We start from the raw sequence: 72,089 nt of genomic DNA, 5'->3' as shown, positions 1-72,089 counted from the left end.
TCTCATGACTGACATGACTGACAAGCTGAACATGCATATCTGATGCATGTGTAACTGATTCATAAATGCATAACTGAGTGTTCTGAAGAACTATGTTTCTCATAATGAGAATGCATGTCTGATGCATAATTACATAACTTAACCGATACATGCATGCATGACTGAATATGTAATGGTACTTGATACCAAGTTTCGTATGGGAACATGAGCATGAAGCTGCATACCAAGTTTGTGATGAACACCGAACATGAAACCGAGTAAGCTTAAGGAGAACTGTTACCTTGAGCTTGATATGAGTTGGAGAAGAAAGGGTGAGGATACTTAGTACGCATGTCTGAATTGCCCAGGTGTAACGGCCAGGCTGACGGACCGTCGACCTAACAACTGACCGTCGCCTTGACTATCACAGCCAAGGCAGTGAGGCAACCTTCTGGATAAGGTACGACGGACAGGTTGACAGACCGTCGAACTTGCGACGGACCATCGAGCCAGCGACGAACCTTCGAACAAGCCATCGCACATCTCGTTTAGTTATTTTAAAGTCATTTTTAAAAGGGTATTTAGGTCTTTCTCCACCCTATTTAACCCCTAATTACACCTGACCATAGCTCATAAGTTCATTATTCTTCTACAATAATAAAATAGGGTTTCTATCAAGGATAAATACCCAAGAATAAGAAACCCTAGGTGCTTAATTCCAAGCAAAGAATTCAAGTTTTCCTCTACAGATCTTCAAGAAATCACTCACCCAGTATTCATAGTGTTCATTCATGGACTCCTTTCGCCCATGAAGCCCAAGAATCTCTTTTCAAAGTTCAAGTGTATGGATTTTTATGAATTTCATGTTGGGTTTGTTTTTGTTCATATTGATAATGACCAATTGAATTCTATTCCATGTTTAGTGATAAATCGTAAGTGGAATTGATTATTATAGGTGTAGTTTCATGTGAATCCATGATTAAACCCTTGAATGGTGAAATTAAAGTTGAATCATGATGTTTACTTGTTGTGTGATGTTGTCTACATATACCATGCTCACCATATGTTTGATTAAATGCCTATGTGAAGAAAAAGTGTCCTGCTAGTATGATAGTATGAAATTTCGATTTATGTACAAGTTTATGCATATCAATTGTTTGATGAAATGCCTTAATAAATGAATTAGGGATTGTGATGTTGGTCATGTATTCAAGAAAGTCATGCTTTGTCAGTTTCTTTCCATACAGTCCTGAGGGTACTTGTACCCGACAATTTAGCTGTATTCTTAGATCCTATGTTATGTTCTTAAGATACTCTCAGTCAAGCCATGTTCAGTAGAATTCATTCAGTCTCATAACTTAGGAAAACTCAGTAACTTTAGTAAATCTCAGTCAGTTATCAGACCTCAGAAATATTCCATCAGTCAATAGAACTCAGTTAACTCAGTCCAGTCAGTTCAGTTAATTATGTTCAGTGTCTATTTAGATGGGAGTAGAAATTAGCACCCAGTGAACCCAAGGATGGTAACTCACCCATTATATGAGGGTGTGATTCTTAGAAGAAATCTTTGCATTCCAGAACTATGTAGCCAGCATAGGTTGAGGCATCATAGCCTGCTATATAAGGGTAGATGAGGTGGCTTAACCTGTCATATGAGGGTCCCCACCATTCTCACTAGAGTTATCTGTTATATGAGGGTCACTCACAGATTGTCCTTACCAGTGGTGCGGTATTGACACCCTTCGAATCAGGACACAGATTGGACCCCAATTCAGCTATAATGCGTCATTTGGGGCATGTCGATTAGATAATTACTTCCCATAGTATCAGTATCAGTAAAAGAACTCAGATAGCTCTTCAGATTCAGGACTGTCAGATACAGTTAACTCAAAATAGTATGGAGCTCAGCTAGTTCCATCAGATTCAAGACTGTCAGATACAGTCACTCATGTTATCAGTTATATCAGTTACCAGAACTCAGTCATTAGTCATGTTATTTATCAGTAAATTCATGTTATCATGATCTCAGATATAGTTACTATGTATTTATGCATGTATTCTCACGTTCATATAGTCAGTTACCCAGTATTGTTCATGTATATGAACCCCATGCATTTAGCCTACCTCACATGCATACTAGTACATTCAAAGTACTGACACATTTGCGCTATGGTATTTTATACCATAGGTTCGAAAGCACGAGCTCCAGAGCATAAGTAGTATTCCAGTCTCAGTAGTCAGAGTAAGCAGTGCGTCCCCATCTTTCGAGGACATGATCATTCTTTTATTATCTCATTAATTAATTTATTAGTTGGAGTTAGTTGGGTACATGTCCCATCAACTCCTTATCCAGACAGTTCAGTTAGTTAGAGGCTTTTCAGACTACTATGTTCAGTTAGTTATTTCAGTTGTTTTGGGTATATTATACTCCATTCATATGTTATGATTTGTCAGATCTTATGTTACAGTTTTGAACCTTGTGGCATTTCAGTTCATGTTTCTGCATTATACAGTATATTATGTAGTATACAGGTACAGATATCAGTCATAGGTTAGTTTGTGATCCTTCAGGATCATGAGCACCATGTAGCATTCTGAGTACCAGATTCGGGGCATTACAAATATATTGTCGCTTGCATACGGGATTGTATATTCTGAGAATGATTCTTTGTGGACATGATTTTTCAGTAATTTAAGTGTGCTTATGGTGAGCACGATAATATATTTGTTGTCTTTGATAGACATAAAAGCATAATCAAGGCCATTAGTATAGTCCATCCATGTATACCCCATTTTGCATGTGTTTAGCATCTACGGAATAATGTTTGCACAAATTATAGATTTTGCCATGGCTAAAACATACAAGTTAGATGATTTTGATGACCTTATGTATAAAGTGGGAAAGATTGACAATAGAGTAAAGAAATATCTAGAAAATACAAGATACGAAAAGTGGTCATGAGTTCATGCTCTAATAAATAGGGGAAGGATGATGACTTTCAACATTGCAGAATGTATCAACTCTCGTCTTGTTGAGGCACGTGAACTACTAATTTTAGATTTTCTTAAAAAAGTTAGAATCTTATTTGGTGCTTGAAATCGCAAAAATACAGATAGGTTAATCTTTCTTGCTAAAGCTCATTGGGAGGTAAGTTTCAACAAATTCTTGAATTAAATGAGGCAAAGTCATCACGTATGATGGTAAGTTATTTACAAATCATGTAACTATTGCAAAGTTGTTTTGCAGAAATTTGGATCTCTACTGATACCAGATGTATCATTATGATACATCACTTTGAAAAATCATTCATTATACATATTTATTCTTTAATCTTTATCATTCATATTCTATGATGATTAATATAGATGTACATTAAAAAATATTTTTTAGGTTGGGAAATCAATGAACTACATCTACAGTGTGTATAAAGAAGGAAGAAAATACATATTTCAGTTGGATAATACGACATGCAACTGTGGTAGATTTAATCTTGACGAGATACCATGTGTGCATGCTATTGCTATTTTGAAAAGCAAACAAGTAAAGAAAATGAAGCCATACTATTCTGATTACTACAAAAAGGAGACACTAGTCAAGACGTATGAAATGCCACTTTGTCCAGTGCCCGATAAACGAGATTGGTATGTACCAACGGAGGTGTTAGAAGATGTGATTTTACCTCCAAAATTATAACGCCTGGAGAGTACACCCTGGGCGTCACATGGTGCTTACGACCCTGAAGGACCACAAGCTAACCCATGACTGGTACCTGTTGTGAATACTGAATAATAATCATAAAACATATGCAGAAATAAAGCTGAAAATACCATAAGGTCTATAATACTAAAAAAAATACTGAGTACATCTATGGAACAACTGTTAACTGAAAGTGTTTGAAAGTCTTTAAACATCTAAAATAAAAGAGTTGGTGGGACAAGCCCCAACTAACTCTAACTACTGTCTGAAAATAACAGAAATACTAAAATACTGTAAGTAATGCAATGACTAAATAAGTATCACGCACTCGATGGATAAGGACTCACTACTGTAGCTACGACTGATCGACTGATATGGATAAGTACAGTCAGTAACCTGAGCGTCCAAACGTATGATATGAGACATCATATCGCAAAGAGTGTACGCGTCAGTACTTTAAATGTACTGGTACGCTAGGTGAGGTTAGGTTAATATGCATGGGTTCATGTGTATGAGTAATGATAACTACATATCATGAAGTAACTGGATGAGAGTATATGCACGACCAGGACTACTAAAAGTACTGAACATACAATACCAAGCATATATCATCTGTCTGAATTATACTGAAACTAAAGTACTGAGTTTTTAAGAACTGAATAACTGATAACTGCAAGTCATGATTTTATAGAACTGAACTAAGTTATGTACTGAATACTGAAATTGAGAATTTAGGAGGTATCATCTAACCGACATACCCCGATTATAGACTAATTTGGGGTCCAACCTATAAACCTAGTTGGAAGGGTGTTAGCACCGTGCCACGGGGTACTAACACTGGCTGGGTCAACCCTATATGGCAGGAAGACTCGTGAGATATACATGGTTAAGTCAACCCTATTCTGGCAGGAAGACAATTTACCTTATGTTGGCTACGTAGTTTTGTACTCAGGGACTACTACTAAGGGCTAAACCCTATACTGGCAGGAATGTCCCCATCCATGGGTTCACTCGGTGATGAATCCTACTTCCAACTGAATTGACACTAGAACTGATCACTAGAATGTACTAGGATTGAATGAACTCACACTAATTTCATTAACTAATCAAATGCTACTGTTCGGGATACCATGAAATCACTCTATTTTGACTGGAGACTAGATAAACAGCTAATTTTGAGTATTTAATACCCCTCAAGACTCGATTTCATAGATAACGAGACCATATCTATAATACCTCGAGACTACACCCTGGGTGTCACAAGGTGCTTATAATCTCAAAGGACCATAAGCTAACCCATGATTGGTACCTGCTGTGAGCACTGAATAATAATCATAAAAATATGTGCAGAAGTAAAACTAAAAATTCCATAAGGTTCATAAAGACAAAATCAATACTAAATACATCTGTAGAATAACCATAAACTAATAGTATCTAAAAGCCTCTGATATTTGAAATAAACGAGTTGATGGGACAGACCCCAACTAACTCACAACTACTGTCTGAACGTAACTAAAAAGTTAAAATACTGTGAATAACAAAATAACTAAATAAGTGTCATGCCCTCAATGAATGAGGACTCACTACTGTAGTTGTAACTGATCAACTGAATCTGACTAATTACGGTCAGGAACCTGAGCGTCCGAACCTATGATAAGAGATATCATAGCGCAAAGAAAGAGTATGCATCAGTACTTTGAATGTACTGGTATGCTAAGTGAGGTTAGGATGATATGCATGGGCTCACATGCATGAAAATAACAACTAAATATCATGAAATAACTAGATGAGAGTATATGCAAGACTGATAATACTGTAAGTACTGAACATCCAATACCGAGCATATATCATATTTCTGAACTAGTCTGAAGCTAAAGTACTAAGTTTTTTGATAACTAAATAACTGATAACTATAAGTCATGATCTTGTAGAACTGAACTGAGTTTTGTACTAAATATTGAGTACTGGATACTGATTTCTGAATACTGAATACTAAAACTGTAACTATAGGAGTTATCATCTAACTGACATACCCCGATTATGGACTGATTTGGGGTCCAACCTGTAACCTTAGTTGGAATGGTGTTAGCACCATGCCAAGGAATACTAACAGAAGATGGGTCAACCCTAATCTGGCAAGAAGACTCATGAAATATATATATGGTTACGTCAACCCTAGGCTGGCAGGAAGATGATTTACCCTACGCTGGCTACGTAGTTCTGTAATAAAGGGACTGCTACTAAGGTTCAAACCCTCTACTGACAGGAATGCCTCTATCCCTGGGTTTTCTCGGTGTTGAATCCTACTCCAAACTGAATCGACATTAAACTGATCACTAGACTGCTCTAGGCTTGACTGAACTCATACCGATTCTATTGATTGATCGTATGCTACTGTTTGAGATACTACAAAATCCTTCTATTCATACTGGAGACTAGATAACAACTAAATTTCGGGTATTCAATACCCCCCGGACTCAATTGAATAGATAAAGAAATAATATCTCAACTCTAAAAGCATCACACATAGGTCATCGTGAATAATTCTTTCACATCAACATTTTGTCAAGCACCTAGGATACATAAATCTTCTACATGAGAATGAGCAATATATGAATATCATGACTACCACATTCAACACCAAAATCTAAAGATTAAACATGAGGGTTACATACATCAACATGCATTCTAGTTAATTCACATGAACCTTACATTAGTCTTGAGTTGAAATCCACACAACATCACATACATGAACATAGTTTCATTCAAGAATGTAAATCATAATCTAAGTATTTGAAAAGGGATTCTTGAACTCCAAGAATGGAAGAAACCCAAGGATGAACACCTAAACATACATTGATTGACAAATTCTTGGAAGTTATTAAGGGATTTCTTGTAAATTGAACTTGAATATTAAAGGAGCTAGGGTTTGTTCTTGAAGAGAATGCTTTTTGATTTTTGAGAGAATTGTGATAAATGAGGGAAAATGTTGTTTTGGGACCTAAATCCCATATAAAAGTGAGGGGAAAAGACTGAAATACCCCTATAGACTCAGGATTAAATGAGATGAAAAATATCCAGTGACGTGATAGGTCACGCGTCGCGTCGATGGTATTGATGCAATTACCAACATATTGCATCAATGGTGACGGCACAATAGCCAACGCGATACGTCCTGATCGCATTGGTTTGCTATTTTGGTCATCCAAATGTGACTCAAACGGTGTCCGAAAATTACAAACTCACCCGAGATGACCTATAGATAACCCTGATCATGAATCAAATTCAAAATCAACAATCTAAGGCTGGAAAGATCGTAAATGATACCATTAAAATATTGTGGCCAAAAATGAGACTAAGTGTCAACACTTAGCTAAAATTTTCTAAGTTTGGGACCTCTTTTGGCATTCTATAAAGGACTGAAATGGGCTAAGACTTTATGGTGCCTTACAATATCTTTCTCTTGGGAACATTCGTCCTTAAATGAGACTAATTAAGCTGAGAGGCACTGAGGTACTGCGACCGTACTGACGTGCATAGCTAAAACATGACTGAATCTTGAGACATGACTCATGAATAAACTGATTCATGAATACATGAATGATATGAGAATGATATAGAGCTGAAATTAAGAATGGAATAGAGTAAATATAAGGAAAACTGTTACCTTAAGATGAGAATATCGAAGAATCAGAGATCCTTTACTAAACATGCATGAATGACAACATGAGATCATAACTGAGTCTGAAGCATGATACATGAACTGAATATCATAAACTAAACAAATTTCTTGAACATATGTAGTGACATGAGAATGTCTATAAGGCTTAGAGAGGAATGAGACAGTCAACTTATGAGTAACCATTATCTCCGATTAGATCTGGTTTAATGAAGAAAAGATGAGAGATTTAGTACATTAAAAGCTCGGGGGAATTACACCTTCTCCTTGGGATAGTTCATCCTCCGAATGATACTGACTTGACTGAAATACTAGGAAAACTACGATGATGCACGCAACGCTTATGGACTGAATCATTACTGACTATCTGGGATCTAAAATATGATGCATGAACTAAACTGGATTCACAATTTACATGGATGTGAACAAACTATTTCTTGGAAAGGATATATTCATGAAACTTCAAATAGTAAGACTAGATCGAAAGACAAAAAAACCATAGAAACCTGTCCGTCTGACTACTAATCTGGATTACTGGCTATACAGACTAACTCATACTGAAAGCTTATACTTATCTGGAGTATTTCTTCGACACTCTTTCTAAGAAGTTCTAATAACTTTTAGGGAGTAAGGAATCTTGGGCATGGTTTGAATAAGACATTTGGATAAGAAATCACAACAAGGCTAAAATTTGATAATATGAAACACAGGCCTACGAAACATCACCTAGGATAGAGCTACTAGGCCTTATGCAGTACAACTACTATCTTTCAAACTTAGACATGCTCCTCGAATACTCTCTCAATTATACTCTCTACCTTAATACTGCACTTGACCTAAGACTACTAAAAATATTCACATGGGCACTGATAACTCTACCTACTAAAGTCTGAGCTGAACTGAATTCTCCCACTATGCACAAGCCTACTCAGATATACGAAATGCACACATAACACTGTAATACTAGTCTGAATCATGAATTCAACACACCCTGCATTTTCATAACCTCTTATCTCATGAAAAAAATTCTAATTTCCCATTCAACAACTAAATACAATCTCTTACTAGCCATTCACTAATGCGTAATGCATTTATCCACTTACACACCAACATGACGTTCAAGCCTATATTCATAACTACAGCCTTGAGTAAAACAACATGCAATAATATTTTCTTAACATGAAACATTACTCTCTCCCATCTAAGCAATTGCTTATAACTATATTATTTCATAAGAAGAGGTCACTTAAAGGCTAAAACATAAGGACCTGAAGTATGAATGAACACTAAACAAAACTTGACACTTAAAAGAGGCCTAGGGAATAGAATATCAACATCATGGGTTATCAAGAGACCTAAACTAAGGATATATATGACATAATCTAAATTTTGCTTATTATTTGGAGTGTTGCATGAATGCTGGAACTGAACATACTGTAGAGCATGAGCACATGAGTCATGAGCTGCATAAACTTAGTTTGGAATTTTTGAATTCATGGAACGTGATTCGTACTGCTGAGCAAACTGGAACTCCTCATACGAGGGACTAAAATCGTATATGATTCTATGAAAAGTCCATGAATATGAGCTATGAGCATAGAGCTGATATGTAAGGTATGAAAATATATCATAATAAATAGAGTACAAATACTGAAATAAGCATGGGTCAGGCATTCCCCTCCCTAGTGTTGTTCTATAACACACTGGCATCACTACTAGAATCTGAAAGCCTAACTTGGTCACTTGTTCTACTATCTCTCCCTTAGCTTAAAGACATCATTCTAAGTCTGTGAACCACTTCACTAATATCTACAAATTGTACTAAAACCATTTTACTCTAGAGTCCAAAATATAACAATACTCATAAACACTAAACTCACCCTGAAAGACTGCACCTGAAAGTATAAAACCCTACTGCTGATACTTCCTTCTGAGATAGAACTATTAGCTTTCTATAGCCTCAAATACATCATGTAACAACTTAAGAACTAAATAACTGAGAATTTTCAACTCCTCTTTCTATTAGCTCAACCTTCAAAGATTTAAACTTAGATCCTAGCACATAATATGGATATACCCAATTCTTTAATAACTATACTACTTTTATCATATCCTGCAAATATCATATCCACAACATATGTTTCAAATAGATAAACTTAAATTCTTGTATACACTACTTCAAACCTACTGACTCACCTTTTACATGACTAGTCCCATGAAATATATAATCTGCTCAACTTCAGATAACACCATCCCAACTCTACTACTGTTGCTAAATTCCTGGTTCCATGCTTCTAACTCTAGATCATATGTTGTCATAGGATTCTGAAGAAAGCTGAAATCACATCTGACTCCTAAGCACTAAGGTACTACCCCTTCTTTCACTGACTAGTTTATTGAGAAGCTGAAACTGAACTATTCTATTTCCAAAATCAACTAAAGTGATTTACTGGGATACTGTAACGGGAAATTTCTATATACCATCTAGTTAAGATAGATATACCCACTGGATTAGGCACTGAGAAGGGCTCTGCTAAGGTTTTGGGATTGACACTGAACTTGACAACTACATCAGGGTTACAAAACAAAGAGAAGCTCTAGGATCAAACAAGGAATAAACATGTAAATGAATGGCCGGTAACGTACCTGTAACCATATCAAGAGAACTTTCCTAATTCTATCGGGACTGAATTGCATCTAACCTGTTCTGACGCTGATCACTATTAGCACTGGAAGCGGCAGCACCCTGCTGAGTCAGGTGATCAGATGAAATTGAAGGACAGTTGGATCGACCCTGCTAACCACTCGTTAGGTAATCTCTGACTCAGTGGCCTTGTTTGTCATACCCAAAACACACATCACTGCCGACTCTACACACACCCTTATAATTCTTACCATATTTTTTGCAAAGCGAATTAGTACGAACACCCTTCCCACTACCTTGTGAATTAGAGCCTAGTGCTCTATCTCGACTATTATTCTTACACTTAGGCATTGGCGCATTGGTTGAAGATGGAGTTGTGGCTGAGAATTTATGATAGGATTGGGAGCGGTTACTACCCCTTGACCTAGGCTTAAAACTACTAGTTCTGGCCCTCTTATTCTTTTTCTCTTTCTTTCTACGCTTTCCCCTCTCACTCAGATGAGCATAAACCAAAAGCCTAGAAAGGACAACAGCCTGCAGATTATTTTGAGAAACTACTGAATAAGATCCGAAAGTGAAAACAGCTCTAAATTCGGCATGAAAGACATGCGCGATTAAGTAATCTTCCTATAGTGGTGGAGGTGCAGGTTGATTCTCATTTCATTTTCCATTAGTCTTTCCAGAAGGCATATTCTATAAACACAAGGAATATTAGAATTAGACAGAGATTTTAACTTGAGCACATGTTCACTCACATGATATGAACACTGAAAGAAAGGAACTTTTCATAAAAATGCCTCACAACCTCTTGTCTATAAGTGTGGCGCGCTACACACCCATGCACAAGACTCTACTTGACGTGGCTTTCAGACAACCTAGGACATTTTAGAACCTTAGGCTCTGATACCAAGTTTGTAACACCCCGAGACTACACCCTGGGCGTCACACGATGCGTATAATCCCAAAGGATCACAAGCTAACCCATGACTGGTACCTACTATGAGTACTGAATAATAATCATGAAAACATGTGCGGAAGAAAAACTAAAAGTGCCATAAGGTTCATAAAACTAAAATCAATACTGAATACATCTGTAGAATAACTACAAACTAATAGTGTCTGAAAGCCTCTAACATTTGAAATAAATGAGTTGATGGAATAGGCCCCAACTAACTCACAACTACTGTCTGAACATAACTGAAAAGCTAAAATACTGTGAATAACAAAATGACTAAATAAGTGTCATGCCCTGATGAATAAGGACTCACTACCGTAGCTGCAGCTGATTGACTGAATCTGACTAAGTAAGGTCAGGAACTCGAGCGTCTGAACCTATGATATGAGACATCATAGTGCAAAGAAAGAGTATGCATCAGTACTTTGAATGTACTCGTATGCTAGGTGATGTGAGGTTGATATGCATGGGTTCACGTACATGAGAATAATAACTAAATATCATGAAATAATTAGACGAGAGTATATACAAGATTGAGAATACTGTAAGTACTGAACATACAATACCAAGCATATAACGTCTTTCTGAATTATTCCGAAGTTGAAGTACTGAGTTTCCTGATAACTGAATAACTGATAACTGTAAGTCATGATCGTGTAGAACTGAACTGAGTTTTGTACTAAATATTGAGTATTGGATACTAATTTTTGAATACTAAATACTAAAACTGTAACTATGGGATTTATCATCTAACTGACATACCCTAATTATGGACTAATTTGGGGTCCAACCTGTAACCCTAGTTGAAAGGGTGTTAGCAGCGTGACAAGGGATACAAGAGCTGGGTCAACCCTAATCTGGAAAGAAGACCCATGAGATGCATATGGTTACATCAACCCTAGGCTGGCAGGAAGACGATTTACCCTATGCTGGATACGTAGTTCTATAACAAAGGGACTGCTACTAAGGGTCAAACCCTCTGCTAATAGGAAAGTCTCCATCCCTGGGTTCGCTCAGTGCTGAATTCTACTCCCAACTAAATCGACATTGAACTTATCACTAGACTGTACTAGGCTTGACTAAACTCACACTGATTCTGTTGACTGATCATATGCTACTGTTTGGGATACTATAGAATCCTTCTATTCCAATTGGAGACTAAACAATAGCTAAATTTTGGGTACTCCATACCCCCAGGACTCGATAACATAGATAATGAAATCATAATCAACTCTAAAAGCATCACACATAGGTCATCATGCATAATTCTTTCACATAGACATTTTGTCAAGCACCTAGGATAGATTCTTCTACATGAGAATGAGCAATATATGAATATCATGACTACCACATTCAACACCAAAATCCAAAGATTAAACATAGGGGTTACATACATCAACATGCATTCTAGTTAATTCACACGAAACTCACATTATTCTTGACTTGAAATCCACACAACATAACATATAAGAACATAGTTTCATTCAAGAATGTAAATCATAATCTAAGTGTTTGAAAAAATATTCTTGAACTCCAAGGGTGGAAGAAACCCAAGGATGAACACCTAAACATACCTTGATTGATGAATTCTTGGAAGTTATTGAGGAATTTCTTGTAAATTGAACTTGAATGTTAAAGGGGCTAGGGTTTGTTCTTGAAGGGAATGCTTTTTCATTTTTGAGAGAATTGTGATAAATACAAAAATGTTGTTTTGGGACCTAAATCCCATGTTAAAGTGAGGTGAAAAGACTGAAATATCCCTCTAGACTCAGAATTAAATGAGCTAAAAAATGCCCAGTGATGTGATAGGCAACGTGTTGCATCGATGGTATCAATGCGATTATCGATGCATCGTGTCGATGGTGATGTCAAGATAGCCAATGCGACGCATCCTGATCACATTGGTTTGCTATTTTAGTCATCCAAACATAACTCAACTGATGTCCAAAAATTCTGAAACTCACCCGAGATGAACTATAGATAACCTTGATCATGAATCAATTCAAAAATTAACAATCTAAGGACAAAAAGATCATAAATGATACCATTGAAATATCGAGGCCAAAAATGAGACTAAGTGTCAACAGTTAGCTAAAATTTTCTAAGTCTGGAGCCTCTTTTGGCATGCTATAAAGGACTGAAATAGGTTAGGACTTTATGGGGTCTTACAATATCTCAACTTTAAAAGTATCACACATAGGTTACCATAAACAATTCATTCACATATTTATTTTGTCAAACACCAAGGATGTATAATTCTTGTACATGAAAAGGAGCAATATATGAATGTCATGACTACCACATTCAATATCACAATTCAAAGATTTAACATGAGGGTTACATAAATCAACACACATTCTAGTTTATTTACATGAAACTCAAAAGCTTCTTGGCTTGACACCCACACAACAACACATACATGAACAGAATTCCATTCAAGGATGTAAATCATAATCTAAGTTTTGAAAAATGATTCTTGAACTCCAAGGGTGGAAGGAACACAAGGATGAACACCTAACATTCCTTAGTTTCTGAACTTGTGAGAATTGTTGATGAATTCTTGAGATTTAGACTTGAACTTTGATGAACCTAGGGTTTGCTCTTGAGAGAATTTTATGAAATAATGAGTGAATTTGCCTTTTGGGAGGCTTAATTTTCTATTATGGCTAAATAATGTAAGGTTTAAATAACTTAACTACCCCCACAAACCCATAATTTAACAAACAAAAATATGCCCAGTGACGCGACACGTGATGTGCCGCATCAATCAACCTGACATGATGACCGATGCACCGTGTCGATTAACCTGATATGATTATCGATGTATCATATCAATGGAAATGATGTAATAGCCAATGCAACGCATCCTAATTGCGTTGGCTCACAGTTTTGATCATTTAAGCGTGTCTCAAATGATGTCAGAAAATTTCAAAACTTACCCGAGATGACCTATAGATAACCCTAATCATGAATCAATTTAAAAATCGACAATCTAAGGCTAAGAAGATTAGAAATAAACCATAGAAATATCAAGATCAAAATGAGACTAAGTTTTAACACTTTGCTAAAAAAAATTTTTAAGTCTAGGACCTCTTTTGACATGCTATACAGGATTGAAGTGGAGTAGGACTTTACGGGGTCTTACAATAACTCCCCCTTGAGAATATTCATCCTCAAATGAGATAGATTAAGCTAAGAGAAACTGAGGTACTGCAACAATACTAGCGTGCATAGTTAAAATATGACTGAATCCTGAGATATGACACATGACTGAACTAATTCATGAATGCATGAATGATATGAGAATGATATGCAGCTGGAGCTAAGCATGGAACGGAGTAAATCAAAGAAAGATGGTTACCTTAGGTTGAGTCTGAGTTTGCAAAAAAGAGATGAGGGTACTTGGTTCGTATGTCTGATTCTACTTCCCAAGTGGCTTCATCAACGGACTGATTCTACCAAAGAACTTTGACCAAGGGAACTTCTTTGTTCCTTAGTCTGCGAGTCTGACGATTGAGATTTCGACTGGGAGTTCTTTGTAAGAGAGACTATTCTAAACATCTACGCTCTTTATGGGGACTACAGTTGTTGGGTCACCTATGTACTTCTTTAGCAAGAAGATATCAAACACTAGGTGCACTGATGGTAAGTCTGCAGGCAACTCAAGTTCATAGGCTACCTTTTGAAAATGACTCAGAATCCTACAAGGACCAACATATCGAGGACTAAGCTTCCCATTTTTACCAAACCTCTTCACTTCCTTCATGGGAGAGATTTTTCAAATACACAAAGTCGTCAATCTCAAATTCAAGATCTTTCCTTCTCACATCTCCATATGATTTTTATTAGCTCTGGGCTGTCTTAAGCCTCTCCCTAATCAATTGTACTTTCTCTAAAGCATCAAACACCAAGTCAGGCCCCACCATGGCCTCACCTACTTCAAACCAACCAATCAGAGATCTATATATCCTCCCATAAAGAGCCTCAAACAAAGCCATCTGAATACTGCAGTGATAGCTATTACTATACGCGAACTTAATCAAAGGTTAGTGGTCATCCCAATGGCCCTTCAAGTTAATGACACACGGTCTCAACATAAGTCTAAATGGTCCATCATACTTGACCATCTATCTGAGGGTGGAAGGTTGTATTGAGGTGGACTTGGGTACCAAGACCCTTTTGGAAGGCTTTCCAAAAATAAGAGGTAAACTGCGTACCTCTATCTAAAATAATGGACAATAGGACACCGTGCAATCTAACCAACCCTCTAATATAGAGCTTGGCATAGTCCTCTACTGAATAGAAAGTATGGACTGGCAAAAAATGGGCGAACTTGGTCATCCTATCTACAATGACCTAAATTAAATTATGTTGATGGTGAGAATGAGGTAAACCCATCATGAAGTCCATGTTCACTTCTTCCCACTTTTATATGGGAATACTAAACTCCTGCGTGGAACCACTAGGATTTTGGTGCTCAATCTTCATCTGCTAACAAGTAGAGCACTTAGCCACAAACTCTGCAATGTCCCTCTTTATCCCCCTCCACCAATAGACTTCCCACAAGTCGCGGTATATCTTACTGACCCATGGATAAATAGAGTAATACACACCATGCTCTTTAGAAATAATTTATTCACGTTATCTACACATGGCACACACAGCCTACCCAGGAAATGTAACACACTATCTCCTAAATGTAACACACTATCTCCTACTTGGGAGAAAATCTCTACTTTCTGGTCTCTAACTAACTCTTTCAGCTTAACTAAATTGGGAGCCCTGTCTTGATTTTCTTTCACCTCGAAAACTAAGGAAGATTTCAAACTATTCTGCACCCAAACACTAACTCAGTCGAATCAACCAAACGGACACCTAGTTTGGCAAGCTGATGAACTTTCTAAACTAACTTCATCTTACCATTCTCCATATGAGTAACACTACCCATGGACAACCTACTGAGGACTTCTACCACTACATTGGCCTTATCCAGATGATACAAAACACTCATGTTATAGTCTTTTAACAACTCTAACCACCTTCTCTGATGCAAGTTTAGATCTTTTTGCAAAAATACATATTATAGGCTTTTGTGGTCTGTGAATACATAAACATATACCTCATACAAATAGTGCCTCCAAATCTTTAAGGCAAACACAACCACTGCTAGTTCAAGATCATGAGGGGGATAATTTTTTTCATGGTGCTTAAGTTGTCTAGAGGTGTAGGGCTATGACCTTACCCTTATACATAAAAACATACCCCAATCTAACTCTAGAAGCATCACAGTATACAATAAATTTGTCTGAATAGTCGGGCAAAGTCAAAACTGGGGTTGTAGTGAGTCGACTCTTCAACTCCTGAAAACTCTTCTCATAAGAATCTGACCACTAGAACTTGAATTTCCTCTGAATCAATCTGGACATGGAGGATGCAATAGACAAACATCCTTCAACAAACTGTCAGTAACAGCCAGCCAAACCCAAGAAACTCCTGATATCTCACGGAGAGATGGGTCTGGGCCAGTTTCTCACTGCTTTAATCTTTTGAAGATCAACTCTAATGCCATCACCAAAAACTATGTAACCAAGGAAAGCTACTGACCTTATCCACAATTTTCATTTACTAAATTTGGCAAACAAATAATGGGCTCTGAGAGTCTGTAATACTATTCTGAGATGGCTTGCGTGATCATTTTTATTACGGAAGTAAAAAAAATGTCATCGATGAAGACTATGAAGAACATGTCCAAGTATTACTTGAACACGTGGTTCATCAAGTCCATGAAAGATGCTGGGACATTGGAAAGACCAAATGACATGACTAGAAATTTAAAGTGACCATACCGAGTTCTGAAAGCTATTTTTGAAATATCGTATTCCCTTACTCTGAGCTGATGATAGTCGGATCTAAGGTCAATCTTAGAAAAGTAACTGGCACCCTAAAGTTGATCAAATAAGTCATCGATTCTAGGAAGTAGGTATTTATTCTTGATGGTAACTTTGTTTAACTGACGGTAGTCTATACATAATCTAAGAGAACCGTCTTTTTTTCGCACAAATAGAATTGGTGCACCCCAAGAAGATACGTTGGGCCTGAAGAACCCTTTGTCTAATATGTCTTTCAACTGTATATTCAACTCTTTAAGTTTATTTGGATCCATTCTATATGGCGAAATAGAGATGGGATGAGTATTAGGAAGAAGGTTTATTCCGAAGTCAACTTCTCTTTCGAGAGAAACTCTGGGGAGATCTTCAAGAAGTATATATGGATATTCACTTGCGACTAGAACAGACTCAAGATTAGGAGTCTTAGAACTAGAGTCTTTGACCCACACTAGATGATAGACACACCCCTTGGATATCATTTTTCTCGCTATAAGGTATGAAATAAGTTGACCCTTAAGTGTTGTGGTACTACCCCTCCATTATAGGACAGGTTCATTCAAGAACTGAAAATAGACAATTCTTCTTCTATAATCAACTGAAGAAAAGTATAAATGGAGACAATCCATGCCAAGAGTAACGTCAAAATTTGTCATCTCTAGCTCTACAAGGTCTTCTGAAGTAACTTTTTATAACACCATAATCGGACAGTTCTTGTATACCCACCGGTTTATGATAGATTTACCTACTAGGATGGAGACTGAGAAAGGCTCTGTTAGGATTTTGTGACAGACTCTGAAGTTGACGGCTATGTAAGGAATTACAAAAGATAGAGAAGCTCCATGATCTAACAAATCATAAACATGTAAATGAAAGACTTATAATGTACCAGTGACCACATCAAAAGAACTCTCCTTATCCTATCAGGACTGAAGTGCATAGAGCCTATTTGGGCGCTGCCCACTGGTGGCACTGGAAGCGGCACCCTGCTTAGATGGACGACTGGATTGAATTGGGAGACGATTATGCTGAATCTGCAAACCCACCTGAGGATATTCTCTGATCCTATGTCCTAGCTTACCACACCCAAAACACACATCGTTGCCAGCCTTACAGATACCCTGATGATTTCTTAGATATTTCTGGCAAAAAGGATTTGTTCAAGCACTATTTACACTACCCTGAGATTTAGAGCCTGGAGCTCTATTATTATTATTATTCCTAAATTTGGGAATTAGTACACTAGCTGAAAACGGAGTTGGAACTAAAGATTTTAGGTGAAACTGAGGACGGTTTTCACCTTTTGACTTTGGGTCACTGAAAATGAAGCTACCTGTTCTAGCCCTCTTGCTCTCCCTTTTTTTCTCCTTAGTCTTTTGATCCTCAATCTGTTGAGCATGGACCATCAACTTAGACAAGTCCATCTAATTAATCAGCATTGAGGTCCTATACTCTTTGACCACACTGTCAGATACACCAAATACAAACTTACTTATCCTAGACCTTCTATCAGCTACCACATGAGGAGCATACCTAGCCAACTAAGTAAACTTGAGGAAATACTCTTTCACACTCATATTGCCCTACTTCGGGTTGATGAACTCTAACACCTTAACCTCTCTCAACTCCAACGGAGAAAACCTATCTAAGAAGGCAGTAGCAAACTTTTCGCATTCTATAGGCCCTGTATATGAGTCTTTATATACTTTCCACTTCTTAAACCATGTATGAGCTATATCTTATAGCTGATAGATAGCTAATTCAGCACTCTCACTAGCAGTAACCCCCATAATGTCCATTACTTTCTACACCATGTCAAGGAATTTCTATGGATCCTCTTTAGACTTAGACCCAGATAATGAATGAGGGTTCTATAACACCCAGTACTTTTCCTAGCTAAATTTATCTCCTAGAATGTTAAGGATTATCTTCAAAATAAATAACTATTAATACATGCAGAATTTTCAAGCTCTAGACCCACCAGTGTGTAGAGAATTGACTCAACTTTCCAACGATATCAATTTTTCCTTAATCTGATACTCGATTGAGAAGTTATGGTATTTTTAGTAAAACAGTGTGGCATTTCAAAATCCTAATTGTCAAATTCCAGTGGACCTCAGCGATTGGCCCGTGTTATGGTGAGGTCCTATTTCCCAGTTGTCAATTTCTAGTAGCTCACCGCGATAGTGGCGCATTGCGGTGATGGACTAAATGGAATTTAAGTGGCTTACCGTGATAGCTCTACATCATGTTGATTTTCCATTTCCCAGTTGTCAATTTCTAGTAAGCCACTGCGATTATGGCGTATCGCGGTGGGTGGAAAAATCAGGATTTTCAGTTTTTGAAATTTATTTTAAAAGGGTAGTTTGATCTTTTTCCAAGCCCCCAAATCGTGATTAACACAAGATTAAACCTATTATAAGCATTCTATGCTCACTTTTCATCAATTTACTTTCAAGAAAACCCTAGAACTCAAAACTTAATCTCCAAGAAATCCAATTTCCTCCATTATTCTTCCAAGATAGTTCAAAATTAAAGATTCCCAATCCAAGAACTTCAAGAGGTCCTCTTCAAAAGCACAATTAGGAATTCAATATCAAGCTTCTTATTTAATTTCATCAACTAAGGTATGTGAGATTTTGAACAAGGCTAAATTTTTCATCCTTGTGCCCAAAACTAGTTTTTAATTATAAATTTGCATGATTTTACATGGATTTCAATTTAGGGTTCATACCCATTTATTGTTAATTGAAGATGTTGATATTTCAAGTAAATTGGGTGTTGAATTACATGTCTATTTTCATAAATTCATGTGTATGACAGTATTTTCTAGATTTGAGTAGAATTATAAATATTTTCATTATCAAGCATGAACTTATGATGATTAAACATGAAATTGATGCATGGGTTATCAAGCCCTAGTTTAATGTTGCTATTTCAAGAATGATTATGCTTTTATACATCTTACAATATATTTATAAATAGCTTTGAATAAAGATTTGATCTTTTGATCTTTAGATAAGATATGGAATCCACTTTACAGCTTAAATTTAGTTTTGAATGAACAGATACACAGTTAGCTTTCCGTATAAAATATTATGACTTTTAAAAGTGGATTTCCTATAGAATGAGCATACATATTAAAGGGAGTAGTATTTAGCACCGAGCAGAAAGTGTGGATTTAGTGCATCCTACTTTCCTAGAACTATGAGCCAATATAGGTACAGATTCAGTATTCCCATTCTATATGGATGATAGTTACAGATGTGATCACTTAGTTCGGGTTATACTCTCTGGAAAGAGTATGACACCTTTCCCCAATATGAGTTTTTCCCCTTAGGGGAAAGAGACGTTGGACTCCATGATAGCTCACATGATTTATGTTGGTTAAAAGAACCTCCCTAATAGTAAATATCTTCAGAATAGTTTTTAATTGTATTTTCCCTGCTATTAAAAGTAAATAAACAACTTTTCACTGAAACTCCATAATAGTTCAGCTTTTAGACTTTGAATATGATGGCTTACCAAATTTATGCAGTATGTTTTTATTATTCATAATGTATGATTTTCAGTTATTCCAGCCATGTGAGTCATTACATACAGCATGCATATTCTATGAACTTTAATAACATAGAGATATTATTTTACTTATGCATTCACCCCCATATACTCAGTACATTCTCAAAATACTGATCCACATATACGTCTATATGCTAAATTATCTCATAATATAGGTTCAGGTGCTTAGTCTCAGCAGCGTAAGTGATTTCAAGAATCTCTACCTATATCCCAACAGTTGGTGAGTCCTCATGGTTCGAGGGCCCATTTATCCTTACTTTCAGCTTTCATAGTATTTGAGTAGTTTCTTTCAGTTTATTTTGAGTCAGTTGGGGGGGTTGTCCCAATGGCTCTCTAGTTTCTTAGTAATAGAGGCTTGTCGGACTACTAGATATTATTTTTAGACTTTCTGCATTTGTTATCCAGAAAGTATATTCAGTCGATCTCAGACAGTTTTGATAATATTCAATATTTTAGCATTTTTATCTGATTAAATTACTTTAATATGAGTTATAGACTTAATAGCAAGCTTACAGGGTTAGCTTAAGACTACTCATAGTCTTGAGCATCGTGTGATGTCTCAGGACCAGGTTTCGAGGCATTACAGGTTCATTCAAGTGAAGTCCAGAATTCTAGCTATAACAGTATTGGCTACTGGGTTGGCCTGAATAGTAGCAGGCTGAACGTGCTGAGCTAACACAGAATGGGCTAAAGTGGTAAATGTTGCTCTGAATTTTGTGTAAGAAACATGCTCATTCATGGGATCTTCCTGAATGAGTGGAGGTGTTGAGTGGTTCCAGGTTCTTCTTTTGTTAGTCTTTCTGGGAGACATGTTCCTTAAATAGAAGGAAAATCTAGATTAGATAGAGAGTTGAACTTGAGCCCATGCTCATTCGCACGACATGAACACTAAAAGAAGGGAAATTTTTCTAAAATGCCTTGTAGGCTCTTGTCCATAAGTCTGTGGCGTGCTACACACCCATGCACAAGACTCTAATTGACATGGCTTTCAGACTCCCTAGACACTTTATAACCTTAGGCTCTGATACCAAGTTTGTAATACCTCAAGAGTACACCTTAGACATCATAAGGTGCTTACGACCCCGAACGACCACAAGCTAAACCATGACTGGTACCTTCTATGAATACTAAATAATAATCATAAACCATATGCTAAAGTGAAGCTAAAAATACCATAAGGTCCATAATACTTAAAACAAATATTAAGTACATCTGCAGAATAACTGCTGACTGAAAGTTTCTGAAAGTCTCTAAACATCTGAAATAAAAGAGTTGGTGGGACAGGCCTCAACTAACTCCAACTAGTGTTTGAAAATAACTGAAATACTAAAATATTATAAGTAATGCAATGAATAAATAAGTATCACGTCCTCGATGGATGAGGACTCACTAATGTAGCTACGACTGATCAAACGATCTGACTAAGTACGGTCAGGAACCCAAGCGTCCAAACCTATGATATGAGACATCATAATACAAAGAGAGTATGCATCAGTACTTTGAATGTACTGCTACGCTAGGTGAGGTTAGGCTGATATGCATGAGTAATAATAACTAAATATCATGAAGTAAGTGGGTGAGAGTATATGCACGACTAGACTACTGAAAGTACTGAACATACAATACCAAGCATATATCGTCTATCTGAATTAGACTGAAACTGAAGTACTAAGTTTCTAATAACTAAATAACTGATAACTGAAAGTCATGATTGTGTAAACCTGAATTGAGTTCCGTACTGAATACTGAATACTGAAACTTAGACTGTCGGAGGTATTATCTAACCGACATACCCCAATTATAGACTGATTTGGGGTCTAACCTGTAACCCCAGTTGGAAGGGTGTTAGCACCGTGCCATGGGTTACTAACACTGGTTAAGTCAACCCTAATCTGGAAGGAAGACTCATGAGATGTATATGGTTACGTCAACCCTAGTCTGGCAGGAAGACAATTTACCCTATGCTGGTTATGTAGTTCTGTAACACAGGGACTGCTACTAAGGGTCAAACCCTATACTGGTAGGAATGAACCCCATCCCTGGGTTCGCTCGATGCTGAATCCTACTTCCAACTGAATCGACACTGTAACTGATCACTAGACTGTACTAGGCTTGACTGAACTCACACTAACTCTGTTAACTGGTAGAATGCTACTATTTAAGATACCGCGGAATCACTCTATTTTGACTGGAGATTAGATAAACAACTAATTTCGGGTATTCATTACCCCCAGAACTCGATAGCATAGATAATAGTACCATATCTCAACTTTAAAAGTATCACACATAGGTTACCATGCACAATTCATTCATATAGACATTTTGTCAAACACCTAGGATGCATAATTCTTATACATAAGAAGGATCAATATATGAATGTCATGACTACCACATTCAATATCACAATTCAAAGATTTAACATGAGGTTTACATAAATCAACAAACATTCTAGTTTATTTACATGAAACTCAAAATCTTCTTGGCTTAACACCCACACAACAATACATATATGAACACAATTCCATTCAAGGATGTAAATCATAATCTAAGTTTGGAAAAATGATTCTTGAACTCCAAGGGTGGAAGGAACCCAAAGATGAACACCTAACATACCTTGATTTTGAATTTGTTAGAATTGTTGGTGAATTCTTAAGATTTGGAATTGAACTTTGATGAACCTAGGATTTGCTCTTGAGAGAATTTTATGAAATAATGAGTGATTTTGCCTTTGAAAGGCTTAATTTCGTGTTATGGTTGAATAATGTAAGGGCAAATGACTCAACTATCTCTATAAACTCGTAATTTAATAAACAAAAATATGCCCAGTGACTCGACAAGTGCCATGCTGTATGGATCAACTCGACGCAACGACCGATGCATCGTGTTGATGGTGATGACACTATAGCCAATGTGACACGTCCTGATCGCGTTGGCTTACTGTTTTGGTCATCCAAACATGTCTCAAATGATGTCCAAAAATTCTGACACTCACCCCCAGATGACCTATAGATAACCTTGATCATGAATCAATTTAAAAATTGACAATCTATGGCTGGGAAGATTGGAAATAAAACCATAGAAATATCAAGATCAAAAGGAAACTAAGTCTTAACACTTTTCTAAAAAAAAGTTTAAACCTGGGACCTCTTTTGACATGCTATATAGGATTGAAGTGGACTAGGACTTTATGGGGTCTTACAAAAATATAAAAGACAACCAGGAATACCTAAGAAAGGAAGACAAAAGAAAAGTAGCGGAAAGTTATCAGCAACCTCAAATTATTGTGGAAAATGTGGGGATGAAGGTCATAATAGATGCACCTGCAACTACTTTTCAAAGGAGGTGTGATATTTTTCTTTGAACTGGAAGCTAAAATGTTTATTAAGTTCAATGTTATGAATTCAATAATTTGAGTTAATTTCTCAAAAATTTATTTCGTGAGATATTTTTATTTGAAACGGAATCTGAAATGTTTACTAAGTTCAATGTTGTGAATTCATTAATTTGAGGTAATTTCTCAAAAATACGTTTCATGAGATATCAAATAATTATTTGCCATTGATAGATATTAAAACATTTATGAAAGTAATATGATTCATATTAAACGTTCATGAAAGTTATGTGATTCATATTAATAAAGTCTAATTTATTGTTAAGACATTTTAACACATCTGATATGTCAGTGATACATTTTCATAGTTGAAAAAAAGTCATACATATATGTGATACGTTTTAAATTCCTTAACTAATTTTGAAAAAATAAATAATATAATTCTGCTTCATATTTTATATAACAAATTTGCAATATATGAATCAACTATATATGTATTTCACTAAGGTTTCTTTCACAAAACTGTGTAATCAATATGAATCAAACATATAATAGACAATGAAAAACACAATCATAACATAAAAATAGCATAATATGATCGAAACGGATGGGAACGCTTCATTTCATAAGCGAAAATGTCATGACATTAACTACAAAAATACTGAATACTTAAAACTTAAAACTAGTAGTCTTGAAATATCCAAAAAACTTGAAGTATAATAAACGATTATCAATTTATCAAACAACAAATACTAGATAACTACAGCTTGACATTTATCATCTTCGTATCCTCTGATGGAATAAAGGTGCATTTAGTCTAGGAGGATCCTGATTGTCACTAACATTCCAGTAAATGCCTGGTTTATTTCATAGTCCCATAACAATGATGCATATCTGGCATGATGCAGTCCTGAATCAAACTCTGAAGAAGGTATTTGATGCCCATCACTTAAAAATGCAGCATATACTGCAACAAATAATCCACAATTCCTGCAAAATATATCAGTAGATTAGTTTAGGAGTTTCAGTGATCAGTTATGTAAAAATTATATATTTAAAGAATAAATGATACGTACAATGTGCCGCTTGATTGTTGCACAATATCATCAACAAACTAAATATCAAATGCATGTTGGTCTGTCTTTTTTTTGTATGTTCTAGTAGTCACTAGTTCATGCATTCTTTTATCTCAAAAAATCAGATATTGACAAGTAAGTTGACAACAAATCAACAAACTCCTTTATCTCAACTACATGATCATCATGACCTTTCAACGAGTCATACACACGAATACATCTTTTCTTGAGCACTATGACTGTCAACACCCAGTGAAACTATTCCTCACAGTTTATTGGCGCGTACACCTCATCAACCAAATGTCAAGGAAAACCTGTTGGAATGCATAGACCTTGAATAATTTCATAAATGAATCTCTCTACCGAAGAAATTTTTATTGAACGAACGTTTTTCTCTTAAGAGCTTAAATCAGTCTCTGATTGCATTCGGTGATAATCAGTGTATGTGTCATGAATATAGTTTTTGTACATACAATGAGCGGTGGTATATTTATATTCATTGGTAATGTCCAATTTTGCTTTCTTGCGAAGATAGTAGAATACTACATTAATGTGTTGCATTGAAAGATTAAAATATATAAGCATATTTGATCTATATATGTGATACATAATACAAGTGAAAATCAGTTGATACATACAAATTTCTCATAACAGTGTGACTGAAAAACAATAGAAGTATGAGTGCATGAAGAATATATATATATATATATATATATATATGTATCAACTACTATGTATGTGGTCAATATATATGGCAGAAAGTACATAAAGAAAGGAGATATGTGACAATGAACTTTTTGTGAAATTGAATTATGGACATATTTTGATTGAACAATCAATATGTATAATTATGATACATCTGCAATCTTATGTATCAAAATGATACATCTTAAAGTCGTAAGCAGATCATATCCAACATTTGTAACTAGAATCCTAGAGATATGAAAAATTTAACATTTGTTTCCAATATCATACTCCTACTTGACATTTTTAAATAATGAACTATGTGTAAAATTGATTTTTGAATAGGTTTTAATTAAATTTCTTATATATATCAAAATGATATATCTGAAAAAACTTAATTAGTACATATCCAACATTTGTTACTGAAATATTATATAATTATAATAACAGTTTCAACACTTTCAAAAATGACAAATAAACTATTTGAGGCAAATAGTTTGCCTCAAATAGTTTGAGCAAGTAGAAATAATCAATCATACAATTAAGTCAATTTAATTAACAATCAAATGTGTTATTTCTGTTACTTTACGCGTTTGTCAGCTCATCCTTCATTGCCACCTACTTTAGATGATTATCTGACATCGTCTACAACATTATCACTTTTAGCATCTGTATTGTGCTCATTGTGAGAATGAGTAGGATCTTCTCCTTTATTCGAGCTATTTTTTTTATTTTCATGGACTGAAGAATGAGCAACCTGCATGATAACAATTTAGAACAATATGATAATTGTGATATTAATGATAAATTTTGAATACCTTGTCATATGAAGTAAAGCCTTCTTTCATAGCTTTCACAATGCCTGTATAATGGGCTATCATCAACGTTTGAAGCTCATTGAATTTCATGTCATCCTACATTGTGAATAACGATTAGTCAATGGATATGCCTTACGATTGACTTGTGGTATTATAACACATGGTTAATATTCACATATTTTCACAATAAAATTATCCAAATATATATGTATCATATTGAAACATGTATTATCATTAACATAACATACCGATATATATGAATTAAATCAATACATATTCATGAAATTACTTTTATTTCTGAATAAATATTCATAAACTTATAACACTGTGCATGTAATAGCTGAAGATTGATTTTTTTTAAAAAAAATGTTATACTTACATAAGTCTTAACATAAGACTTTATGTCATCCAAGTCTGACATGGAAAGTGATTGTTTTTTCTTAACAGCAACAGTTGCATCAGGTGCATTCCTCTCTTCAATAGTATGCACAACTGTGCCTTTTTTTAAAGAAGCATGAGGCTTTGAATAAGCTCTTGATAAACCTGACACTTGTTTTTGTTTGGACAACGAAGTTGACTTTTTTGTGTCTTTGCACATGTGAATGCATTTTTTTGACTCCTCGTCAATTTTTCGTTTCTTCGCATGAGGGTGTGAAAATGGACCATCATCAATCATCATTTTTTTAAGCAGATCTACAGTTGGTGGAGTATTGAAATCATAAAATTCATGTAGAATTTCAGTTAAAGTAGTCCTTTTAGATCCTTGTTGTAGAGATACGGTCTAAGCTACATTGGTACCATGATCTGTAGGAACAAATGTAAGAGGGTTGAAAAAATTAAGTTTGTTCAATTCCTTTGGTGGCGGGGATAAATTTCTGTATACAAGCTACAACAAAAACAACACAAAAGACTAAAAAATATCTGGTTATATTTACTTAAAAATTAACAATAGATATACAAAAGTATCACTAAAAAAATACCTTACCAAACATGTCCTCCCTCAAATCCTCATATCTTGATTTTGGTTTTATCACTTTTCAGTTGACCATCCTTGGAATTAAATTATTGTCAAGGGCGGCTATTGATTCATCAACTTCTGAATAACATTCATACCACCAAATCTGAAGAGCGTATGACATGTCATTCAAACGATAATACTGTTGTACCTCATTCATGGACTGACTAAATGAAGTCATCAGTTTTGCAAATGCCAATTTACCCCATGAAAATCAACTATAACTTTCATTCTCAATCATATGAAAGTCTCGAGTGGGATATTGGCTTTATTTAGTTGTGAGAAAACAAATGTGTGAATAAAGTACAAAATCCCAATCTTTATAGCATCTTCAAGATTTCTTCCCCATTTTCTATTCAAAAAATAGTTGACCAACTCACTTTTTTTTACATTTGCTTTGAATTTCAAAAATTATCTTTTTTGTAATCTATAAGGTGGAAGGTCAAAATAGTTGAAATCATCTTCATTCCCAATGCATTTCAACATGGTAACAATGGCAAACTCACACAATAAAAATGAAGAATGGTATTATTGATCAATATCCTTAACTGATCCTAATAAGGGTGTTAAATCTCTAAGGTCATCAAACACCTTGTTATCAATTCTTGAAAGTGACAATTATGAAGGTCTAGAAATGACCCAAAACAGGTGCTTCAGAAGATTCTGATTCCTTTATCTTTCAGAACTTCTGTAAGCCTATCTACTACATTGAGGTTGTGTGCACTGACATACCTTAAGTTGTGGGCAGGTCGATTTTTTACAGCTAAATTAAAATTCTGCCAACAACAAATATTGACAATAACACAAATTAAATGACGATTCATATGTCAAATGTATCACATATTCATAAATGAATCTAAAAATATAATAAGTATAGAAAAAATTAAAACATATGTATCACTAATAATCTGATCCTCAAATATCACTTTTACACTGTAAAACAATATGTATCACCAATAATATAACAATAAATGTATCACTTATACAGTGTGAATAAAATGTATCGCCCATATATTGATATAACAACTGTATCATTCATATGAATCACTGTTATACCCATATAATGTTGTATCATTCATATGAATCATCTTTATACTATGAAAATGTATCAAGAACTTAATAATTTTATATATGTATCAAGCGATTTTTTAAAAAAAAGTATGTATCACAGATGAATTCAATACCTGATCTTTCATTTACATGTCCGATTCTTGATTTTTGGCAACAAAATCTTCTCTAATAGTCTTTATTTTTTTGGATCATTGCGGTGCTTCGACCTATTTTCACAAAAACCTTCCTCTGTGTAATCAAAGTTACCCGAGTAAATCCCACAACTTGATGACTTGCAGAAACACCTTTTTGTGTTTCGATTTGGGAAATCTCCAAACTGAATGAGGGTGAATCTTCATTAGTCATTGAAGATCAAACAAATTAACACAACAAAAATTAAGTCATATATAAATATTGATCTGTCTTGTTAAAAATTAACTTAAAATCCATCTAAACAATCAACTCACCTCTTTGAAATAATTGAAATTTAAAGAAGTAAATTGACGGTTCTAAGAAGTTGAAGTAATGGAGAAGGAAGTTATCTCAACTGATGATATTTTGGGAGAGATTTTAGGAGATAAAATTGTTGAAAAAAAAGTGTTGCATGCATTAATGGTGGAGAAAAACTCGGATGAGGAGTTTCTTCACATGTATCAAGAGTAAAATAATAAATTTGGATTTTGAGTAATTTTTAAAAAGGTAAGAGATTTTGGGTAATATGATCTCATAAGTTTGTGGTTTTGTGTAAATTACCCAAAAAACAAAGCACGAGAGCGATTTCTGCAGTTTACCCAAATGCACTTTTATGGTATTTAACCCAATGTTTTAAGTATTAGAGTGGAGATCAGTTTCAAACCTAGCCCAACATTAAATCCATAATGGCCCATTAGATCCGATGAAAGAGCCAAAGACAGATTAAAACCTTAGGACTGGTTTGGTTGAAAAATAAATTATTTTTGGGATAAATTATTTTAAAATAATTTATTCTAGGAGTATTATTCCACCCTTGAGGTGGGATAAAATAACAATCCCTCCATTTTAAAATAATTGAATTGTTGGGATATGACATATCCTATATAAAAAACATCTAAGGACAGAATTTATAGACTACTTTTCACTTTTTTTCATCTAATAATTCTTAACCTATTCTCCTAAAAAAATGTGAAGTACTTAACAACCTCATTAAATGAAAGGATAAATATGAAAAAATGTTCCAATAATTCTCTTGGGCTTTGAAAAAATTTACTTATTTTGAACTCTAAAAAGTATCTCAACAATTCAATTATTTTGAAATGGGGGGAGTACTAAAATTTCGAAAGAAATTATCTCATAATTTTATCCCAATCAAATATGAGATAAATTTATCCTAAAATTAATCCCAAAATTAATTATTCCTTATCTTTTTTACCAAATGAACCCTTATAGTTTTAAAACACTAGAATAAAGGAAAATAGCTCGGTGGACCCTTGTACTATATCTGATTTGTAAAGTGAATACTTCTAGTTAGCCCTTTGTCATCTGAACCACTTAACTCAATAAAACTCAACATTTTAAACACTTTTTCGGTGAGTGTAACACACTCGCCTCCACATCAGCTACCACGTCATTCTTAAATATTGTATTAAATTTCACATTAACCTCCACATCAAATCAATGACATTTCATAATATCTTTTCATTAATTAATTTTATAATTATTAATTAATAATATTAAATTAAAAAAATTATTTTTTTAAATAAAATTCATCTCTTTTATAAAATTATAAAATTTATAAATTTTAAATTTTTAAAAATAATTTTAAATTAAAAATACCAAAGAAAATTTTATAATATTAAAAAAATTATTATTTTTTAATTTATTATTTTTAATAAATTGATTATAAATTTTTTAATATTAAAAAAAATAATTTTTCATGACCACCAACCTAAACAGCAGCTTGTAAGCATGGAGTTTTCCGACGACATCGGCGATGTCGTCGATAACCACCACTGCAACATCTCCACTCATTTCCTTGTTCAAACCCTCTCTTCTTCCTTTCTCCCAAAATCTCCACAAAAAACTTTCTCCACCCTTTCCTCACACTTCTAAAACTCCATTTCTCTACTCTTCACCAAAGATTAGTAGTTGGCTCAACAACTACTATCTCCACTCCAAGATTGCCTGCATATCTGTATGAATGTATGCCAATGGATATGTAACAATCTTGTTCTTTTCATTTTGAGGCATTTGATGTTTGTTTTAAAATTCATATCAGAAGCTCTTATTGTGTTTGGCTTATTGTGTGCGTGTTGGTTAAAGACTTAAAGTGTGTGGGATGTGAAAAATGTAGATAGAAGATGGTGGTGAAAGAGAAATGATGGGTGGTTGTGGTCGTCATCACCATCGACGGCGGCGACTGCGGAGGTTAGTGATAGCCATGGCTGGGGGCCGGCACTGCTGGTGGACTCTAATGATGGCCATGGAAGCCTTGGGGTTGCAGGTGTGGGTGAGTTGGAGGTGGGGTGGCTGCTTTTGGTGAGAAATACAGGGTGGGGCGAGGGAGTGGGCGGGGGATATTTAAAAAGAATATATTATTTTAATATAAAATTGATCAAAAAATATTCTCACTCGCACGCCAGGCGCATGCCTACACGCGTTTCGTCCTATTCAGTCATTTAGTATCACATAGGTCCGGTCAACGATTAAAAGATTTAAAATATTAAGTTTTACTGAGTTGAGGGATTCAAATGATGAATATATAAGTAAGAATATTCATTTTACAAATCAGACTAACTACAAGGATCACCGAGTTTTTTTTGCCTAGAAAGCTAGGAAAATTGGCCTTTGACAAAATCAAAGAGCCGTTTTCTTTAAACAAAAAAATCGTTGTTCTCAAAGAGAAGAATAAATTTGCAATAAAGTAATATCTGCAAATGCTAATTGTACGATACGCATCATTTATTGTACATTTGAACCTCTTCTATTTATTCAAAAATTTAATAAAGTACCACCTAGTTTTCTCCGTCTTTCTTGGAGTACTGACACTTATGTAGTTAGATCCAACACAACAACAACTTCACATGGTACAAACCAACTTTTATAAAAGCAGTTTATGTCAGAACAATCAAGAATCTATATATAGTGGAAACAACAAAGCCCCTTTAGGCTTTTCTTTTTTTGCGTCTCTTTTTTTTTGGTTGTGATTCTTTATTATCTTTGTAATGGCTATGCCTTTGGTTCAGTCATGCTCTGTGGATCTTCATAAGAGTTTAGCTACAAAAAGGGTAAAGAGTGAAGAATAATCTTTTTTTAATTGAGATTTTAGTGTAGCTGGTGTTTTTGGTTATCTTTCTTGATTTTGATGTGTTGGATTGGTTTATTGGTGTAGATCTTGAGGACCCATTTGAGATTCTTGGAAGTTGAACAACCCCATTTGAGATTGTTGAATTTGCCTAGGTAAGGTGCTCTTAAGTTTTAGTAGTAATTTTTTAGGACTTAATTGAGATTGGAATTTCATTTGAGATGGCTGCTTTGGTCTAGTTTAGCACTATTCTCCTAGTTTCTTGTTCTTTGGTTTTGGTTATCCCTGTGTTTTTTCTGTTTATTTTGTTGTTTACTTTATATGTTATGTACTGCTCTTCGTTTCACATTATTTTGGTGTTTTTTGTGGTTGTTTTATTTCGTTGTTGTTACTGCTCTCATTTCTGCATTTCCTTTTTCAAACTGCTTGGATATGCTTTATTTTACGCTAAGGGTCTATCGAAACAGCCTCTCTATCTCTACTAGACAGGGTAAGGTTTGCCATTTGCGAACATTCTACACTTATGGGATTATACTGGGTATATTGTTGTTGTATAAACGAGTATCAGAGCCGGAGCTATATTTATTTTAGGTTATGAGGCCCAAACAACAGTTCTTTTTTTTGCTTACTAGGTTCTGGATAGATTATTTATACAAAAACAGGGTGAAGTAGCTTTAAGGATGGTTCTGTCCCTGCTTAGTATAGGGGGATAATTAGGACTATGGAAAGTTTAGGTATTTACTGAATAAATCGTGTCAAGTATAGGGGGTAATGAGTTAATTTGCCTTATAAACAATGAATGCATTATATAAAGATGGGTTCTTTTCCTTGGGGAAAGACCGTCTTTTTCTGTTTAACCAGTTTAATTAGTCATTGCCTGTTTACTGTGGTGTTCTTTGTGATATTGCATTAAGATCGTCTAGCTTTTACTGTTGTCAAAGGCGCACTTAAGCCCTGAAAGAGAGGTGGAAAACGTGTTGAGCTCTTCACCCCATTTAGATGGCGCTTCAATGTGGTCATTAAGGCTCTAAGGAATAATTTTTCTTGCCGATGAACATAATCCTGGAGAGATGAGACAAAACAATTAATATTTCAATTTATTTTAATTCTTTTTAAAACAGTTATCTGTTCATATATATATGTTATTCATGCTTATAAGTATTTTAGTCCAGACTATACATACATATTTGTTTTTTTTTCCTTCCATTTGCACCTTCCTTTATTTTAGCCCACATTTCATTTGCGCTTAAAGGCCCAACAGACCGTGGAACTTTTTTGCACTTTTTGCCTTTGATAACACTGTTAGCTTTACTATTATATGGATCATCAATGTTAGTTCACGAATTGATTGCAAAATATAACTTTTAACCTGCAGTTGTAATTCAACTCCAAAATTGAAAGCCTGGAAGGGGCCAATGACCCTGACCAAGGAAGTGGTGGATGAAAAAGAGATGAGTGCTGTAACTGAAAGCGAATCGAATGAATTCACTACGTTGAAGCATAGATTTTTGAATTTTAAGAAGGACAAATACTTGTAAGCATCATCAGAAGCAGGCTACTGTTTTTTCATCTTGTCTGACAGTAAAGGTTTCTTCTCATTTGATTTTTTGCCTTTATTGGACAAGGAAAAATTTGGAGCATTTTCGGAGTCTTGCAGATGAACAATCACCAAAGGTAACTTTATTCCACCTTTTAGACATTTTCTCAAGCATGGACTTTATTTCACCTTTTAGTCACTGATTTTTCTTTTCCTTTTCCCTTCTATTTTCCCTGTTTGTAGTTTGTCCTTCCTTTCCGTTTCGTTTCCATATTACAAACTATAGCATTAATTTTGTGGCCAAGTGTTGAACATCTCAACTGACAATATGAAGGGCAGTTTTTGGTAATTTCTTGTGCAGACTCTCGGGTGTGTCCCTCAAACATACTGGGATTTCAACCAGGAGAAGCCTTTGTAGTTCGCAACATTGCAAATTTGGTGCCTCCTTATGAGGTGTTGTATACTGCATTCAAACTTAATAAATGTCACATTCCTTATTGATGAGCATGTGTTGTAACGCTAAGGATGTGTACTAACAATGTTTGTTCAGAATAAAAGTTCAAACTTTTTCTTCTGCTGCAGACTGGTCCTTCAGAAACAAAGGCAGCTCTTGAGTTTTCCGTTAATACTCTCAAAGTGAGTAAAGTTTTTCCAGAAATTCTACGACATGGTGTTTCCTTTTAATATTCCATCATCTGAGATCTACGTTTCATGGCTGCTGACTCTGATTCGCTGCATGTTTTTGTTATCTTTTTTGCTTTATTTGGGAGTTGGAATTCGTAAAATATGGAATCGAGTTACTTGAGAACTGAAATTCTAAAAAGGATGTTGCAATACTATAATTTGAGACCTTCGTAACTGGACGGAAACTCTTTGACTTTCCAAAACATGATTGTCATGATGAATTTACTTAATTTTTCTTGTTTCAAATTGTGTTGGAAGTCGTAAATAACCCAAAACACGAGGGAAACTTGTGACGATGAATTACTGAAGTTCATCACCAACGAAATGAGAATTCCTAAAAGTACATCTCATTTTCTACCTCCATTTGTTTCATTTCCTCCTTTCTTAATTTATTGCTGTGATTGGTCTCTCTTGTTTTCATTTTCCTCAAGTTTTCAGCTTTGGCTTCTGCTTTCCGCAGGTCAAAAACATATTAGTCATTGGTCATAGTCGCTGTGGAGGAATTCGTGCTTTAATGAGTATGGACAATGAAACAGGTTCAAGGTTTGGCTAGTCTCTCTTCTTATATAGTCTTACAGGCAGCTCTAACAAACTAATTTCTTTATGAAATTCAGTAAAATATCCACTTATGTGTAACATGCTCTTCTATTAATTCCTTGTAGCTTCATTCGAAATTGGGTAATTGTTGGAAAGTCTGCCAGGGCAACCACAAAAGCTGTTGCTTCGAACCTCAGCTTTGATCAGCAATGCAAGCACTGTGAGAAGGTAACATCTCCTTTTCATACTGTCATTATGTTTTAGTTAGGAAAATCTATGTTGCTTGGACTCTTCAAAAATATCAACGCATGTCTGTCAGATTATCCAAAAGTAGCGCATATTTGGAGGATCAGACACAGGTGTAGAAACATTTTTTGGAGAGTCCGAGCAATGCTGGGGAAAATGCATGAGTTTACCCCTTAAACTTGTCCTGAAAAGCCACGCTAACTTTTGGGTGACACTTACCCTCTTGATCTTGTTTGAAGTTGAATCAATACCCTCTCTAATGCTGGTGTTTTGCGTGGAAAATTTTAGCAGCAACTAATACCCTGAAACATATTCACGGATACGAGGCCTGACTCCATTGTTTCTGGTGACAATATTGCCTCCAAATCCACACTTCCCTGCTTCTCTTCCCGGAAACAACGATCTCTTCCAGTTAAACTCTGAACTGGCATTACCTAATCTATCTGAAATCATTGTCATACATTTGGAACCGAGCTCCCCATTATTAGCATAGCACCGTTGAAATTCCCCAGCGGGAAAGAGCGTTTCAGAGTACTCTTTTTAAAGAAAATCAGACAGGATAGATAATTTCCTCTTTATGCTTGATGTCGTCTCTGATTCTTTTTGTGTCTGAAACTAGTTAGTTGGGGAAAGCCCATTTGGCGTGTTAAAACTAGTTCCTTTCCTTCTTTCTACAGTTAGATCATACTCTATTTTCTGTAGATTATTGAAATGGTCATGCCTTGAATCTCATGGAAATAGAGCAATGAAATCTTAGGGAGAAAAAAGAATCTTGTTTTGTGAAGACTGATTAAATTTTACAGAGAAGGGAAGTGCAGTATTGTTGGAAATTAAAGAGGTTATCGTGTGCCTTTGATTCTGGTTCAATTGCTCCGACAGCAATGTGGTGGGTGGATAGATGAAGTAATGGAGAATACAGTTTATTATTAATTTTTAATTCAGTATAATGGAATTAGTTTTAGTAAAAGAGAGTGAAAAAAATAAGAAAAGAGGTGGAAATAAAGCTGTAAGCACGTGCAGTGCACTGAATGCCATGATACTGGTTTTGTGTTGCAGGATGGTTTTAGTTTCACTTCGAATTAGGGTAAGATGATATCCTAAAGGACCAACAACACACGAAAATGGACACTAGAAGCCAAAAATCAGCACAAAAGGAAAAACAACACACTTAGAAGAAAAGAGGTGCATAAAGTAAAGATAGTAGAGAGGCCCTCACTTCCACCAATGATTAGCACAAGAAGGTGTATCAAACCTTCAAACGCACCTCACCAATGTCAGATCAAATCACTCTCTTAGGTGACCCAGAGGACTCACACTTCCTCAAGCACACCTTTCTTGCCAAATATCCAATACAAGTGAAATCCTCTTTCAGTTGCATTCAATATTCAATTTCGGTTTTCCCTCTGTTAAGGAGAAGAGGAAGACTACAATCTAATACTAAGATTACAATCTAAAAGTCACTCAATTCATTATGTCAAAACTAATGAAAATAGAAGGCTACTTGTGTATTTATACTTATTACAAACTTAGACTAAAATACCCTTAATGAAGGGTGCTACTTTGGAGTGTAAAAAGAAAGTCTTAAAGGACCATAATAGCCCTAACTTAGGGCGCCTCTTGGGTGTTGAAATATAAGGTGAAAAGTCCTTCTTGCCCTTCAAGTGAGGTGCCTCTTGAGTGTATTGATTCCCTTCTCCTCCTTCAACTTGACAAGACTTTAAAAGGCTCCAAACACTTGCCAATTCCGAAGCTTGAGCCTTTGACCATGCCTTGTATTCTTTTGTGCTCTTCATGCTTGTATCATAAGAGGTCGCCCCTAAAGTTTCACTGGAGTCTGGAGTGACAGGCGTTTCCTTTTTGTTTTGGCAAGAACTTCCATACATTTTGCCTTCTTTCTTTTAGACATTTATCAATGGCAAGTATTATTTCTTCTTCTTTTAGTTTCCCTTCATAAAGAAAATTATGTCTAGTCGGAAAGTTATGTGCTCCACCTCGTGCGTCTAAGTTTGTTTATATGCAAGATGTAATACTTAATGCTTCTTAGTTCTTAGCACAACTTCATGTGTTGGTGTCATCAAAATAAGGTGGTGAATGCACATGTTTTTGCAAGTGTGCTGGATTTTGTGTATTTGGTAGTTCAAATTGGGAATTTGAAATTGCAGTTAGGCGTTGTAACTTTCAAAATTATCTGTGTATGCCTTATGTGATATCCTGAATATTGAAGCAATGCATGTAATTTCTACGTCCAGGAATCGGTCAACGGCTCATTGATGAATTTGCTTACATACCCATGGATTAAGGACAAGGTGAATAAAGGGGAGCTCTTAATTCACGGTGGCTACTATGACTTTGTCGACTGTAGTTTTGAGAAGTGGACTCTCGAGAACAACACTCGAGTGTATGATCAAGTCTCCATCAGAAACCGGGAATTTTGGAGCTGAGTAATCTTCAAGTCAAGTCCTCTGTTTGTTTTGTTGTATCATCTTACATGTAATACCAATCTCATTGTTATTCTTGTTGACAAACTAATTGTATATTTTTAAAGTGTGGACCTTATTTACCACTTGTACTGCGGAAAAGGATATTTTCTATATTCAATTTGTTCTGCTCCTATAGTTCAATCATTTACCCAGAAAAATATTTCTATATGCATGCTGACCATATACATTCTAACGCAATAATATGAGATAACTCAGATACCATGTATAAAGCACAAAATACGTTCCTGATTGGTGAATATAAAGCACCAGAATAAAAGAAAGGACTGAAATACATTGGTGTCGATGTATATTGATCCCATAAAGGTGGGGGTAAGATCCGTGTACACCTCATTTAGGACTCCGCTTGTGGGACTATAGTGGTTTTTTGTTGTTGTTGTCTATCTACATTGACAAACAGTAACAAAGACAAGTACAGTAACCTTGTTAAAAATTGACAATACATTTGGAAAGAGTTATGATTAGGAAGTAAGTCTCCAGCAAAACATGAAAGCAAATGGCCTTTTTGTTTGAAACTTGTAATTTGTATCAGCTAGTTATGTTGGGTTGTAATTATGGTATTTCACATACTTCCTCCGTCACAAAATATAGCTGGTATGTTTAGATTTTGTACTACTATCAAGAAAAAATTAATTAGGAGTGTGATTTAACTAATACTATATCCCTTATTAATTCTTTAATCTTCATCTATTTACGTTACTCTTAATTCTAGAATACTTAATGATGAAGATAGAGTTGGAAAATAGAGTTGGAAAAAAGTGGTTAATTGTTTCCTGGTTTTTTAAACATTCAAACTATTTTGAGGGGGAGCAATAAGCATGAAAGGAAACTTGTTTTGATATGTGTATTTCATTACTTCTATGGAATGCGTCAAATGTCCTAAGATTTGAATGTTTTATGCATGGGTTATAAGGTGATTTATATGAATGAGCTTGAAATAGGGTGAATTTGAATTTTCAATCCCACTTGTTTATGGGCAAAACTTTAAATTTAACAAGTTTTGGCCATAGGAAAAACATTTTACTTGGACAGACGGAAGCTAAAAGTTTAAGATTATGTATTTTTAAGGTGACTAGATGTAATTTCCTGGGTTTTATATGGGGTGTGATCATGGTTTGATTGCATATGATTGGGTTGCACTAGAGGTGTTAAAGTGGGGCGGGGCGGGTCAACCCGGAACCGGCCCGTGAAATTTAACCGGGTTGTGGATCGGTTCGGATCCGGACCTGGTTAAACGGGCCGATCCGATTCCAGACCCAACAGTAAAATTTTTAAAAACAACCCTAAACTGGCACACTTAATCCAACCCGATCCAACCCACCTAAACCCGATCAAAACCGATTAAAAATTCGGTCAAAACCGGTCAAAAACCAAAGAAAAAAAAATCTCCAATATACACTATATATACCCACCTATATACATTTTAAGTACGTTAAACAATATATATACACTATATATATAGTATATACTACATTAGAATTTAAAAAATATATACACATAATACATATACACAATTACACATGTAATCGTGTATACGACTATACGTTAGTTAAATATATATACTACTATAAATAAAACATATACTACAATATATATATATACTACAATATATACACACACTATATATGTAGTTATATACTAATTTATAAAACATATACACATGTATACGTTAAATATATACGTCTATAGAAGATATACACACATATATATGTATCATTCAATATATACATACTGCTTTAAATAAAATATACTACAATATATACACACACACTATATATATAGTTATATATTAATTTATAAAACATATAAACATATATACGTTAAAGATATACGTCTATAGAAGATATACACACATATATACGTACCATTCAATGTATATATACTACTTTAAATAAAATATACTACAATATATACACACACTATATATATAGTTATATACTAATTATAAAACATATACACATGTATACGTTAAATATATACGTCTATAGAAGATATACACACATATATACGTACCATTCAATATATACGTACTACTTTAAATAAAATATACTATAATATATATACTACAATATACACACACTATATATATATATACTAATATACTAATTTATAAAATATATACACATGTATACGTTAAATATATAGTACTTTAGAAAATATATACATATATATACATACCATTCAATATATACATACTACTTTAAAATATATGTACGTCTTTAAATAAAACATTTGCTACTTAATATAATAAATTAATAATACTTTATAGTAAATTAGTAATATATTAAAACTAAGAAATTCAATTTAAATTATTAAATGGAATAAATTACAAAGTAAGGACTAAGGAGTGAATGAATGTTGAATTTTATTGATTGCAAAATGATTCAAAATTTATAATTTACATGGATGAAAAATCTATAAATTTTGCATCATTTTTTTCAACTCATGCATGTTAATATTAACGGGAACTTGCATAGGATAGTCAAAGTCAACGGGGGCAAAATCATGCATTGGACTTGATTCTACTGAGTTCTCCCGTAAAGTCATAATTTCTTCAAGTCTCTGCTCGTCGTTCGGCTCCGCTTCCATTCCTTGATTTCTTCGTTCGGCTCTACTCCAATCTCTAAGGCAAACTAGAACATTCATTGCATTGCTTTTCAATGAATGTCGGTTGTCTCCAAGCTGATGTCGTCCCTGACTAAAAGCGCTCTCGAATGCAATGATTGACATTGAAACATTCAGGATATCTCTAGCTAATCTTGAAAGCACAGGATATTGTGTTTCATTACTCCTCCACCAATCGAACGTGTTGATCCTTCGTCTGTGATCCTCTAGCGATGACTGAAGATAATACTTAAACTCTTTCTAATAAGTTGATGTGTAAGCTCCCTCCTCAACACTATTTCAATAAGGTAAATCATAAAAGGAATTAGGAAAACCACTATGTGCCGGCGTTTTAGAAGATAATGGATCCTTGGGAGGATGAGAAGCGACAGTTGGAGTGATATTTGTTGGTACAACTAAATCAACTAAATCAACATAATAGTTATATAATTTATCTATGTAAGTGTTCGCATCACCCATAGCCGTCCACAAATTAGGTTGTACTTATTCAGAATCATTGTTTTTATTTATCTCTAAGTTAGAATAAATAAGAGTATTAAAGTGGCACATAGTAGTATATTTCATACACGGATTTAGTATAGCACCAACCAAGTAAATAGGAGAAATCGAAAAAAAATATTTTTAAAATTTAGCAAACATGGCATCAACAACTTCTTTGTAACCTACTTTATTTTTATATGCTTTGAGCAAAGCAGAAATATCGGCTATATATGTCAAATTATTACAAACAATAGGATAATAAGCACCAAAAAATTCAACCGTAGCTATATAAAATTTTTGCAAAAACTTAACAAGATCATTAATTACAGCTCAATCAGAATCATGTAGCATGTAATCAGCAGAATCAGCAAAAGAACCACAATGTTGGTTAAAAGATAGTGTAATAGGAACTCTATATTTATAACAAATTTTTAAAAAAATCATACGTAGCATTTCATCTAGTATCACATTCTTCAGGCATCAATATCGGTGCAAGTCCATTTTGTTCACATTTAAGTTTAAAGTCTCTAATTCTTGATCTTCGATTATTTCCTTGAATAAAACCAATGGCAAGCCGGATTTTTTCAATATAAAACTCAAAAAACTCAAGACCGTCTCTTACAATTAAATTATATATATGACAAGCACACTTAACATGAAAAATTTCAGGTAACGACGGAAATAACTTAGATTTTAACTTTTTAATAGCAGTCTTGTTGTTAGAAGCATTATCAAAAGCAATGCATAAGATTTTATTTTCGATACCATAAAATTCAACAACTTTAGCAATTGAATCATTAATAAAATCTCCAGTATGTTTACGATCTTCATCATATAAAAAAGCAAGAATACGTTTTTGCATAACAAAATTACTATCTATCAGTGACAAGTAACGGTTAAATAATTATTTTTATTTATAGCACGACCAAGATCAGAAGTAGGGACATTCTACATTGAATATTTTTTAACAATGTTGATAAATAAAAATAATATTGTGAATGAAGTCTAAAAATATCGCCCCAACAAGTACTTCTAGGAATACCATTAAACATAGGATTATAAATTGCTTGAATATAATGAATAAAGGCATCAGAAGAAGGAAAACTAAAAGGCAAACAACCTATAGCTACCATTTTAGTTATTTCTTCTCGATCCCTCCATTTATTATACTTCTTCATTACCTGACCAGTTGCTGGGTCCTTTCTAGTTTGTGTTGGCCCACCAACATCCGCACCACCTTTTGTAATTTTTAACTCTCTATCGTGATTATCACTTATACGTTTCATTAACGTACATGTACTCCCTTGCTTTCCTCCTCTTTTATGCTTATATATTTGTTGACAAATATTGCATTGCACCTCAATATCTGATATACGTTCAAAAAATTACCATGCAATACTAGTTGGTTTACGAGGTCTTGGGGCACGGGGAGGGAGATTAACCGATTCAGATCTAATGTTAGCATTTTCTACTGCGGATGTTTCACCAATATTTTTATCATCTTCGTTTAAACTAACCGCATCTACATCATTTTCTTCTTCTATACTGTAATTTTCCTGAGCTTCTACATAATCCATATCGTGAGCGCCTACACCTATTTCTTCCTCAAAAGGTTGACTAAGCGGTACCGGAGGCAGAGGCACACGGGTATATCTACTACTTGAAGTACTTCTACCGCTAGTAATTTGCTTTTTACTACCACTACCACTTTCGGGACAAAAATTTAACACTTTTAGTCGCGAGGTTTCTTAATTTATCCATAATATAAATTAAATTAAAAAAATTCAAAGTACACAAATATAATAAAATTAAATATTCAACAATTAATACACTAATTAAAAATTAAACGTAAGTGATGGAACGATAATACCAAATTTTGAAAGTATCCGAAGGTTGCGACTTTAGAAATTTCCACTCGTCCTTTGTAATCGCAAAATTAAAAAATTAAAGTGAGCACTTTAGAAATATGTAGAATATTTGAGATTTGAGAGAGAATGAGCTTTAAGAGAAAGAAAATTTGTGTGGAAAATGATTTGAAAGTGTAGGGTATTTATAGAAATTTTTTGGGGTTTTAAAAAATAATTTAATTGAAAAAAAGTTTTTTTTTTAATAAAAAGGTGTTTTTAGCCGTTTTGGGCTCCCAATGGCTATATTACCATTGGACTCAATGGCCTTTTTTAATTAAAATTTGATTTTTTAAAAAAAAAAAAAAAAAAAAACTAACCAGGCCAGGCCGGGCCGGTTAATCGATGGGCCTGGTCCGGGCCTGGTTAACCGGGTCCAACTCAAAAAATAATTCGGATCGAGATCCGGTACCCTACAACCCATGGGCTGATCGGGCCGAGTCAAATCGGGTTGGTTTTCTTAAGTGGGTCAGATAAGGTCAACTCAGCCTGTTTGACATGTATAGGTTGCACAGATGGGTTGATTCGCTCGGCGTAGGTAACAAATCAACTGTCTATCCTATCATTGATAAATTTTAAGCATGAAAATTTTGGTATCACTACACACTAGATTCGAAGTGAATTTTAAAGAGTGAAATTGTATGAAGTAGAGTCCCTCTTACTAGTGTATCATCAGCCACACTTAAATCGAGAAGGATACAAGGAGATGTGTTACAGATTAATCAGTGTCCAGTGATTTGGACAAGAGATTAGTTTATGCAAGCCCTAAAGAATCCAAAAAAGAAGGATTCTTGAACGAACTAGCAAATATGAATTTAGATGTAGAATGTTAGAGAGAAAATAATATTTGTATATATCAACAAAGAATACAAAATAATTCGTACAGTCGAGAGTTTATACTACTCAAATTACCTAACAACTAACTACTTTTTTCTTATTTTCCAACTAATCGACAACTCACTCAATCACAACAAATTGCCATCTCATATTTAACTATTTTTAACTACTTTCCTTGCTTCTATTAATTGGTATATGACAATCAGGGGCGGACCCACATATGAACCCATTTCGTCGAAAAATTACACTATATATATACATATATATAAGCAATTTTTACAAATGTAAAAGGTATATATTATTTATTGAACCTATCAGGCACAAGAGGAGTGCCTAGCCCAGTCGGTGTGGGTTTAATTCCTAACAGATAGGTTGCGTGTTAGATCCCTTGTAAGGCTTTTTTAAAATTATTCTATGAAACAACCAGCTTAAGTAGCTTCTTTTATATATTGAATCCAGTATATATTATCTATTGAACCCATTAGGTACAAGAGTAATGCCTAGCCCAATGGTTGTGGGTTCAATTCCTAACACTTAGGTCGCGTGTTCAATTCCTTGTAAGGTATTTTTTTAATTATTTTATGCAACAACCAGTTTAAGCATTGAACCCACTTAGTGAAAAATCTGGGTCCGCTAAGACTTAGTCGAGGAATCTCAGCAAACATAGGCATTTAGCTCAGATTACACGATGCGCATGAAGGAATGGATGCAAGGTACACAATCAATATCAACAATCTCATCATAATTATCATCATCATGACCATCAACATCGTGATCAACCTCCGGCCTTGTCGGGTATCAATATATCATCATAGTATCCTCCGACCTTTTCGGGTATCAATATATCATCATAGTATCCTCCGGCCTTATCGGGTATCAATATATCATCATAGTATCTTCTGGCCTTGTCGGATATCAATATATCATCAAAGTATCCTCCGACCTTGCTGGGCATCAATATATTATCAAAGTATCCTCCGATCTTGTCGGGCATCAATATATCATCCTAATCATCAATGCATAAATATAGGTATATAATAGGTGCACAGACTCAAGTTAATATACCCGCAACCATAATCATAACATTGCAAAGATAACTATCTTATCATTATATTCTATCTGCTCATTATTAACTAGCCAAGACTCATTATTATACCGTTGGTTTACTAGTCATCACAAATCTCTAGTTATCAATATAACCGATTCTTCACATAATCTTTAATCATGGAATAAAAACTAACCATTAATCAATAATTAGCCAAACCTAACGTCTAGCCAAGGTTCATCATTAAACCATAATCGTCATCTATTCATTATTCATCATTTATCAACTAAACATCCTTTATTAACTAACACCAATCAATATGTAATAATTGTTTACCAACTAATCCTCATTATTCACTAGTCCTCGTTATTAGCTAGTCAGCATCAGTAACTAGGCATCATATTAACTATGCATCATTAACACTAGCATCCCTTATCACCTAGCAATGTTAACCACATTATCCCAACTTAACAACTAATTGGCATTATAATTTGATATCAATAGTCACATGTCATTACCATCGATAAACCCATATCCATAGCCACGTATCAACCTTAGTCGTTAGCTACCATATTACTAGCAAGGCTCATTAACTAACATATTCAAAATTCTAAGCATCAAGTAATATAGTCACCTAATAGACAACTAGTTACCACGTAGTTTATACCATAATTAGGAAGAACAGTCATGAGATCGTATTTCAGCTAGAATTATATCAATAACCGATATAATAATCATGAATGTATCGAATCAATGCATTCTATCACCAGTATTCAAATAAGTGTCATACTACGCCTTCCACTGTCCCATACCAGAGAAATGTGTATACGCGCACACACTCACAAATAAGTATATATATGTATATATATATTCATGAATTGTAACTGCATTCTCTACAAGGATAAATACTTCTTGGATGTCCAATCGATATCATCTATCGGCCCTCGGCCCAATAATATGTCCCGAATAATCACAATATCATCATCACAACCTTCGGCCCATATACATATCCGGAACTTAATTCTATAATCATATTATAAGTCACAGCATATCTTTAATCATCTCACATCTAGGAGGTATAATATTAATAAGCATGACGCAACTATAAGTTATTTTATATATAAAGGTCATTCATCATGAAGGTGAGAAATATCACCTCTCTAGGCCAACTATCATATCTAAAATGAGATAGCATCTCTAAAGGCCCAAGATAGCATCTAAGAGAAGAATCATCTCTAAAGACCCAACGTCTTGTCTAAGAGGAAACAACATCTCTATGGGCCAAATATTAGGTCTAAGAAAAAATGGCATCTCTATGTGCCAAGTATCAAGTCTAAATAGCATCTTTATGGGCCATTTATCAAGTCTAAGAGGAAATGACTTCTCTATGGGTCAAGTATCAAGTCTAAGAAGAAATAGCATCTCAATGGGCCAAGTATCAAGTCTAAGAAGAAACAGTATCTCTAAGGGCTCATTATCATCTCATTTCTATAAGAAACAACATAGCTATAACTTAGAAGTCACAATCCAAGAAACATTATTATAATATACCGAGACACAAAGTAACCTTATACTAAGGTTTACTAGTCTGGACTAAGTCTAACATCTGCAGCTAATTCCACAATGACTAACACAAGTCTAGGCCTAAATGGGCCGAACAATCCCACTTCTAAACCTCAATTTCCTTAATTAGGTACACTATCTCCCAAACTAGTCTAAGATATCTAGTTCAACTTCTATATGTCAAGTAAGCCATGTACAAGCCTAAGATAGGAACTTCAACTAGATTTAAGGGCACTTAAGTCAATTATACCCAAATTACGATTTCAAGAATACCACACTATCCCAATAAGATCAAATATACTAATCATGCTTCCAACACTAAAACCACATCCACAATCTAGCAATGTATCAAATCCATGCTACAATTCAATCTAAACTAGGGAGAAGACAATAGGAGTCTACAAGGTTATAAACATACTATCTTACGGGTCCAAGACCCTCATCTAATTTCACAAAACATCAATAATCAAGGCTAAGATATCTTAATCATAATCAATCCTAACATTCATATCCACACGCAATACATATCATGCATCATCTATGAAGGAAAGTGGACAGGAACCTACCTCAAGGCCAAACCGCAAAATCACACTTCAAGCACCACATGCTCGTCTTCACTTCACAATCCCCAAAATATCATCACACTATCAAAAACATAATCTACTCATAAATACGAGTCTAACGATACCCATATTGCAGTATTGTGCTTCGAGTCTAAAAACGACATCAAAAATCCCAAGTGGGTCCCACGTACGAAAATTGTATTTTCGAGGTTAACCCAATGCTCATACATTACCAAGGAATCATAACCCTCAATTAATGGGTGCAAACAAACCAAATTTGGGGCTAAAGCAAGCCCTAAGATAAATTGGGATTTTGAGTCAAGTATTAAGAAATTTCACCAATAAAGTGACGAAATCTTACCTTAATTCGGATAATAATCATAATAGAAGATGTTTACCAAGATCCCTAGATGCCCACAAGACTCGATTTTGAGTTATCATACTCATTTAGGGTTTTAGGCTCTCAAAGATGAAGAGAAAATGCCCAAGTTTGCGGCCTTGGGGTCTACCCTCAGTGAACAGATGCGGCATCCCTATGGCAGCAAAGTCAAAAATATATTTTTGACCCTCGAAACTCATTCGAAACTCAAATAATATGATCCTAAAATTTGAGTGTAAACCAAATTTCAAATCCATTGGAATCATCAAAACTTTCATTCAAGGTTATTTCGGCAAAAAGTGTGGCCCACACCTATAGTTTTATTTTTCATAAAAATCGGCTCAATATCCCAAATTAAGTTTGGAAGCATTACGACTTGAACCAAGGGTCAACCTAGCCTAAAATTAAAGTTTCAACGCGATGGACAAGTCGGATTTTAAATTCGAGGCCGTTTCGACTAAATATGGGTTCCACACTCATATTTTAATTTTTCAACTTTCCAACCAATAGTTCGAAATAAGCTCGGGTGGATTAAAATACAAACCAAAGGTCCACCCATACTAAAATTATTATTTCAGATCTGCTAGCACAGTTGAAATTGACATCTGAGATTGTTTAATTGAAGTTTTCATTCGGTGGCTATTTAGAACCAGTGAAAACTTCAAAATAGAAAATTGGCTCTTAAAACCAAATGAACTGTCCGGTAATCGAATTGTCGGTCCCAACAATTCATAAATGACTTGAGGCAACTATGGAGAAACCTTAATGGCAAAGATAAGCAAAAACATAAAAAATAACCGAAAAGGTCATTACACATCTTATGAGGTTATCCATCTAGATGTGAAAAAAGCAATATTACAATATGCTCCAAAAAATGATATGATGATTTATTCATCAATTCAACAGGAGATTATGAATGCTTGTGCTGAAGAAACTATTAAAGCTATCATTAAAAACTTGAATGAAGAATATTTTGATATACTAGTTGATGAATCGAAGGGCACTATTCTTACTATATATTAACAAACTTGGAGAGTTGATAGAGAGCTTTTTGGGTATTGCTCATGTGAGTGATAGATCTACAAAATCATTGTAAAAAGAAATTTACTCTTTACTTTTGAATCACGCGCTAAAATGGCCTAAAGTTACGATGGAGCTAGGAATATGCAAAAAAAAAGGCCTAAAGTCTTTGATTTTACAAGATGCTCTGTCTATCTATTGTATTCACTGTTTTGTTCATCAGTTGCAGCTGACACTTGTGGCTCTTTATGTGAAAAAAATCTTTTATGTTGTCAATAATGTATTAAATACTATTGAAACATCTATTAAAAAAAGGGACTTACTTTGACAATATCAAATTGAGAAGTTGTAAGAATTGGTTAAATCTAGATAATTCTTACTAGACAAGTATTAAATAAAAAACGTGGCCTCCAATGACCTGGTGATACTTGTTGGGATCATATTTTACGATCTTGAAAAATTTCATGATTATATTTCTTCAATTGATAATGTTCTTTAAAGATATGAAAAAAGATTCTCCACATGATCTTGATAAACTTGCAGCAGGAAACCTTTTAGGTAAAATTCAAGATTTTAAATTTATCTTTCTATTGCATTTGATGTTCAAGATGTTACTTCTCACAAATAAATTGAACAAAACTTTACAAAAAAAAAGATCAAGAAACCATTAATGTTATGGGGTCTTTGATGGATGAAGTGTATTCCTTTTGTGGCAAACATGATATTTTCATTCCCAAAATAATTGAAGACAAGGTTGAAGCGTAAGAGGTATGAAGTTTCATATTTACATCATTTTCATGTGGAAGTTTTTTATGTAGTTATTGATTTGAAATTTCAGGAGTTCAATAATCATTTTGATATTGTGATTAGTGACTTACTCCTCAGTATGGCTAGTTTGAATTCGGTTGATTCACTTTTAGCAAGAGCTGAATAATGAAGTTAGCTGAATATTATAAAAATGAGTTTGGCGATAATCAACTTCGATAGCTCAGTTATCAGCTTGATAGTTTTATTTTCTATACTCGAGAATATGATAACAAGTTTCTCAACTTGAAAGGGATTAAAGATCTTGCTATTATGATGGCAAAAATAAAATTGAATCAAACTTGATCTCTCGTTTATTTACTTGTGAGACTGACGTTGATTTTGCTTGTTGCTACTGCAAGTATGGAAAGAGTGTTCTCTTAAATGAAGCTCATAAAAAATGATCTACATAATATCAATGATGAAGAATTTTTGAATGATTGTTTAGTGTGTAAAATAGAGGGTAACATATTTGCAATTGTAAGAAATTATGCTATTGTAGATCGTTTTCAAAATATGAAGTCTTGTCAAGTACAATTGTAAAATGATGATATTTTTTGTGATTATATAATTAGTTATCTTTTGCTTGCAAATTTGTTATCATTATAAAATTTTAGATCTTATCTTTAAAGCAATGATGCACCCATCTTCTTGAAATCCTAAATTCGACTCTGTATGTCAGTAATATATCCTAGCCATTATCATATCCATGGGTCATAGTATGGTATAAATACTTGTATAGGCTGGGCCTCTGAGGATAAATTGACTGGCCTATAAGCTTTTTTTTTTTATAATGGATTGTTGCGGAATTTTGACGGTGAATTACGCAAAAAGTATGGTAGCCCGATTATCAGTTAGACATCAAGAAAGGCAACATAATCATAAATTTTACGGAAAAGGGCCTATATGTTCTTGAACTATGTAAAATTGTGCAAAAACGCCCTTCATCTACCTATAGGGCCTAAAATGCCATTTTTGTATATCGATTGGGCTTAAAATGCCTTTCTCACCTACCTATTAGGCCTAAAATATCCTTCCCGTCTACCTATTGGGTCTATTTTGTCCTATCATGTAGACAAATTAATGAAAAGGTCATCCTTAAGACATAACTACATAAAAATTAGTACTTTTTCAATATTACAAAAATAAAAGTTTTTTTTAGATATATAGTCATTTCAAAAAATCAGAAAAGATAATTATAATTCCTAATTTAATGCTATAACTAATTATCAATTCACCTTAATTTAAGAGATATATTTTCAATCTTCAAATTAAAAGTGGAAAAGATAATCCCTGCTTTCAAATCTTTCTCTCTCTTGTATTCAAAATTCAAATATTTTAAATATACTAATTATTTCATTATTTGCTCGTGTATGTTTCTTCTTGTTTTAATGTATGTTAATCACCTAGTATTATTTCATTATTGTGCACTTTTAATTCTAATGTAATGGGTTAACCATAATTTTTTTATGGATAAATATTCATAAAATAAAAATCATTATGTTGGACGTACAAATATATCATGCATTTTTGTTCTATAAATATAATTTATGTCAAAGTCGAATTATTATTATATTTTTGATATAATTTATTGGATAAATATTCATGGTATATCTCATTATGTCGAAAGTACTTTTCTTGTTAAAAAATTATTTATTAATATAAATATATATTTTCAGTATTACATAGTATAAACATTTTATATCTAAAATGTACCATGTATATTTATGGTATAAATATAATTTATATGATATAATATATCATGTATTTATGGTATAAATATAATTTGTATGATATAATTATACCATATATTTTTATGATATAGATATAATTTGTATAATATATCAATATATCATGAATTTTTATGGTATAAATATACCATATATTTTTATGGAGACATTGTGAAAGCAGACAATAAAAATAAAAAACATAAAATTTTGATACAATACATAAAAATTAAATGAATCGGGGCTTCCATAAAAATGGGCAATAAATAAGAAATATGAGAATTTAATATATAATTATTTTTCTATATATTAGAATTTTTTATAAAAGTAAATATTTTATGTGCTATATCCAACAACCAACTAATACGGCTATGAATATGTAATATTTTTTTAAAAATGACTATTTATGTTGTTTTTCTTATTTATCAGATTAATTTAGAACGACAAAAAATTGATATTGTGCACTATTTATTTGGTTAATATTAATAAAAAGGATAGGGATTTTATGTAGTTTAATAAAGATAAGTTGTGATATTATGTAATTTTTCTTAAATAAAAGGGTAAAATAGTTCCAATAAGTAGACGAAAAGGGTATTTTAGGCCCAATAGATAAACAGAAAAGGCATTTTAGTTTCAATAGGTAGACGAATGGTATTTTTGCACCATTTCACATAATTGAAAGGCATTTTAGATTCTCTTCCGTAAATTTTAATAGTATTATTGCTTTAGTATTCATACTTAAATATCTGAATCTTAATACATACCTTAATATTTAAATTTTATATGCATACTTCTTTTAAATGTGGTATTGAGACTAGCTTACACACATCTCGATTAAATCCATGAGAAACCTCCACCTCCTGCCATCAAAAGATATCAAATAACTTTGTCCATCAAAACTAGGACAAATAGAAAAAATCACCTAAATGCATATTTAGATTTAAATGAATTAATCTTAATAAAAACAAATAAGTTTTAAATATAATATGCGAGCTAGTGAATTATATTTAGATATTTCCTAAACTGTACTGATTTACGAGAACTCGGAACCAAAATAAGCTAAAAAATTAAAAAAGTGACTAAAATAGACTATCTATTTAAAAAGTTATCAAAATAGATTAAACGTAATAATTTATTATATTTTTTATTTTTTCCTTAACGATTAATTAATGGAGTTGAATTTTAATAAAATGTAATAAATTATTACGTCTTACATATTTATTTATAAAACGTAATAATTTCTTACATTTTATCAGAAAAATACATAAAACGTAAGAGTTTATTACGTTTTACATAAAAGTCGAGGTAAGAAAAGACAGTAATTAGTCATTTTTTCTGAAAATTTATACTAAAACTTAAGAAAAACATAAGATCGTTCAGTTTTTGCAACAAACTTAAAAGACGTGGTCCCATCTCATTTTGTTTTCTCAAAGTTTCACTATTACACTGAATATCCGCTGCCCGATGAAAACAGAAAAGCACTAATTTATTTGTCATAGATCATCACCACCATGCACAACACTAACATCAGATTATTATATTCACAGAAGCATAGATTATATTTTTAAATCCAACCAACTTGGCAAATACTTTCAAAGTCCCAAATTATCTTACTTCAAATAAAGTGTTACTCTCTCTCTTCCCAATTTATATACTACTTCCTCTGTTTAGAAAAGAATGATCTAATTTAAATTGACATAAAATTTAAGAAAATAAAGAAGACTTTTAAATTTTATGGTCTTAAATTAAAGTTGTGTCAAATATATCAAAATACTCTTTAATCTTGTGATCCTAAATATGTCATGTAGAAAGTTAAAATTAAAGTATTACCAAAAAAGAAAATAAGTCAATCTTTTTGAAACGGACTAAAAAAGAAAGTGGATCATTCTTTTGTTAAACGAAAGGAGTACAATTTATTTTAACTATTAGATTTTGACAGTACACTTTGTCATGAAATTCTTAAGGGTTTTTGAGACAAAATTTACATATTTAAAAATTATATTAAATTACTACATAAAAAATGATTATCTACTCAAAAAATAATCAAAAGGTATATAAAAAATCTTAATCAAAGAAAATTAGTTTGGATCTTAAAATTTGAGAGGAGTCACATACTCACATAAGGATGTTTTTAAAAGTTAAAGATAAAATTAATTATTATTTTTATTTTTTTAGTAGATTAGTTAATGAAGAAAGGTTATATATAAAATCTATATCTATATCTATGATATATTAAAAGTGTGAATGCCCTTAGAAAAGTGATTTGAATTTTTCACCCTTCATTAAAAATCTCCTCAATAGACAAAATTATCTTTTCACATTTTTTATTATTATTATTTAATCAAATTAAGACTCCTAAAATATATGGGATAGAAATTTTAATCTTTTGAAATATATGGAAAGAACTAACCAGTAGCATACATATGGAATCCTAATAAAAAAAATATACTAAATTTTGATTATTAAATTTTTTGAAAGTCAGGTGATCCAAAATAGAGATTCAGGTTCTCTTTTTATTATTAGTATAGTTTTTATTTGTTTTCTTAAAAATTATTTGTCCATGCCAAATTTTTATATGTGGAGATGCCACTTCCATAAATTTAGTTGTTTTCTTAAAAAAGAAATTTTTCATGCCAAATTTTATACGTATAGATGCTACTTCCATAAAAATTGACTTTTTTTTCTGTTTGTCATCTTGAACTTTTTTTTTAATGTGATTTATGTAATTTTTTTTTTCTATAATTAGGAGTCTATTTGTCTTTTTATTTAAATTTTTTTCATGTTTTAGCTTTCTTTTAGGTGTTGGAATTCTGTAATATTTACTTTTTTAATTCCTTTTTGGTTTAGAGAATATTTAATTTTTCAATTTCTTTTTGATTTAGAGTCTTCTATATATATATATATATATATATATATATATAAAAATATTATTGCACAATCTCATTAATGAACTCTATCATCAATGTTGCTTCTGTATTTGTAGGTTTTCTTTCTTAATAATTTTCTTTTATAGTAGATCTTATCACTTTCTCTTATGTTTTCCACAATAAATATATCATTCATATTCTTTATCAAAATTGCAGGTTCTTGAAGTGAATTTGTCTAGAGGTATGTCTTCTTAAATTTTAAATTGATTTTGAAGTTTACAATAATAATTGATATATTTTTGATAAACAATTATAAATTGAAAAATTTCTTTGTGAGTATTTCGTATACAATTAGTGATTTGAAACTGAACTATTTATAATTTTGGACAGATTATTTAGACCTTCACATTTTGTCACGAGAAATTGATTGGTCATTATGAATTCATGATAATTAGTAATAAAATTGACTTATTTATAGTTGTGGACAAATCATTTGGATTGTCGCATTTCCTTACGAAATATTGATAGGTCATTCTGAATTCATAACAATTAATTATCTTATCAATTAAAGATTTCTTTATCTATGCTTTATGGTTAAAAAAGTATGTGTACTATGTTCTGAGGATTATTCGTGGGATTAGGTTTTTAGGAGATTTGATTTTTATTTATTAGTTATTTGGCTTATCATTAAATTTTTTCATCACTGGTTGTAGGTATAAAGAGGCCATCAGTAATTTCGAGAATCGCTCCTTTTAATTTGAGGTAAACTTGAGATTTTTTTCTTATTTTGATGTAAATTTGTATATATATCTTCTCTTATTTATTCATTTGTATTACAATTTGAAGTGTTCAGTATCGACATTGGAGCTCGACTGAATCCGAATAAGTGACCTGCTGGTTACTATTGCTCTCCAATCACTTCACGTTTGGCCTTACTCTATCTCAATTAAAAGGAGGAGTGCTATTTTAAAACTATATAAGACATGAAACCTTTAAAAAATTCTCAAAAGAAAGAGTATTTGTTGGTTCAATCAATGGTTGGTATAACAGAAATTAAAATGAGGAGTACTATTTTAAAACTGCTTATCGGTTGGATCGGTTGGATAATTATACTTAGCGGTTCGGCTTATTGGTTATCGATTTTTAAATATAATAATCCCTAGCCACTCAATAAGATAACGGCTCGTTCCATATCAGATTACCAATTAACGGACGGTTATCGGATGGTGTAATGGATAAATTTAAGAGAGAATGAAATATGAAGCGATTATTGGTAGTTCCTCCTTTTCTTCACCGACTAAGTTGTTTGTATATTATGATTGATCTATTTATCAATCTTTTAGGCTTCTTGAGTTTTGTTCGTGTAGTTATTTTATAGGTTAAAACATAGAATCAAATAAGAATTTTCTTCTAGACCTAAAATGTATGTAGAAGCATTTTTAACTACTGGATTGACAAAAAAAAATTAAAACTTTAATATTATTTGAATTTTTATGTTTTATATAAAATTTTGTGAAGGACACATTTGGGTTGTTTCATTTTAATTGCGGTCCTTTGTGTTGTCAAGAATAATTTTATATTTTGGTTTAAGAATTAATTTCAGATTTTCTTTACATTTTAGGGTGTCTGACTGTACTTTATGGTTAGATGTTACAAGAAGTGACATGTTATTTTCTAAAATAATAAATGAAGTTTTATATGTTGGATTGACAAAAGATACTTATACATCTAGGGTTAAAAATATAATTATAATAATTCTTAATGGGTTAACGGTTTACCCGATAAGAAAATTGAGTAATCCGTCCCCACACCAATAAGTCATTAATTATAAAAAATTTATCCATTCTCCAACCATTAATTTAATAACCCATTACTAATTAATCAATAAACTAATTTTGCGATTGGATTAACGGTTACGGTTCGGATTTGAACAACCTAGAGATTGGTGTGCCTGTTTTTTGTGTTAGGACTATTAGTCCATGTTGTCTTTGGATCTTCTTTTGTCTCCTAAGCTTATTGAGAAAAGAAAATGGGTTGGGATCACGTCTTTTAAGTTTGTTGCAAAAAGTGAACATCTTATGTTTTTCTTACGTTTTACTACAAATTTTTAGAAAAAGTGACTAATCACCGTCTTTTCTTACCTCAATTTTCATGTAAAACATAATAAACTCTTACATTTTATATATTTTTCTGACAAAACGTAAAAAATTATTATGTTTTACAAATAAATATGTAAAACGTAATAATTTATTACGTTTTATAAAAAGTCAACTCCGTTAGTTGATCGTTAAGGGAAAGGTAAAAAACGTAATAATTTATTACGTTTAACCTATTTTGGTAACTTTTTAAATAGGTAACTTGTTTTGGTCACTTTTTTAATTTCTTAATTTATTTTGATTCCGAGTTGGATCTACTAGAGGAGATGATAAATGAGTTGGCTTCTTCTTTCAATTCATAAAATGTGATATTGGATATGATGGGAGTTTGTTTGTATCTTTTTTTTACGCCGATTTTTTGACATTTTACATTCACAGCCCCAAGTAATTAACTAAATTTATTCTCCCCCACCCCCACGCCCACCCACCACTCACCACCAACTCCCCTCACATTTTAACTAGAAGAAACTAGGTTTGTTGTGTAGTCAATTCTTTGAAGGGTGAGTACACTAAACAACTCTTAAGGCAAAAGCATGGACCTTTCAAACTTGATTGGTTCCATCATACTACATATAGCGTGACCAAAAACTAAATCAATGGCCAAAAAAGGGTTGACTTCTGTGAAAAACTCCATCAAGATTTGGTCACGGACTACTTGGAATTTTGCTAATAGAAAATTGACATAAAAAAATTTGGCATTATTTTCAACAGCTCCACCTTTCATGTTCAGTCAACCCATATTTTGTCTCTCCTTAAAAACACATACAAACAAGTCACTATCCCAAAAAAAAAAAAAAACCACCCCCACATTAATAGGGCCTCTCCAAGAATTATCATCATGGGGACTCTCAAAATTATAAAAGTCAACTACATGTAGGAACAAAGTTTTACCTGATGTTGAAGCAAATCACCTTTTTGGATCCATATGGGGTTGACTCATACACATAAAAGATTTAATTGAATATTGATTTGATTATGTTGAATATAGGCCGATATTCGAAATTTAAACTTGATTAGTACTATTTTTAGGGATCGTTTAGTTGAAGAAATTAGGTGGATTAACTCAGTTTAGAATTTTGGATTGAACTTATCATATATTAGATCGTAGGTATAAGCCATTAGGTAAAATCAACACTAAAATCAAGACTGTAATCTGAATAATTTATTCCATATAGAAGGTGCATGAGATGAACTCTATTCAGATTGTAGTCTGGTTTTAATCTAAGATTATAATTTCGGAATGTTTTGGTTTCAAACCAAATAGATCCTAAAGTACTTAGCAGTAAATTCATTGTACATTTTTTAAATTATGGAGTTGGATATATAATATTTGTTAAAATTTTAATGTGTTTACATTCGTATATATTTATATTTTTTTAATGAAAATATTAAATTCAAATGAATCCTATGGAAGAGCTGCATCTTGGCTCCGGCTTTGAGCTCTTGTCAAAGAAGTTAAGTCATTTTTGTTATTTTTATTAATTTGTTAAAATCTTCCTAACCAAGATAACCTTATGAAAGAATGTCTTGCCAGATTTCTTTTAATCTTTATGCTAATTAAGACCGTGCATAACAATTAAATTGTTAAATTTGATTAATTAATGGATTAAGATACGTTATTTAAGTATAGTCATACATTATTAAGATTGAACAACTAATCAAACCACCACTTTTGTCCCTCATATGTGATTAACGTGTCAATTTTAGGGTGTACAAGAAATATCATAGTAAATTTGTGGAATCTTATCTACCCAAATCTTTCTGTAAGGTATGTATAATGGATTAGGTCTTAAGTTAAATTTATATATGTGTACATGTTTAAAATAATTTAAAAAATTGTTCTTTGTATTCCTTTGGATCAAATCTTAAAAAGAGCAAACTAAATCTTCTTTTCTCTCATTGGTAGGTTGGAAGGTGAGTGAGTGGGGATGATACTTTTATATAATTATGTGGGTTAATTTCTCGTGTGGTTACTCAATTAATAGTTAGGAATATTATTTCATAAAGTTATCTTTCTTCTTGATTCTAATTTTTTTTTTTTAAAATTGACTTTTTGAAATAATAACTATTTATTGAGTGATCATCTGAAAAATTAACTCAATTACGTGAGAACCACCCTCAAGAATTCTTTTCTAAGAACTTTAATTGAATGAGTGACAATAAGGAATTTTTGTTTTTTGTATTAATGGAAAAAAATAAATATCAAGAAAGTGAATAAAAATTATTTACACTCCTCAACTTTGACTTAAAAATCAAATTTCCTCTTCAACTTAAAAATAATTGGTTATTCTACCCTTGTCATTTTCAATCCTCCATCTATATATAATATCTTTATATTATATATAATATTTTTTAAAACCTATATATGTATTTATAAATTCTTATTTAGGTTCATTAACATTAAAATAAAATAATTTTTTTATAAGTTTATTGCATGATCTAATGATAGTTTTATGATTGTTTTTACTTTTACATGCATTATGTATATTGTAACAACTTTTATAGTAGTGATTTTCCAATTTTAATGCATTTTGACCTTTTTATCCCTGATGGTAGTGTTTATGTGGGAGACAATTTTCGAGGTAATCGATTGAGAAGTATGCAAGTTTTTCATTTTGAGAGATTTGGAAATTAGTATAGTTGACTTAAGTCAATATTAGATGACAACGAGGCCGTATGAAAATTCGACGGTTTCATTAGCTCTGAAATGTGAATTTTGGGTTAGTAGAATTTTTGGTTCATTTTCGATGGATTTTGAGTAATTGGTTGAAAAGTTGAAAGTTTACGGCATATATGACTTTAGTCAACATTTAGTTCAGACGATCTATGTTCAGTGATTTGTAGATTTCATTGAGTACAAAATGTCATTTTCAATGGGATAGCATATCAATTTGTGGTCATAGAGTACCGTGTGAGTTTTAAGGGTCGATTTTATATTTGATATGTTGGTTGTTGTTGATGTCTGGTGCAACCGCACTTACAAAACTTGGCTGACAAAGGAAGTCACTCATGTAGGGGATCGTACTTGCGGAGTTAGGCTAGGTAGGGACTGCATGCCCGCTCCTACGAAGGTTAATTTGTTCCTGGGGAGCCGCAATTACAACGCTTTGTCACGCCATTGAGTTTACTTCCACGAGGCGTGAACCCTCCTGCGAAGGGTCGGGTGGCTAGTGACTTCTGTTGTTGTGGAAGATTTATTGCATCAAGGGTACCATATTTATAATCAATTCTCCACAGGAGCGAGGATCATTTTTTTTATAATGATAATATTTTTTTCTATAGGAAATTTGATGTGTGTGTATATATATAAAGATTCTTACCAAAAAATATATATATAAAGAAGTTAAAAAATAAATAATAGTTGATAATGTAAGAGTAGAATAGATATTTAAAAAATTTAATTAGGAAAAGGGGGGAGAATGATTATTTTTTAAAGTTGAGGGAAGAATTTAATATTTAGAGTAAAGTTGGAGAGTGTAAATAATTTTCACCACAATAAATTTTATCTTTTAAACTTTTCTTTTAACGCATGTTGTAGAGTGACATAATATATAGTTTAAGGAGAATTCTAACAGTGTTTATTCTCTATAAATAAGTGATAATTTTAAATATATTCAATTATATGAATATTATTTTTACTAACATGAATTTAGATTGGCTGACTTAGGTGATTTGAATCTAATTCTTTGTGAGCGTGTCAAGTATAAGGAACAAAATATGGCCACGTGTGTGATTCTCAACAATTTTATTGTATCAAAGATATGGATCATATTCTAATAACAAATCATCAAAGATTATAAAAGAAGAATGAACTTTGACCCCTCCACTTTCACATTAATATTCCAAAAGGTTAAAATGAATTAATGGAATTGCAAATGTTCATGTATACAATTATATGTCCATTATTGAGTGATAATATTTTTGCTCTTAAAAAACAATTAAACATGTTTTATGCTGTTTCTAAAAGATCCCAATCCATGAATAGGAAAAATAAAAATTAGAAGACTAGCTATATATCTACATATTGAGGAACCATTCTCTTTTTCCTTTTGTTTATTTATCTTATTTTGATGCCTAATCGATTATGCAAATAGAAACTGTTACTGATCTTCAAAAATATTTTGTTTTGAAAAAATACTTTTCTAAATAAGCAAATCAGAAATTTAGCCAAACACATATTACAAATATTAATCCAACCTTATGATGGAGGAGTACTTAGCCATGACACCAATCTGTATATATATCTATACCAAAATCCTAGTTATACTAATTTCATAAAATCAAAATAACTTACCTATGCTTATATATCACCACCAACCCCCCCCCCCCCCCCCCCCCAAAAAAAAAAAAAAAAAAGAAGCTGAACATGTTAAATCCAGTTCACACAAAAAGAAAAATATCACAACTATTTTTGAGAAAGAATGCGTAATTTGAAGCAAATTACTAAAGTGTGCAAGTCATTATTCCTTATTCCACCTGCTTTCGGATAAAGAAATTGAACCTTTTCTTTAACTTCAATTATTGTCATATAAGTCATTTTTAACATTAATATTCAACTGCCCATGAAATGAGAACCTTTCCTAAAATGGATAAAAGGAATATTAATTAGACCAAATATTTTGTTCCAATTACTAATTAAGTATTACAATATTATTCTAGCATCTTTTCAAATCCTTCTTTAGTGGTTTGACTCTTTTTCACATATCTACCAAACAAAGTCATGGTTCAGGTGGCATTAGGTCCACAATTGTTCAAAGCCACCTTAGTAGGATAAATATACCAGAGAGAAGAAATAGACAATTCAACAAATTTTTACAATTCAGCATCTTCAATAAATAATTCTGACAGTAGTTCAGCTGCAGTGCCAAAGTTTCTAATAATAAAAATAGAGAACTTTTGGTTTTGGTAGCTTTTATTTGTATTTTTAAAAAAAATAATAATATATAATATTAGTCTGAAATGAACTTAATTGAAACAACATAATTAGTAAGATTTCATATAACCGATCACAACTGAAAGTGGTAGTCATTGTTTCAGTTGTTTATTTATTTTATTTTATTTTATTTAAAAAAAAAATCACTCAAATACACAATGCAAAGAACCCCCCACCAATGGTTACGTTGTTGTTGTTTTTTTTTTTTTCAAAAAATTCACTCAAATAGACGGTGCAAAAAACCCACCACCAATGATTGCTGTTAAATTATATATACTTCTCCATTCTAAATTGCTTTGGGTTCGAGCCTTAGAATGAAATCGTCTTTATGGGGAGGACAATTGCAGTAGTACTGGATATCAGAGAGAGAGAGAGCAAAAAAAGGGAAAATCTGTCACTAGTTGGCTCTTGGTATTCTGCCTAAGAAATGTCCTAAAAGCTACCAGAAAATGAGATGATATATTGCATATTAGTATTAATTTTGAAGCTGGTTCTTTTTTCTTTTTAGTTTTTTATTCGATGTTCAGTATTTGCATTGAAGTTTGACTAATCCGAATTCACGTTTGACAAGGACCATTTATGAGGATAGCGCTCCTAATAGGATTTTTTTTTACATTCACACGGCTCAAACCCAAAATCTCTGATTAAGAGTAAAGAGATCCCAACCATTCTACCACAACCCACGTTGGTTAGAATTACTTCAATTTTTTACATTATATATGGGAAATGGATGTGTTTGTTTGATATCTCGTAACTTGAGCCGGGGGTCTTTCGGAAACAGCCTTTCTACTTCATCAGAGGTAGAGGTATGGACTGCGTACATCTTACCCCCCCAGACCCCACTAAGTGGGAATACACTGGGTTTGTTGTTGTTGTTGTTGTATATGGGAAATGGGAATTGAAAATATTCCATATATTTGTAAAATTGACACTTAGAAAACAATTTATTTTAAAAAAGAACACACAAGATTCTGCATGACCTTATCTCTTTTAAATTATATATATGTACACATAAAGCATCAACTACCAATAATAGCTTTATAAGTTATAGTAGTAGAGAGCCATAAAAGAATAAGGCAAACATATCAAGAACTTTGATTCCCCTTCATCTACTCCACTCTTCCTTCACCTTTTCCTCAATTCTCCTTATAATAAAGTTTTCCTCAACTGTATAATATCACAATTACTAAGTAGTGAAAATGCTAATAATGGAGGAAGAAGGACTTATCAAGAATTCATGGTCTTATGAAGATGAGTTGATAAAAGAGCTTCTTGATGATGAATCACCATTCTTGCTAGCTCCTCATGAAGAATATTATTCAACTTCTTCAAGTGAGACTAGTTATTCACTTGATGTAACAAAGAGCTCTATTTCTTCTCTTTCCAAAGGGTCATTTATTGATGATATAGAGAGTGATGTGTCCATGACAAGAAATGGTGTTCAATCTCATGATGTTTCACATGATGCTAGGTCTGAATTTTCTCTTCTCTTGATGTATTTGTTTTGTAAGTTCTATGCACTATAACAGTGTAAAAAAAAATATTTACATAGTCGAGTTATTTATAATGCTGTTATTGTATATAGGTGGATCTCTATAATAAGTATTACCTGATTTGTTATTTGTTTTTCATCCGGTGTTTAGTATCCACTTTGGAGACTGGATTGGTCCATATTTGTGCCGAAATAACTTCCTACTTTGAGATAAAGCCTTCATATCAAATGTGACTCTTACGTAGAATTTGAATCTAAAACCTCTGACTACGAATATATGGAGGGACGCTTATCACACGACAACTTTTGATGATATATATATATATATTATACATGATAACCTAGTAAATATGGTAACTAACGGCCTCCTATAACATATTAAATTACAGTAAGAGTTTAAAATTTTATATTATTATGTTCTTTGGGGACTAGCTAGTTAACCTTTTCTTGTTCTTTTTTGTTGCCTTTGAAAGAACTTAAATTTTGTTCATGTAAAGCAGGAATATAGGGTTGGAAAGAGGGTTGAACTTGATGATGAATAAGCAAGAGGCTCTTGAGAATAAATATACTTTGAGAATAAAGACTTGTGGTAATGCAATGGCTGATGATGGTTATAAGTGGAGAAAATATGGCCAAAAATCCATCAAGAATAGCCCATATCCCAGGTATGCCTCACATCTGATTTTAATTTTGCCTCATTTTCTTCTTTGTTAGAAAAAGACTTTTAATTATATACATTATCTTTCAATTTGTCTTATTTCAGTTATTTTTTGCATGTGATGGAAGCTCAATAATTTTTACCTCATTCCAGTCGCTTTTGCCTGAATGACTGAAGTTCAATCATTTTGTTCGACTTCAAAATCAGTTTTGCTTGAACTTCAGTCATGTACATGAACGTTAGATAGAAATCACTGCAGTCGGGCAAAAATGACTGGACTTCAACCGCATATGACTGAAGTTCAAGCAGAAAATAGAACAAACCCCGCCATATATGCTTGAAGTAAGGCAAAATGACACATAACTGAAGTTCCATGCAAAAGCGACAGAACTAAATGACTTAGCTTCAATCATATGAAATTCCACACTTTGTCAAGACTAACTTCAGACATTGTGTATAAAGTGATATGTGCCAAAAAAGGTTTTAAAAGTCGATAAAAATAAAAATGACGATATCAAAAACAGATTTTCACACACTTTTGGCACAACAGATTATCCAAATTGTCTTTTGATGTTATTGAATTGATTTCAACAGGAGTTACTACAAATGCACTAATCCAAGGTGTGGAGCCAAAAAACAAGTTGAGAGGTCCAGCAATGAGCCAGACACTTTCATAATCACTTATGAAGGACTTCATCTACATTTTGCTTACCCATTTATCACTCTCAATCCACCTCAATTTCTTGACCAGCCCACTAAAAAGCCCAAATTAACAAACCCCAAAGCCCAAAACAATGAAGAAAATGCAAGTGAAGTTGATGAAAGCCCAAAATTTGTCAATCCAAGCCCAATTGTGGACCTTGAAGATGGATTGGGTTTTGGTGAAATGGGCTCACAAGGGTTACTTGAAGATATGGTGCCATTAATGATTAGAAACCCATTTATTAAGCCCACAAATTCCTATTCTTCATCTTGCTCTTATTCATCCCCACCAACTTCTCCTTCATTTTCTTGGTCAAATAATTAGTTTTGGTGGTAAATTATTGTATGTACGATATTGATAGACTATATATTGTTGCAGGAACATTATTACATGGTGATATTAGCAAAATAAATTGTGGGTAAAAACCTGTAAAATTTGTTACATGTGAAATGAGGAAGAAAGAAAAATCATTTAGATGAATTAATTTTTTTTGCTATTCATCGACTCACTTGTCCCAAATCAATATTGAAAAAGGACTTTATGTTTTATAACTCCGTTATCAAAATAATAGTGTGTGTATGTATATGTATACTAATTTAGGTGTACGTGTCTTGCGCCTGTACTTCTCGTTAATGAGTTCAAACGTTAATAAAAATATAGTATAAATAATAATTTGAATATCTTTTTACCTGCAGAGTTCATGCCACTTAAATAGATTGTAATAGCATTTTGATCGAGTGTTATTCAAACTTTGCTAATATCTCATTTGTTGGATTAATTATTGTTCTCCATACCAAAAAAAAGTCATCTGCTTGTGCCATATGTTTAACAAAATTAAGTTACTTTTTAGTATCCAAAGTGATGAAGTGATTTATATTATTATTTAAATATAAATTTACAATAATACTATTAGTATAAATATTATTAACACAAGCAAGAATGAAAAGTAAAATGAGAAAAGAAACATAGTAAACTCTACCATTACTTTATTAGATTTCAAGAAATTAAAATCTTGTAATTTGTGGTAAAAAAAATCGTACCTGAGTCACATTCCTAAAGGAAGCAAATAAAAATTTAGTATTTTATTTAGATTTATAATCTATTTAAAATTAAGATGCCTTTAACCAATTAATTAATAATATTTATATTAGTTGTGTCTCTTTATTTATATTTAGATTATTCTCCAATAACTATCGCATATAGGAAAAAGGAACATGTTTAGGTAGAGAATTTTATCATCAATTAACTCTTTATAGTATCTATGATTATAGAGATAAATTTATTGTGATTTAAGTTTTGTTTTCTAAAGTTTTAATATATTTTTGAAGTTAACAATAATAAATTATCATGTATTATTGATAGATAATTGCTAATTGAGAAGATTTAATGTAAATAAAAATACCTTGAATGTCAGAAATTTCAACAACTTGGTGTTTATTTCCATGCTCTTCATGACCATGGCCTCATGGATACACTACATTTGGAATAAAATTGAAGGTTATTAACATGTTTAAGAGTTATACACACCACTTTTTTCATAGAAATTCAATTGTAAGCTAGCACACAAATTAGACATAAAGAAAAAAATCACACAAGATTGACGATTATAAAAGAAAGTCCAAAGTACATAAAAGATACAAATACTAATAAAACTTATCGAACAAACTCCATGTAAGCAAAAAAAAAAAAAAATGTGATCCTATAAAGTATAAATTCAAGCTCGAGACTGAATACATAAACAAAAAGAATTCACAGATAAAATTTTGACATTCGACTACATAATTTATATTAGTTTTTATATATATACTATTAAGCCTATAATGGTATGACAAGTTTTTTAATGTAGTAGGCAACTTTTATTTTATTTTTTTTTCAAAAATGTCGTAGTTTTTCAATAAAACAAAAAGTAATATTAGCTTACCAAGTTTACGGTAACATCGTAACAGCTATATTTATGGTAATATTTGTTTTTTCAAGAAATATTTTTTTTTATATTTTAGGACTCTTATTTTCCCCATATATTTTAGGAATTATATTTATATATTTTAGGATTATTAATTTCTTTCCATATATTTATTTTATTATCAGTTCCATATATTTTAGGAGACCTTAATTTTTAATTTAATAAAATAATAATTGAATAAAAATTTTAAAAAGATGAATTTATCTATTGTAGAGTCTTTTAAGGGAATTCTTTTTTTCTAAAAATTATTATATTATATTTTTTTTTTGGTTTCATGTAGGGGTGATTTTTTTGTAATTACAATTTTTTAGTTATGATATTATATATTTTTTGGTGGAATAGATATGCATTAATTAGTATATTATTTTTTTGATTTCATGTGGTGGTGGGTTTGTTTTAGTTACAAATTATTTTATTATTATATTATTTTGGGGCTTTTTTATTTACAGCTTATTATTATTATATTATTTTTGGGTTTTTTAAATTATAATTTTTTATTATTATATAGTTTTTGTGGGTTTCACGTCAGGGGTGGTTTTTTTTTAATTATTATTTTTTTAGTGTTAGGTTAGTACCAAGCTATCAGGTAATTTACGGTACATCATAATAGCTATATTTATGGTAATTTTTGTTTTTTCAAGAAATATATTTTTTCTATTTTAGGACTCTTAATTTCCTTCCATATAAGTTAGGACTCTTAATTTTCCTATATGTTTCAGGTTTCATATTTATATAGTTTAGGACTCTTAATTCCTTTCTATATATTTATTTAATAAAATAAAAATTAAATGAAAAATATTCAATGATTTTATCTATTGTAAAGTCTTCTAAGGGAGAATATTTTTTTTAAAAGGTTTTTTTTTTTGGTTTCACGTAGGGGGGTGTTTTTTTTAATTACATTTTCTTAATATATATATATATATATATATATATATATATATATATATATATATATATATATATTATTACTATTTTCCTATTTATTATTACTATTTTTATGGTTTCATGTTGGAGAAGGATAGAAGTGTAAAATATTATGCATTCTTACCTAAATTAAATAAAGACGTAAATTGCTTTCAAGCTTTTTTTATATATATAAAAAGTTCAAAACATAAAAAGAACTAAAAGTCTTCAAAATTTTACCTAAAATATGCTTTCTAATATTTGAGCACACGTAGATAATCATTAACTATGAGAGTATTTTCCCTTTGCTAATTATCCTATTTAAGGAATTCTTTTCTAATTTTGCACTTAAACATTAATTAATTCTTTTAAAAATTTTATATATAACTAAAAAAAAATAGTGAAAAAAGGATTTTGTCTAAAACATGAACTTTTAATGAGGGTCTTCACACTTTTAATATATTATAGACAGATTATAGATTATAGATATAAATTATAGATTATAGATTATAGATATAGATAAATCTAAAATTCATAAATTAACTTTATATTTTGGATCCACAATATATTTTGATTAAATTTTATAATGGAAGAACTAGTTTTGAAATTGGTTTTTGGGAAACAAATGTTCAATATGTATCATATGTTATATTATGCTACGAGTAAATGTATGAAAGGTCACAAAATTAATTGTTTTATAATTGTAGGGAAATTTAGGGTGTTTTTGATTGAAAGAAATCAAGTAGAAATTAAATAGGATAAAAAAACCGATGTTTTAACCAAATAGGGAAAAAAATAGGTGTTTTAATCAAATTAGGAAAAAAGTTAATTTTGGAAAGAATTTAATGATAGGAAAAATTTAGTATATTTATTTTGATAAAATTTAATTGTAAGGAAAAGGGTAAAAGACGGTTTTGTCTAAAGCAGACTCTTTTAATAAAGGGCAAAAAGTTCAATTCACTTTTCTAAAGGCCTTCACACTTTTAATATATTATATAGATATATAGATATAGATTATAGATATAGATAGAGATTTATATATATATATATATTAGTTTAGGTGTACGCGCCTTACGCATATACCTCACTTTAATGAGTTCAAACATTACACTAAATAGGATATTGTTTAAATAATAAAGATAAATATAATAATTAAATTTAATATCTTTTGAGTATGTAAAGATGAAGAATTTATTTATTAAACCTAATCTTTACCAAAAGTATTTTTAAAAATCGATCAACATTCATCCACATTCTGTAAATTGCAACAAAATAATACAATGATAGAAACATCAAAATAATACAATTAAATATAATCTTTACACACAAAAAAAATTTCAAAGTCTTCCGACACTCATCTACCACCTGTAAATAATAACAAAATAATACGATAATAGAGATATCAAAATAATATAACTAAACCTAACATTTACATAAAAAAAAATTTAAAAGCCGATCAACATTTATCTATCACCTATAAACTGCAATAAATAATATGATAAATGTGATATCAAAATAATATAATTAGACTTAAATTTTACACAAAAAAAATTCTCAAAGCCGATCGAGATTTATCTACGATCTGTAAACTACCACAAAATAACAAACTAATAGAGATATTACGATAATACAATTAAATCTAACCTTTACACAAAAAAAATTTCAAAGTCGACCCACATTCATCTAGCATCTGTAAACTAAAATAAAACAATAAGATAATAAAGATATCAAAACAATACAATTAAATCTAACCTTTATACAAGAAATTCTTCAAAGTCAACCGACATTCATCTACGACCTGTAAACTATAAAAAAAATAATATAATAATGATCACAAAATTTTAATTTTGATCTAACTAATTCATGTCTAAGCAAAAATTTTGATCCTAAAGAATGATTTTGAATGAAAACAAAGAAGATATATACATACACACATGTTGAATTCTATTATGCTGACAAAAACAATGAAGAAGTTGAGGGTTTGAAAATCAAACATCCACCAATCTAGACATGCAATCGAATCAAGTTAGATGAGCATCAATTTATTCTCTAGTTTAACGTAAATATCAATATTTATAGAAGTATTTTCTTAATAGAGTCCTATTTCAAGAGTATTTTTCTGATTGAATAGTAAATAGAAAAATACTAATTAATTCTCCTACCATATATTTTAAGAGTCCCTTATATTTTAGAAAGTCTGGTAGAAAGAAAAATATTAATTAATCTCCTACCATATATTTTAGGAAATCTAGTTAATATAATAAAAAATAATTAAATAATAAATTAAAAAATAGTGAAAAGACATTTTTGTCGAAAGAAGAGTCTTTTAATGAAGGACTAAAAGTTCAAATCACTTTTTTAAGGGTCTTCACACTTTTAATATATTATTATTATTATTATTATTATTATTAAAAAGATTAGAAGAAATATCACTTTCATGAGTGAAGAAGATATAAATTATAGTAAAGTACTAGAAAAATCAAGAAATTATCATAGCGAACCAGAAGGATTATCTAAGCATATACCTTCAAGTTAAACAGATAAAATTTTACTAAAACAAAATAATACCATAATAGAGTTATTATTAGACTTACACAAAAAGATAGACATCTTAATTAAAGGCAAAGAAACTCAAAAACCACAGTGGTATATTTCAATAATATTATATTTCACAAAGATAATCAAAGATAATAAACGAGGATATATTTCAGTGAATAATGATTGATTTTTTAGTATATCAGTTTGTAAAACCTACTCAGTACTCTCTCTTTCCTACTGTTTCTTTATGTTTATCATTCTTATAGTTTATATTTTCCCCAGTGAAGTCGCCAGGTGTAGCTATTTCTATTTATATAGAGAAGTCAGAAAAAGAAATAATATAATAGCTAGAAAACATAATCTAGAAGAAAGTCGAAGAAGGTTATTAGAAGCAAACAGATTACATAAATCCTATAATACATCTAGACAAGTTTGTGAAGATTTAGTAAGCGAGCGAGTTTATGAATATAGAAGTCCTACAAGAAGGATATGAAAGTAGACATGGCCATAGAAAAGGCTGATATTATATTTCAATAATATTATATTTCACAAAGATAATCAAAGATAATAAACGAGGATATGTTTCAGTGAATAATGATTGATTTTTTAGTATATCAGTTTGTAAAACCTACTCAGTACTCTCTCTTTCCTACTGTTTCTTCATGTTTATCATTCTTATAGTTTATATTTTCCCCAGAGTTTTTTTTTTACTTTACCCTGTTCATCTCTTCCTCTTAATCTATGTTCTTAACATCTTACTTCTGTAACCATACCCCGGAAAATTTTTGTCTGGCAGCTAACACTCGTCCTTTGTCTATTTTGCAGACCTGTTGGACTATCAAGGCCAGAATTCCTAGGAATTTACAGGTTAATCCATCGTTGTTATTAAGAAATTAAGAGGCTAACCATATACTAAGGGTTATATATATATATATGATAATACACATATGTTACATATAATCAATGTATATTTTTATATTTAACTGGCGAATATAATTATTTTTGACTGAGCAATCAAATGTATTAAAAGCCCTAGAAAAACAAACATAAATAAGAAATATAATTTCACTTTCCGTATCACAAATTCAATAGTTTCGTTCCTTTTGTTTTTTAGAATATTTTTTATTCTATAAAATACCAATAAGAAATAAGAAAAATCACACCTCATAACTAAATAACCCTTAATCGTTGTTGTCTACCCTAAACCTCAAATGTTTGCCATTTCTTAAATTTGTCGACATTTTTGTTGGCCATTGAAAAATCGACGTTGTTTCACTAAAGATTGCCATCTTCACATACTCTTTTAAATACAGTCACCCACACATAACTTTGTATCTTGACATGTATACATAAATATCCAGTTTCATACATCTAAGTTCTACTTTAAGAACATATACATACATATATAGTTAAGCTACCATAAATGCACATACATTTGTAACCAGATATGATGTCTGCACGATTTATATTAATATAAAATTTTGTGCGTGCATCGATGCCCGCTATATTTTAGAAAAATTAAAAAAATTACATGTATAACGATATTTTTGCTAGAAATTACTAGAAGTCCCAACTTTTTAAAAAATTTCGCAAAATCTCAACATTTGGTCATTGATGATACATGTTAATTAACTTAGATACATATAAGGGATACATGTTTGAAGTAAATTAACTGACACTTTTTAAGGGATGTAACGGATAAATTAGCATTAAAAGTGTAATTAATCTAACTAATTATGGTTAAAACAAAATTAAATTCCACGATTTATGACAATTATCTTTGTTATTCCACCATTTTAATCAAAAACAACATTCATAATCTGTTTGAAAATACCCAAAAAAAATTACGGCTTCTTCAAAAGTTTCAGACGTCCATTTTTTTCTGATTTATTAATTTTGTTTGGTTATTTGAAATGAATATTTCAGTTTTGTTACGTCATTTTGGTGTTTGGGTTAACGAAATCAATTATGTGGGCTGAGAGCGATGAAATTGTGATCAGTGAACATGTTACTTATGAAAAATTAATTTTGACAATTGCCGGAGAATTAAAAATCGATGAAATCAGGAAAAAAATTGAGGCTCGTTATATTGTTGACGGAAATGCTTGTCCGTTGTTGATTCGTAACGAAATGAGTGTGAAGTTGTATATCGAGATTAAGAAAACTGAGCATGATTTTGGGACGTATCCATTCATCATCACTACATTGGATAAGTTTGCTAGTGAAATGTTGTTTGATGGGAATGTTGGTGCCGTAATGTGTTTGGAGAGTCCATCAGAAAGAGTTGCGGAATTAATTAGTTACAAATCTAATTCTACTGCTCCTTTGCCTTTGTTAGATAAGAAGGGAAACAAGATCATTACTGACTGTAAACATAGTGATGTTAAGGTTGGGCACATTTACAAGGATAATGGTACTCTAATTTTTGTTATGGCTAGGTTTGCAATTGAGCATTTCCTTCAATTTCTATACTAAGAGATCGGACAAGAAAGGGTATATTATGATTTTCTATGTATCAGCTGTTGTTATTAACCTGTACAGTAATGTTATGATGTTATGTTAATTAGGCCGAGATACATTTTTATGCTAAAAGATACTTTTTGCTCATCTTGTATCTAATTTTATAAATTGATGTCTAATTATGTATCTCGTTGTATTTTAGTGTAATGTATATCTATATACGAAGAAATCATAAAAGTATTACATTAGATACATGTTGTGCAAGTTAGTGAGGTATATGTATCTAGTATTCTATTGTTTGACAGTAACTCAAGGTAAAAAAATTGAAGTTTTGTTTTAATTGATCCAGCTATGTCCTAGAAGAAGGATTGGATTGTGCCACAAGAAGCTATAGATGAAGTTGTGTTACCACCTAAATACAAACGTCCACCTGCAAGGCCAAAGAAAAACAGGCACAAGAAATCAAGTGAAACTATGACATCAAACAATAATTATTGCGGGAGATGTGGTTATGAAGGTCACAACAGGCGCACTTGCAACTTCTTTCCAAAGGAGGAGTTATAGTGAGGTTGACTGATGAATAATGTTGAGTAGTTCCTCAGGATGTTGCTAGGTTTTATAATACATATTCTTGTTTTTTATAAAATTTTAAGAAAGACATTTATCAAAATAAATAGTGTTTTTGTTCCTTTGTTAAATAGTTATATATTTTTTCATGATGTATTTTGTCGTGACACATCAATTAGAAATTAAGATATATTAAACTGACAATGTTATTAAATAGTCTATTCGTAGTTCTGTCATAGTAAATGATAGAAAATAGATACATTCTTATAGGATGTATCTCCCTTAAATTTATAGATACAAATTTACAAAATATGTATCGATTGTAAAATATAATTTGTCAATATTATTAAGATATAGTAATATAAGTTCTGCTTTAATTTGTTATGCAGGTTGGAGTCATACATGTAATCCTATTAACAAAAAGGGGTTACAGATACATAAAAATGTATTGATTTGTTGGTAACTATGATTATATAGTAAAACATATTTCCTTATAATAGATACATACAATACGGTAAGATGTATCTCACATTAATTAATATATACAAGTTTAAATAATTTTTATCACCTGTAAAATATAATGGATCAATAGTTTTAAGAGTTTAGTTCTATTAAATTCTGTTATAATTTGTTATGCACGTTAGAGAAAACATGGATTAATACCAATACATTGTAATATATCTTTCTTTAATTTAGATACATAAAATTGTAAAATACTGTAAAATATG

The 72,089-nt window shown here is 32.2% G+C and overlaps 2 protein-coding genes across 3 annotated transcripts; both read left to right on the top strand.

The window, feature by feature from the left end:
• Nucleotides 1-31,261: 31,261 nt before the first annotated feature.
• Nucleotides 31,262-37,297, top strand: LOC107842882 (beta carbonic anhydrase 5, chloroplastic). The gene is made up of 9 exons (XM_016686924.2): nt 31,262-31,655; nt 31,760-31,827; nt 33,048-33,206; nt 33,298-33,346; nt 33,549-33,662; nt 33,792-33,845; nt 34,354-34,436; nt 34,556-34,658; nt 36,926-37,297. The coding sequence occupies exons 1-9, from the start codon at nt 31,593-31,595 to the stop codon at nt 37,115-37,117; spliced, it is 885 nt and encodes a 294-aa protein (XP_016542410.1). The 5' UTR covers nt 31,262-31,592; the 3' UTR covers nt 37,118-37,297.
• A 23,821-nt stretch (nt 37,298-61,118) lies between these two features.
• On the top strand, nt 61,119-63,424 carry LOC107842145 (probable WRKY transcription factor 49). 2 transcript variants are annotated; one of them, XM_016685909.2, is made up of 3 exons: nt 61,119-61,548; nt 62,070-62,234; nt 62,822-63,424. In XM_016685909.2, exons 1-3 carry the CDS (start codon nt 61,277-61,279, stop codon nt 63,252-63,254), a joined length of 870 nt encoding a protein of 289 aa, XP_016541395.1. In that variant the 5' UTR covers nt 61,119-61,276; the 3' UTR covers nt 63,255-63,424. The 2 variants fall into 2 exon arrangements, with proteins under 2 accessions (XP_016541395.1, XP_047252704.1); XM_047396748.1 differs by having other exon boundaries at nt 62,067-62,234.
• The last annotated feature ends 8,665 nt before the right edge of the window (nt 63,425-72,089 follow it).

Source organism: Capsicum annuum, chromosome 9 (assembly GCF_002878395.1).
Source record: "Capsicum annuum cultivar UCD-10X-F1 chromosome 9, UCD10Xv1.1, whole genome shotgun sequence".
Taxonomy (NCBI): domain Eukaryota; kingdom Viridiplantae; phylum Streptophyta; class Magnoliopsida; order Solanales; family Solanaceae; genus Capsicum; species Capsicum annuum.
The sequence above is the reverse complement of the archived record's forward strand: the minus strand, read 5'-3'. Positions and strand labels throughout refer to the sequence as shown.

Excerpts from the sequence above, each read along its gene's own strand:
- LOC107842882 (XM_016686924.2), top strand. The coding sequence starts at position 31,593 with ATGGCTATGCCTTTGGTTCAGTCATGCTCTGTGGATCTTCATAAGAGT. Across the intron at positions 33,347-33,548 it reads CAGATGAACAATCACCAAAG|TTTTTGGTAATTTCTTGTGC; the intron begins GTAACTTTATTC and ends TATGAAGGGCAG. Across the intron at positions 34,659-36,925 it reads AATGCAAGCACTGTGAGAAG|GAATCGGTCAACGGCTCATT; the intron begins GTAACATCTCCT and ends TTCTACGTCCAG.
- LOC107842145 (XM_047396748.1), top strand. The coding sequence starts at position 61,277 with ATGCTAATAATGGAGGAAGAAGGACTTATCAAGAATTCATGGTCTTAT. Across the intron at positions 61,549-62,066 it reads GATGTTTCACATGATGCTAG|CAGGAATATAGGGTTGGAAA; the intron begins GTCTGAATTTTC and ends GTTCATGTAAAG. Across the intron at positions 62,235-62,821 it reads AAGAATAGCCCATATCCCAG|GAGTTACTACAAATGCACTA; the intron begins GTATGCCTCACA and ends TGATTTCAACAG.